The sequence below is a fragment of the Aedes albopictus genome, chromosome 2 (assembly GCF_035046485.1).
Source record: "Aedes albopictus strain Foshan chromosome 2, AalbF5, whole genome shotgun sequence".
Taxonomy (NCBI): Eukaryota; Metazoa; Arthropoda; class Insecta; order Diptera; family Culicidae; genus Aedes; species Aedes albopictus.
In genome coordinates this window covers 126,137,525-126,198,472 of record NC_085137.1, presented here as the reverse complement: position 1 = coordinate 126,198,472, position 60,948 = coordinate 126,137,525, and the positions used below count along the sequence as shown (strand labels likewise).

The window sequence follows — 60,948 nt, the reverse complement described above, 5'->3', positions numbered from 1 at the left end:
TATACCTCAAAATTGTGACGTGTTGGAGCAAATCTGAGCCCGGATTCGGATTCAGCGACCCAAAAACTGTCAGAGACACATAAGTTTGCTTTTGAGACAGACCTAAATTTAATTTTTGTTTCGCCGTCTTATGTGCTCTCTCTTGTCCGGAATCCTTGTTGGAAACTGATATTACGCAGAGGAATAGCAAAAAAGAAAAGGAAAATAAAAGTTCAAAAATAGAGCATTAATTTCATCCGCTCAGTACGGACACGCTTGGCCATGATCATTGCAAAAGTAAATTATATCTGCAAATACCGCATTAATGAAAAACTTCCCCATCTTAGGGGTTCAACAAACAGTTCTACTCTTCAAACTAAACTCTTCTTCCTCATAGAAACAGCTGAATAAATGTTTACTCGAGTTTTTGAATTTAGTCTCACAAAACTTTTCAAAATCTTACAATGAGATGAACCTCTCTAGTAAATAAATCTCTTTGGTAGTCCGTACCACAATATTTAATTCTGTAAATCGGTTTTAATCACTATATTGATGCCGAGATTAATGAAATAGAACGAGAGGAGAGATAATAATTAGAGAATATCTCATTATAGATAAGTCACCGAAAGATTTGTAGGAAATCATGGCTTGAAGCTATACGAAAAGGGTTACCTAGTTGAATTTTCTCGAAGTATTTTTTGATCTTAATTTCCAAAAAAAACAACCCTAACGGAAAATACAATACAAATACTATTATGGTTTTTTTTATTTATTCTTCTACAAAAAGGACCACCCTTTTGCAAAATAAGTGAAGCACCAAAAAAAAAAAAGATTCAAAATTTAAAAAAGAAAATAAAAGATTTTATGAATAATTGGGGATATACCCGGGAGGGACAGGAGAAGCAGAAAATCGCAATGGTTGTTACGCCCTTTCCACATGTTGGTCTAGGAATATCTTAACAAAGTGTTACATGCCAATAAAGGATCATAGTTTTAAACTATACAAAAATATGACTGGTAAGTTTTCTGGAAATATTTTCTAGTTCTTAATTTCCATCTCAATGAAGCACCCTAATTAAAAATAAATGAGCCACCCTAATGAAATATTATATATATTCAACATTGAAAATGACTTACAGGTATATAAGTGATTTTTTAATACTATTATCTTATTTTTTAAAATTTTCTACAAAAAGGACCACCCTAATGCAAAATAAGTGAACCACCCTAACGATATATGATATATAATATGCTAGCAGTTGTCAACGATGATGTAAGACATGTTCCAGTACTATTGCTATGAATATTTCAGCAACTAAATTCAAATCCTCCATTTCAAATTCATTTAACTCCCCTAACTCAACAATTTTCTAAGTCCAAAAAGTCAATTTTTTTCCAAAAAAAATTTTTTGAGATAACACCAGATCTCGACGTTTCATGCACTTTTAAGGCATTTGGCATCAAAAAAAATTTTTCGATTTCGAAATTTTCATGTACCCCTACCTTGGGATATTTTTCGTGTTTCAAAACAGCCAAACTTTGACCGCTTTGGGCCACCCCTTAGCGAAGTCCGATTGAGCTGAAATTTTGTATGGGGACTTTTTTTGAGGAGACGAAACTTTTGAGCACTACCCGTTTTTGAAATTCGATGGTCAAATTTTTCCCATACATTCCATTGGCACCCTACTGTATATGACTGAGATGCAAAAGAAGGTTAATAGAAAAAATGAATGAGTTTGATTTATGCCAATTCAAACAAAGAAGTTTGTCACAGGAAATGATCGGATAGTCTTCATGAAACTGTCTCAGTTTTGCAGAAATACTACACTCATTTTGGTTTTATTTCGCATAGATTCATATGTTATGGAATACAATATATACTTGATTTGAGAGATGCTACTCCTCTCCTAGTAGATTTAATGTTTTTTTTTTGTGTTGATAGTTAAAACTCTTTCGTTATGACAAAGGGGGACCTTCAATAAATATATATGGTATATATGTTTTACTTTTTTCTTTAATTCTCATACCGTCCATTATATGGGGGCTACTTAAGCACACTGTCCAAAGAATGTGTGTGTTTTGTGGGATTGTTTGCATTGTTTAAGAATACTTGTGAGTTACAGCATAATACATAGGTTTGATTTTTTTTTGTTTGGCTCTATTCAACAACAACTGTTATACATGCCTTTTCCATGTTTGGGTTGCTTCCTTGTGCAAGGGACCAACCCATTCGTTAACCAATTTCCATTTTTGGGGGGCAACCAAGGATTTGGATTGGAAACTTTGTTTGTTTGTTTTTTTTTTTTCTTTTGATGAAGTATGATAGAGGATACTTAGATAGAGGATAGGATACTTTTTAACATTGATGTGGTTGCTGCTCTCATAAGTTTAGTATTTTTTTTTGTTTTATTAGATTTCTTGGATGTCATCGATGCACTGCACATTTTCATAAGCATTTTCATTGTGTTCAAGGAGACTTGCTAAGCTGTAACAATTTATTTTGCAGCAATGAGATTGATTGTTTTCAGTTTGCACAGATGTTCTTCAGATGCATAATTTGGGCTGCACTTTGTATATTGTCGTTCGGTTTCTATGATTTTTCCATTATATTTCTTTATTTTCCGAAACACTTTTTTTTATCCTTTTGATTCTTGACAAAGATTTCGTATGTCATTGATGTTGATTGTTTTCAATTATCTTTGATAATTTGGACGTTTTCGACTGGTCTTTGGTGCGATTCTGGATCCAGCTCTTCTCAAATGAACCCGAAACAGCAAAGATGGAGTCGCCATTTGAATACAAACCAAAGACGAGTTCCCAAACGTGCACACTCGCGCGAAGAAGTTATAGTCAAATTTCTAGTCTGGTTGGCTGACTTGGTTGTGGTCGTTATTCTCTGTTGGTTTTTCGTTTTATGGAATGTTACTTCAACGAATCACGTGTCTTTTCTGATGTTTTCTGTGTACAATCGAAGTTGTTCACTTCATTGTGATAATGTTTTACAAACAATGTTGTTTACTTTTATTAACATTACGTATAGATTTAAATATATAAGATAAAATAAATGCCTCATTTTGTATATATTTTTAGTTTTTTTATGCAAATTGTTTTAAAGCATTTTACAGCTCGACATTTTTACCTGTTTCGTTTATTGAAGAATTGATCGAAAAACATCAATAGTCTGTTTACACTGTATAATCTACAGTAATTATACAATAGTTCCAAGCATGTGAAATTTTACCAATATCAAACGGCAAGGCTTTTTAGTAGTTCCTAAAAAAGCGTCGAACATCCGATATCGGTATGTCACGGAGCGTTACGCATTAGAGTGCTGCGTTACGCTTGCTGCTCACATTATTCAGTGGTATCTTAAAGCGAAGCTTTTATCCATGATATGTCTTTGCAGCTCATATCGAACAGAGAGCTTTCACGCAAGTTGCTTCTTTTCATCTGTGTTGCCAGCTACGCGTTCGCAGCTTTCGACTGCACTGCACTGGAATCGGAACCGTGAGGCCCACATGCCTCAACCAAGAAACTTCCATGCCAATCAACGCTAAGCATTTTTGTTTTTGTTGAACTGAAATTACGTATATTGTTGTTCAAACCTACGACTCATATACACTCAAAAGAAGTTTTTATGCAATATTTGACACACAGAGAAAAACTTTTTTTATTGTAGAATTCTACAGAAGTGTATGTCTTCACATAAAAACTTAACACTTTCTGTCTGTGTGAATTTACTATTCGTGACCTGCAAGACTTTATACATAACTATAAAAAATTTGCTACTCGCTGATTGGTTGTCAAGTTCGATGAGTTAAGACAATTTAGATCCCACCTGTTCCAAATCCAATCGTATCGCCTTCACCGTCAATAGATCACGGAATTTGAGGCATCCCTAAATATGCACACCCCTTTCGTCTTCGTTCGACTCATCTGCGCCGACCTTTTCCAGTGACGAATGCTCGCCAAATAACAGCATGGTGATTCAGTTCCACTTTTGTATGGCTGATCGTTCAGTTTTCTTTTTGTTTTATAAGATAAGCATTACCTGCAATAATCATACACAATTATCTCTATCATCTGAAAGTGTGGCTACTTATGACGTGGAGTAACTATATTAGTACATGTATTTGGAGAAACATATCACGCAAAATTGTAAATAATGCCGCCTTCTGCACGCTACCTGGGTTACTTAACACCTAATTTTTAAATTTTCCACAGTTTGGTTTTTTTTTTTGAATAAAACAGTCTGAAAGAATGCTCCTGCTCAAGTACGCTTCTTTATAGCGTGGGTGCATAAAAGTTGCGGAGGAAGTAAAAGTCATAGAGATTTAGAAGAGGGGAAATTTTGTGAAAGTGTGTAATTGATCAGATTTTCTGTGACAGGGCGAAACAGATTCTTCTTTCGTACTGTACGATGATCAACTGCCGCCAGTAGCAGCGCTCATGTTTCACCACATCGTTGTGATCTCTATACTCAGCTATTAGCACAATAGTGTTGAAACTTTGGTATCGTTAGATGTGTGTGTGTGTTTGCCTAGATGTACTTGTGCCGTAGTCCGTTTATTAGAGTGTGCCAGTTGTCCGTCTTCGATTTAATCCATTTTTCGTCACACTACTGTCCAGTGGTGGTGGTAGCGGGGATCAGTATTGTCGACGTCATATCCCGAAGCTACCAATCTGCTTCTGCTGCGTGAGCCGATGAATCCATAGATTTAGAGCTTCACATTGAAACCCTTCTTGGCAGCGATGGGAAGCTTCTCGCCCTCCAGGAAAGGATTGGAGCTCTAGAAATACATTGCGACAAATGATAGTTGAAATGAAACGAGTCGATTTTTTAGGATACATTCGAATAATCTTCAATGCACGATCACGGAGAGGGGGGGGGGGTAGGTTATGACAGTTCCAGGTCAAAAAATTCATCTAAATTCTATTGATTTTAATTCGGCCAAACGGCGTTCGGTCAAACGATTTTCGGCCAAACGGCATGCGGGCAGGGTTATAACCCTGTGCCGATAAAGAAAGTGAAGGACATTAGAATAATATGCTACTAGCTTGTAGTAGTTCACTATTCATTATCCTTCACATATCCAACCCCCAACATCTGATTTTCAAAATGCTGGCATACCGACAATTTTCATCCTATTTTGAAGCAACTTCAAAAAAAAATTCAGATGAAAATTGACGAAATGCCAGCTTTTTGAAAATGAGTTGTCGGGGGTCGGGTATGTGAAGGTTAATTTTCACTAATATTCAATTTAAACAAACGTCATGCTGAGGTAAACAACTGTGATATCTTTTTGAATTCCTTTAGGGACACCTTCAAAAATTCCTCAAGGAACGTCTTCTGGAATTTCCTCTTCTTAAATTCCTTCATGGACGCCTTGCGGGGTTACGCTAGTGATTGTTTCAGGTATTGTTTCAAAATATGCTTCAGGAATTCCTCCCACGATTCCTTTAGAAATTCTAACAGATCCTTAACTGCAATGATGCATCGAAGAATTCCTCTGCAAAATTTCCCAAACTTCCTTCAGAGATTCCTTCAAGAATTATACCAAACTTTCTTCCGGTAATTTCTCGGGGGATACTTTAGAGATTCCTTTTGTGATTGATCCAGTGCTTTTTCGAGGATTCCATCAGCAATTTCTGCAGGGATCCCCAAAGAAACTTTATCAGAGATCCATTAAGGTATTTCGGCAGGTATTCGTTCAGAGATTTCTTTCTGGAATTCTCAATATATTCCTTCATAAATTTCACTAGAGATTGCTCCAATAATTTCATGTGGAATCATTCGAAGTAACTTAAGGGAAAGTCTTCGGTATACCAATCCGTGTTGTCAATTAATGATGTTTTAATGAACTCAACATATACATGAAAAGATGGATAAATTATTAGTGAAATTTCGAAAAAATCCACAACTCAGGTGAGATTTGAACTCACGACCCTTATTCACTAAACAAGTGCTATTCCTACTAAGCTACCGTGTCAATTAATGACACGTCATTTTATTTGTCTTGGGGTATTTCAAATCTTCACCCTTCCCTTAATTTGCACCGCAAATATATCCATCTCTTGTGACCATGAAGACCTCACCTGAGCTGTGGATTTTTTCGGAATTTCACTAATAATTTATTCATCTTTTCATGTATATGTTGATTTCATTAGAACATCATCATTCGAAGTATTTCTGCAGGAATTTCTTCGGGAATTTCTTCAGGAAAATCTCTGGTAGATTTTCCTAAAGAATTTCCTGGAAGAAATTCGTTCAATTTTTTCCAGGAATTCCTTAAAAAATTTCAACAAAAAATTCTTTAAAAGTTCATCTAATGATTCCTGAGTCCAGAAATTACTGCAGACATTGGTTTGCTTCAGATTTTTTTTTTTCAAAGAATACCCACACCAATTATTCAAGGAGTTAGTTTAAATTTTTTCTTAAGATTACTCAGGGAATTCTTCAAGAGATTATTCAAAATATCCTCCAGCAACTCTTCTTGGGTTTCTTTCAGGATACCTTCAGGAATTGCTTAGGGGCTTCCTTAAGAATTCCTCGTGAGATTGCTTTCGGGATTCCTCCTGAGGTTTCTTCAGAAATTCCTCCAGAAATTGATCCCCTAGGAGTTCCCCAAAAGACGCTTCTTGGTATTAACACCATTCCTCCAGGAATTCCTTCAGGCGTTCCTTCAAAAGTTCCTCTAGGGATTCCTCCAGGCATTCTTCAAGAAGTTCCTCCACAGATTCCTTTAGGAATTCCTCCACGAACTTCTCTAGGGATTGCTCCACGGGTGCCTCCACGAATTTCTGCAGATATTCCTTTAGAAATTACTCCCGCCCATTTACTCAGAATTTCATCCAGTAATTCCTCCAAGGTCTGCTCTAAAAGTTCCTCCTTGAAATTCTCCAAGAATTACCACAGGATTTCGCCCAAAAATTGATTGAGGAATTCCTTCTGAAATTCATCCAGGAATTTCTCCAGGAATCTTTCAGAAATTCCTCTGGAGATTCCACCAGGAGTTCTATCATGGATTCCACCAGAGATTCCTCCACTCCAGAGATTCTTCCAGAAGTTCATCCAGGCCAGGATTTTTTCAAGGAATTTCTCCAGGGATTTTACCAGGCATTCCTTCAGTAATTCTTCCAGGAATTCCTCCAGGCATTCCTTCAGAGACTCTTCCAGGAGTTTCCCAATTCATTCCGCCAGGAATATTTCCAAGATTTTTTCCAGGGATTCCTCCAGGAATTCATTAAGGGATTCCTTCTAAAATTCCTGCAGAGATTTCTTCGAGAATTGCTCGAGGAATTTTTCCATTCCTTTGGAAATTCCTCTTTAGATCCCTTCAAATATTAATTCAGAAGTCACTTCAGAAATTTCAGAAAACCTACCATCATATTTTCCAGCGATGTACCCAAGGATATCTCCAGATGCCTCTAAGAGTAGTTTCTCTTTTATTTCCTTTAAGGATTTGTAGAGGAATTCCTCCAGAGATTCGTATTGCAATTCTAAAATATAATTTTACAGGCATGCGTACGGAAGCACAATTTTCTTCAAGAAATTCAGGGTTTTGTTCAGCAATTCATCCTTGAATTCCTTGAAGAATAACCCCTTCAACTCCTGCAAACATATTCTTTCGGAAATTCGTCCTGAGATTTTTTTTTCTTCAAGAAACCCTTTAAGAAATTATCCATGGATTTCTTCAGGAACACATCCGAAATTCCGAAATTTGAGTAGGGATTTCTCCAGAAATATCTCTTGGAATTTTTCCATGAAGTTGACGCAAACTTTCCAGGGATTCTTTTAGAAATCGATGCAGCAATTTCTACAGGAGTTTACTCAGGGATTTTATTGCATCAGGAATTCTTACAATAATTCCTCCAGCGAATCTTTCGGACTTTTATCCAGGGTTTCCTTCACGAACTCACCCAGAGATGACTATTTCGGAATTCTCCCGGGAAATTACTCCCGTTCCGGAAATACTCTGGGGAATGCACCAGGAATTCTTTCTTGAATACCTCCAGATTTTATTTTTTTAATACATTCGAGCGATTCGTCCAGGAATATTATTTCAGGTGTATTCAAGGATTTTTTCCAAGGATTTCATTATTTGGTAGTTCTCCGGGAATACCTCCAGGAAATCCTTCAAAAATTTCTTAAGGTATTCCTTTAAGAATGTCTATAGGGATACCTCGAAGGTTTCTTCCAGTGATAGTTTCAAGGCTTTAAAGAGAATAACTTCAGGGATTATTTCAATGATTCTTCCGGAAATACATCAATTCACATTTCTATAGGATTATCATTCTCCGAGATGAATATATGCAGTATATGATCCCCAGTCAACCAGTGATCGTATAAGGTGCCGTATGAAATGGCAAAATTTAGGCGCTATGCGTGTATTTTACACGCGTTTAAATGGAAGCACGTACGCATACGACAGCCATTTTGTCATCTTATTAGGGAATTCCCGGCAAGGATGTACTCTGAACAACACAACTGACAGTTTTTTCTTAGAGGTATATACAGATCTGAGGAACTCTAAGATTAATAAGCATTCCTGGACTGATTGGTATTCTTACTTTCTTATATGATTCGATTGTACATTTCTCTTTAAGGGTATGTTCTACAACAGTGGTACTCAGCACGCATTTCATCAACAACATTGCTTAGTACCGTAAACCGGGGTCAAATTGATCAGCGGGGTGAAATCGATAATTCGGGTACTACATTGTAATGTAATTTCATGCTAGGAACTTTTAAACGTCGTAATGACCCTCATCTTCTTACCTCATCTAGTTCATAGATGTCTAGAGATGGGTATGGACATTTAAATGTATAGAGGAAAGTTAGTTTTTTTTTCTTCAATCATTTATAACCTAATTTACAGCTCTAGCTCTATTGTCCACTAGGGCACTGCGAGAGCGATTCCAAGTGGCGGTTGCACTTATACTTCGTACAGCGCCTAAATGTATTCTATTATAATTCCACTTATTCTAATTCGAACTGGTAAGCCTTTTGCGCAGCTGTCATTTTTCTACCCTGTCCACGGTAGAATGATGCGCACGATGTTGCTATGTGGCTGTTCCACTTCCATTTCCAGTCCGATTGCGGGTCCATTATGAGTTGCCGTTAGACGATATCCATGATTCCGGGTTCGTTCGAGCATATGCTCAGAAGAGGGTCAGGTGTCAGCCGATCTTGGGGGAAGAGTAACTGACGAAAAATTGCAAGTACCCGAGCAGAGAAGAATAGCAAGTTAATAACTACGAAATTACATAACCTGTTTTTATATCTTGTTTTGTTATTATTAAATTATCAAGGCATAGCTTTTCCATAACAAATTTTGTTGGACAATCTCATTTTGTTATAATCAAGCTATTGATATACATTAACTAAATTATATTTAAATAACATAATTTAACTTGAAGTACAAGTTTAGTTATTGTTGTACTATTGTTCAACTTATCAGCAATAGCACAACAGTAACAAGTTTTGAAATCACAGCAACAATTCGACAATTATGACCTGTCCCTTTGTGTTGTTCCATTTTTGTATTCAGTTAAAAAGGAAATTCCTGAACGATTCCTTTTAAGAATTTCTTAAATAATGTTTGATAAGCACTTGGAAGTTCTGGAGGAACCTTTCGATAAATCCCTGGAGAAGTCTTCAAGAGAACTACTGGCGCAATTTTCTTAGAAATTCCGAAGTTAATTCTTCTGAGCAATTATTAGGATTCTTGGCAAATCTTTTGAAAAACTCGTGGAGAATCCTTCGGTAAAATTCATAATGAAATTCACAAAGAAATTTTGTGAGAAATCTTAAGATGAACTTCAGAATCAATGATCACAGGAAATTCTTAAGAAACCCTTGAAGGCACTCTATGCAGGATTCTGGAGGAATTTCTAGAGGAGCCTTTGATAATCCCTGAAAGATTCCGTCAAAGAACTCTCGGAGAAATTTCTGGAAGATTTTTGGAATCATTTATGGAAAAGTTTATGACCAAATCTGACGACAAATTTTTGAAAGAATTTTATGACAATGTCATTTGATAAACATAAAAGGAGTTTTTGACGGAATCCTTAGAGAAATAAATAGAGGTATTTAAGAAAACCATATTGCAAAAATTTCTGGTGAAAGTCCTGTAGGAATCATCAGAGGAAGTTCAGGAGAAATTATAGCAAAATTTTAGGAGGAATTCTTGTGGAATCCAGGAAGAATATTCGACATAATTCTTGAATCCAAGGAAAAAATCGGAGAAATTAAAACAATATTTCCAGGAAAATTGTAATAATCTGTACAATATTTCCAAAATTCCAAAAATTTTCTGCAAAACTGTTGAGCTTTCTAAAAATTCTTCAGTTTCTCTGCTGAAAAAAAAACAAAGGTCACACGTGCTTCGAAAACGACTAAAGTATAACAGTTTATAAATTACAGGTGGAAATCGAAGCTCGTCGTATTTAATAATACAGAAATTACTAAAGTTCGATTATCTTGCGACTTCAAATCTCTTAGAATGAAAATATTTCTTACGTCAGAGTCACGAACCTCATGTTATTGACGGCGGGTTTGTGAGACAAAGCGAATAATTTTATACAATAAGTATTATAACTTATTTAGTAACGAGTTTGATATCATAGCAAATTCTGCTCTCCGATTATTATCAATAACATATAAAGATCAAAATTTGTTATTAATATATATTTTCCGAATTCACTGTTATTGAATTGTTATTGAAACTAACAAAACAAGTTATTGAATGATTTTCCAGGAACATTTTTGCCTTTCTCGTACACCAAGGTGTACCGAAAGGCTATATGTTCACTCCAAAAACGAAAATTTGATAGAGCCCCCGGAGGGGTCAAGTGTTATATACCAATCGACTCAGCTCGACGAGTTGAGATGATGTCTGTGTGTATGTATGTGTGTGTGTGTGTGTATGTATGTGTGTGTGTGTGTATGTGTACAAAAAGGTCACCTCATTTTTAGATAGTAAATATGAACCGATTTCAACGACCGATGGTTCATTCGACGCGGTATATTGCCCCATTGTTTCCTATTGAAAATGGTTCAGATCGGTCCAACCGTTCCGGAGTTATGGCCATTTAGGTGTTCCGGACCGGTACCCCAGGAAGGGGCCAGATATGAAAATGCAACAAACCCATGCATGCGACCCATCAAACCACTGCATTTTCGATTATCTGATGATCGGGAAGCAGGAAAATAGTCTCAGACTATATCTGAACCGGTAGTGCTTCGGAACCGGTTTCGAGTGTCCCGCCGGAAGTGGCCAAATATAAAAGTGAACATAACCCATGCATGCGATACGTCAAATTGCGGCATTTTCGATAACCAGTTGAATGGTGAGCCGGAAAGTAGTTTCAGACTATATTTGAACCGGTAGTGTTCCAGAACCGGTTCCAGGTGTCCCGCCGGAACCAAACCCAGGCATGCGACACACCAAATAGCGGCTTTTTCGATAACCTGATGAACGGTAAGCAGGAGAATAGTTTTAGAATATCTGAACCGGTTGTGTTCCGGAACCGGTTCCAGGTGTCCCGCCGGAAGTTGCCAATTAAAAAAGTGAACAAACCCAGGCATGCGACACACCAAATAGCGGCTGTATCGATAACCAGATGAACGGTAAGCAGTAAACTAGCAGTCTGAAGTCTGAAACTATTTCAGACCATATCTGAACCGGTTGTGCTCCGGAACCGGTTCCAAATGTCCAGCTGGAAGTAGCCAATTTAAAAAAACCAAACCCAGGCATGCGACACATCGAATTGCGGCTTTTGCGATAACCTGATGAACGGTAAGCAGGAAAGTAGTTTCAGATTATATTTGAACCGGTAGTTTTTCAGAACCGGTTCCAGGTGTCCCGCCGGAAGTGGCCAACTAAAAAAGTGAACCAAACCCATGTATACGACACATCAAAGAGCGGCTTTTTCGATGACCAAAAGAACGATTAGCAGTAAAATAGTTTCAGCCCATATCTGAACCGGTTGTGTTCCGGAACCGGTTCCAGGTGTCCCGCCGGAAGTGGCCAATTAAAAACACCAAACCCAGGCATGCGACACATCGAATTGCGGCTTTTGCGACAACCTGATGAACGGTAAGCAGGAAAGTAGTTTCAGACTATACTGCCCCTCTTGGCATGTCAGTCCCATGTTGTTTCTAGTGCAAATCATATTTTTGTCTCTCACGAGCCCATTTAAAATAAATTTGAAATTTTTCTCGCCTCATTTCACAGCTCAATGTGCCATGAAAAGTTTATGCATCACATGAATACACTTTTTTGAAAATAATTGGAGTTATAGTGCAAAACGTAGGCACTTTGAAAAACAACATGGGACTGACATGCGAAGAGGGGCAGTATATTTGAACCGATAGTGTTTCAAAACCGGTTCCAGGTGGCCCGCCGGAAGTGGCCAACTAATTAAGTGAACCAAACCCATGCATGCGACACATCCAAGAGCGGCTTTTTCGATAACCAGATTAACGGTAAGCAGTAAAATAGTTTCAGTCCGTATCTGAACCGGTTGTTTTCCGGAACCGGTTCCAGGTGTTCAGCCGAAAGTGGCCAACTATAAAAGTGTGCCAAACCCATGCATGCCACGCATCAAAAAGCGACGTTTTTGATAACCAGATGAACGGTAAGCAGGAAAAAAGTTTCAGACTATATCTGAACCGGTTCTGTTAGGGGTCTCCAGTTAGCCTAGTGGTTAAGGCTATGGATCGCCAATCTGGAGACGGCGGTTCGATTCCCGTTCCGGTCGGGAAAATTTTCTTGATTCCCTGGGCATAGTGTATCATTGTACTTGCCTCACAATATACAAATTCATGCACTGGCAGGCAAAGAAAGCCCTTCAATTAATAACTGTGGAAGTGATCAAAGAACACTAAGTTGAAGCGAGGCAGGCCAAGTTCCAGTGGGGACGTAGAGCCACATAGAAGAAGAAGAAGTGTTCCTGAACTGGTTCCAGCTGTCCCGCTGGAAGTGGTCAATTAAAAAAGTGAACCGAACCCAGACATGCGACACACCAAATAGCGGCTTTATCGATGATTAGATGATCGGTAAGCAGGAAAATAGTTTCAGACCATATCTGAATCGCTAATATAGTAAACTGACGAAGTTGAAGGGGTGAATCCTGCTGAATGCGTCTGATGATGACCGAAGAATAGTAGGTCGAAACGCTTAACAAGCTGTTTATCACCGATAATCATCAACCAATCCTCTAAATAACATATCTGAACCGGTTGTTTTCCGGAACCGTTTCCAGATGTCTCGCCGGAAGTGGCCAGTTTAAAAAGTGAACCAAACCCATGCATGCGAAATATCAAATCATCAAAAATGTTCGATAACGAGATGAACGGGCAGCAGGAAAATAGTTTGTGGAAGTGTGACAAGCAATGCATTAAATATAGGAAAAACCCGTACGAAGGGAAGAGGGGGGTCGAAAATTCCCAATTTTAGCGTGACGTACTTAATGAATGCTCCCTTTTCTGAACAAGGCTGACAAAAATTTCGATTTTCTCTTAAGTCAAAAGGGCCCCCCTTGGAAAAGATCGCAGCAAGCTGTGCGCCGGAGCGGCTGCGTTTTAAAATCGTCCGTCACGTTTTTCCTCGATTCTGCGTTGTTGTTAAATAGGCCTGCCGAATTGGAAAATGATTTTACAAAGATACCGGAATTCGTCGTTATTTCCCCATTTTGTCGTGTGTGCTTGCGTGCTTCGGAAAATCTGGTGCCTAAACGTTGACCTAACATAACCATTACTTATTGGAATCGCCTGTCATTTTTTTTTTCTTTTTCGCGTGTGATTCAACCGGGTTAAAAAAGGCTAGTTAAAGAGTGAATCCAGCAATGTTTCAATTAGATTTTGGCTGAAAAACTGAAAATTCGGCCGAGAATTCTGCCGGTGGAATGTTCCCGTACCGTATTAGTGTTAAACAACGCGAGTTTTAATGAAGACCTATTTGGAACAGCTAGAACTGTCCGCGTGTTTTTTTTTACGCTTGAATCGGCGGATGAAAATTTGATTCCGCTGTTGGTGCTACGCCTTCCGGCATAGATTTGAGTATGTTTTCCGTAGTTTTGGTGGGATCTGTGCGCGTGTGATGATAGAGATAAAATAATATTTGAAATTGACAAGAAAATGTGCATTATCCAGTGATAACATTCTCTTCCACCCTCGGATATCGGTGGTCAAAGAGATGAGTTTGATGTGCAACTATGTAGAATGCCGTCGCAATCGGGAGTCCTATTTCTGGCGCATAATCCGGCGATGTTCAGTGATGATGCGCGACGGAGATGAAAGCAAATGCATGACAGCACCACGTTGGGTTTGTTTCGAGCTGGGATTGAAGGATGAATTTTTGAGAATGCTTCAAGAATGTTGGATTTGATTATCGGTTGAATCGGGTGAGATCTTTCTGATTATTTTTTATTGAAGTACTTATAATATTTTCTTTGTTAAACTTGACCATGCAATTGGGAGAGATCAGTAGTGTTTTTCGTTTCAGAGAGCGAGTTTAGGCGCTTAAGCCTAGGCATTAGGGCCAGGACACGGACCAAATACCTGTGTTCCATCCCAGGACTCCAAGGACAAAGGGGTGACATTAACCTTCTTAGCAACGTCACCCCCACCGATTTTTCATGTAGTTAGCTTTCTATACAAAACTGAGCGGTTGGTACGAGATGTCCCCGTTTAATGGTTTTATTGTAAAATCAATAACGCTGCACAGTAGGCCTGGCCGCTTTAATACTTGTAATGCATTTTCGATGTACTGCAAGCATTAATAATGACAAGAAAAATGGTAGAAGTAGTCGATTCTACCATTTTCCAGGATTCTTTCAATGAATGGCTGTGTATGTGTAGACTAGACTAGACTAGACTAAGTCAAAAGGGCCCCCCTTGGAAATTTTGGGTCGGAATCCAACATTTTGAGGAAGGGCACAAATGAATAAACCAATAAATCTTTAAACTTTAAGGTAAAGAGTCCTCCGGAAAATTTCTTATCAAACCCGATGAATTAAGCGATTTTGACTAATTGTTTGAGTATTTTTTTCATCAAACACATTTATTATTTATCAACTCCACCCCCACATTGACGAACGAGCACTGTGACAAAAGAAGAAAATGATATTTGTTCCGTTCTAGAGTATTTTCAGGATTCAGGAACACTTCGGCTTGTGGCGACGGAAATATCTTAGAGTACATATTCGTCGAGAAAGGCGCTATCACCACTAGGTGGATTAATCTGGGTTTTTTGTTATGGAATTTGTTATTTTGCCGCTTATGACATACAAGTTTATAACCCAATATGTTATGGTAATAACTTAAAAATAATCGATTTTATTATTCAGTTATTTTGGCCAAATAACACAGCTCCTTATGCTGCTGTTATTCCCTTCTTCTCGGGTACCGGGGCTGGGATCGAACCCATGACCATCCACTTATGAAGTGAACGTGTAGCCACTACGCTACGGGCCCGGCAAAAAAGTTAGTTTTACCTTATTTTTTTGGAATTTTAAAATGCGTTTCTCAGTTATCTGAAATGATTAGAACTAAACAATGGATTGCCACTAGTACTTCTCGTAAATTTTCTGTTTAAACATTTTAGTGGAGCCTTCATTGTGAAGTTATGTAGCTATTCTGAATATGAATGAGTTTTTAAAAAATCATTTCTCTAAGAAATAGTCATTAATTGTGATAGAAATCACTTATTTCAAAAGAAATTGCCTACCTTTAGGCGTTTAGGGGGCATTTTCAAAATTTAATTATGCATTTTAACAGTCAAATTCACTAGTTGTAATAGTTTTGAGGGGTTTTATATGTTGAGGTCGAGCACAAAACCGTTTTTTAATCTTTTATATTGAAGTATGGGTTTTTAAGAATGCTGTGTCAAATTTTCATAGAGATACAAGCAGTACAAGCATAGATATAGCGTTTTGCGCCTCACTCCCTTATGGGCGCGTATTACAAACTTGAAACTTTAAACGCGATTATCTCGGAATTGTGTTTTCCAAAAACGTCGATGCGTTGACTACGATTGCGGAAACAGTTCTCAACCGATATCAACCTTTTTCTTTTTTTTTGAGTTTTCGTTATTTATGTGTCGTGTCCTTGAACGATCAGAATATTTGAAAATATTTTTAGTTTTCAAACGGGGACGATTTAAAAAAAAAAATCACTTTTTTTATGCAAAAGTGTATGAAAAAATAATTATAACACTGATATGATTTTTTTTTTTTGAAAAACGTTGATCGTTCAAGGACACGACACATAAATAGCGAACACTCAAAAAAAAGTTGATTGAAATCGGTTGAGAACTGTTTTCTCCATCGTAGTCACCGCATCGACGTTTTTGGAGCACATAATTCCGAGATAATTGAGTTTAAAGATTTAAGTTTGTGCTACGCGCCCATAAGGGAGCGAGGCGCAAAACGCTATATCTTTGCTTTTACTGCTTGGATCTTTATGAAAATTTGACACAGCATTCTTAAGAACCCATAGTTTAGGATAAAAGAATAAAAAATCGATTTTATGCTCGACCTCAACATGTATAACCCCTTAATGCGCTATTCGGGTAAGAACATAATTGAGCGGTGAAGGCAATTTTCCTTTCTAACCGATGTTCAATTGTATGTTGATCAATTTCACCCCAAAGTGTTATTATCAATTTTTTGATATGTTGAATTATTTAACTTTAAGTTTGAATGTGTTAAACAAAATTATGTCACGTAGTTTCATAAAGATCCACCGGCAAAAATGTTATACAAAAATTGTGTTGGCAATATTTGGATTGCTACTAATGTTATCCACACAAGTTGTTTTAAAGTGATCAATTTGACCCCGGATTACGGTACTTATTGAAAACCACTTAAACGACAAGCAAATTTGTATTTAAGGACAAGGTATTTGGAGTACATTGCTCAAAATTTCTAGAGCACCGTTTTTTAGAACCGTTGAACGGATTTGGATGAAAATGCATCACGCTGTTGACAACCACTGAACAATTAGCGTGATGCATTTTCATCCAAATCCGTTCAACAACGGTTCTAAAAAACGGTGCTCTAGAAATTTTGAGCAATGTACTCCAAATATCTTGTCCTTAAACTTAAGGCGAAACTGGAAGCATTTCCTCAATTTTTAGTTTTTGATTTTTTTTTAAATAACGAAGAAATATTTTCAAAAACGGTTTCCGTACACATGTAGAGTATGGATCAATGTATCTTCTGAATTTTTTGGTGTTGAAAAAGTTTTCCATGTTTTTTAAAACCATTTTTTTGGGAAATTTCGTTCAAAAATGGTTTCTGCAAAAACGAAAAACATTTCCACTACGAAAAAAAAATCAGAAGATACCTTGATGCATCCACTACATGTGTACGAAAACCGATTTTGAAAATATTGCTTCGTTATTTAATAAAAAATCAAGAACCAAAAAGTGAGGAAATACTTCCAGTTTCGCCTTAAGCTTAGTATCTAGGCTAGTAGTATAAGGTTGCTTAACTGAAATTAGTTTCGTAACTTTTCGTAATTTGACGAACTTCGGCAATAATGAGTGCGGCCCATGGGCGTGATTAATACGTCGGTTATATGGATTATGAAAAAAATATATAATCAATTCCTATTTAGCTTTTTAAAGCACTAATACGTTCAGTGAACTTTTCAAAAGTTTCTAAGGAAACTCCATGAATTACAGTTGATTACTCGTGTAACACGCATGCTCTACAAAAGTAAATGCAACTCTTGTATGACTCAATTTGGTCATATAAGCGTTACATATTCCCTGCAGTACAAAACTAAATACTGGTTTAGTCAGTTTTATATTTTTCACAGCTTTGTTTTCAACATTTTGTGAAAGTATCATGAAGATCGCAAAAGTTATCAAGTCATGACGAAGTTGCCGTGCTGAGCATTTTTTAGTTTAATGAAAAACGCATTAACACGGCTAACAGTTCTGCTTTTCAGGAACAATGAAGCACAAAACATTACTATCTGGTGGACAATTACATGTTTTGCTATTAAAATTACACTAAAACAGCGTTTCTCAAACTATGGGTCGCGACCCACTGGTGGGTCGCGGACTGATTTTTGGTGGGTCGCAAAGTCTTTATCAACTTATGTCAAATGTTTATTATCAGAGTTATTGAGTTTTCACCGAGAAAAATCAACTACTTTGACAAATAAAACTCAACGGTGACCAAAACCCCACATGCTATCCAGTTTCTAATTTTCAAATCTCCCTTGGCGAATCCATTTCTAGAAAAGTTATTTCTATAATTTCGGTTCCTTCTTATTTCTATTCAAAATGTTGTATTATAGGTCTTGTCTGGAGTATATTGGATATTGAAACTACTGTCTTCATTCTGAAATCGATTCTAAAACTATGAGTTTTCAATCGAAAGTTTTAAGATTAGAGTAAAATTTGGATTTTACTTGTGTTCTGGAAAAAAAATGAGTTCAAGTTGTTGCTTGCAGCATTTTCTGTTAGGCTTATACGCCAGTTTCATCAGAAAATTTAGAAATGCCAAAAACCAAAAAAAAAATTCTCACACTTCGACAAGAAACCTTACCTTTACCGAGCTTCAGTAAAACTAAACTTTTGTGCAATTCATATGAATGTCGATAATTTGAACAACTGAAAAGTGATTTCAATGAAAATGGAAGTAAAATAAGTGTGAAGGATATCATTAAAAATGCAAGAGAACTCATCAGCAGATCATCCAACAGTACTATATTTCTAAAATACTTGATGTTCACCCACTCACTCTATAGCATTTTCAACCGATATTTGATTTTAAAGTTCTACCGAAGCATTGCTACCATATCTGGAGCCAGACTGGTTAAATATATTAGAAACTTGGAATCTTATCTCAAATTTTTAGGACCAAGAGATAACTGATGCTGCAAACTTGGGCACCTTAACCTTTCTTAGACTTTTCTTAAGAAAAAAATTAAAACACCACTATTAATAAACAAAGAAAAAACTTGTTTTTAAGTTTGTTGGCTACGATAAAATGATAAAATGATAAAATGTGTTTATTCAAAAAGGCAGTCCAAATTAGCAAAAAAAGATTTATTTTATATATTTTTGTACTGGTGGGTCGCCAAATTCTTATAAAATCAAGAGTGGGTCGCAAGCTGAAAAGGTTTGAGAACCCCTGCACTAAAATGTATTTCTTCACGAATAAATATTCATGAGTGTTTTTGTTTTCGTTTTACTTCATACTCATGAAGCAAGCGGGTGCGAATAAACTCACAAACGGTGCCGTTTATTGATTTTCACTCGCGAGTTGCTTCACGATGAGTGCAATTCCATCTCTAGTACATGCTAGCGACGGCATTCTATCATCTTAGTAAGGTCGGGTGACACTGCCTTGAAACGACGGATAGGCTAATGTTGGCGCTGCCTTCCGTTCCATAAAACCGTGACATCGCCTTTAATCATTTTTCTGACATGTCCCCAGCTAAGGCAACTAAGTGGGTGGAAGTAGGCTCAGATGAACACTTCTGATTACCGCTGATCCGGCTCTGCACCCAGTCCCCATAAGGGCCTGGGCCAACCCTCGGGTGGCCTCCCTGCTTGTATAGATAACCACCAGGATCATTGGCGACTACTTCATCGGCAGTGAGAGATAGTGGCTCTAAGGGGGATCCAACAGAAAAGACTATCAAATCCATGAACAACAAAAACAATGATAGAGAGTGGGAAGACAGAGGAAACGGCGTTGAACCCATTCGCGCGATGAGGACTGGCGAGATCGCCACTACCGGGGGCTGGAGCGGTGATCTATACAACCGGTCGATTTCTGGTCCAGGAAATAATTTTCACGTCGAATAAGGGCTTCGCAATATCAAAGATCAATGGAGTGTACTACAGCAGTTGTTATTCCGTTATTCCCTATGCCGCAATGTCAAGGCCATCCCTACTCAGAAATGGACGCCAACCGGTATACCTACTGGTGGTGTCCAGAAAAAGCAGAACTCCGCGAGCTTGGAGGAGGATGCAAAGAGCTCGCTCCAATGAGGGTAGAATGGTGCGAAGTGCGATCAACAGAACGGCTAAAGTGGCACTGAACAAAGAGATTAAGGCACGTAAACGGTTGTGCTTCGAAAATCTCTGCCAGGCTAGTCAAGGCTAAAACGAAGGGCGCATCAGCAACCCCAGAACGCTCCCACGAGATGCAGCAGAGGATCGAGGAAACGTTAATCCCGCGCCACGGCATAAAACAATGGGCCGCCATCCCCTTTGGCCGACCCGTTCAAAGCGATGTCGCTTCTGTGACGAACGGCAAATTAATTTCAATGGCGAAGTCGCATAAGTTGAGCAAGGCTCTGGGTCCGGATGGTATCCCGATAGTAACCATTAAGACGGTCATCGAGGCTAGCCCTGACATGTTCAGAATGGCTATGCAGATGTGCCTAGACAGAGGCGAATTTCCGGAGTGGTGGAAAAGGCAAAGATTGATTCTACTGCCCAAACCCGGGAAGCCACCTGGCGACCCGTCGGCATACAGACTTATCTGCATTATAGACACCACCGGAAAACTGTTGGAACGGATCATTCTGTCGAGGCTGATTGTCTATACCGAGAAATCAGATGACTCTGGCCTCTTGGATAATCAGTTCGGCTTCCAGAAGGGTCGATCGACGGTGGACGCTATTAGGGCTGTAACCGAAACGACCAAAATAGCACTCCAAAAAAGCGAACGGGAATCCGGTTTTGCGCGATCGTCACGCTGTACGTAAAAAATACGTTCGACAGCGTCAGCTGGGCCACCATCGAGTGCCACCTAGAAGTCCTGATTAGCTTATGCCGGATACTGGACAGTTAATTCCAGAATAGGGTGCTAATCTATGATATCATGGAGGCGAGAGGAACTACAACATCACCGTGCGGGTATCTCAGGGGTCCATCCTGGGCCTAGTAAAGCTGGTCGGCTTTGCCGATGATATTAGCCTCGTGGTACATATACGGCGATTCGTGGTATACCACAAGTCTGAACAACAGGGAGTGGACACCACAGGCGGGTGCTCGATCAACTTCAAGCGCTCACTGAAGCAATTGGGGGTCACGATCGACACGAGCCACGTAGAATATGCCTGCAAAAGGGCAAGCAAGGTGATAATGGCATTGTCAAGGATAATGTCAAATATTTCTCGGCAATAGTCTCGCGTAAGCGTAAACTGCTCGCGACAGGAGAGGTCCCCATACTGCGGTATGGCGCCGCCGCTGCATGGTCAAATGCGCTAGTGGTCAATCGGAACGTGAAACGACTCGAGAGTACCCACAGGCTGATGTGCCTTAGGGTGGTCAGCGCATACCGCACGGCTTCAAAGGACACGGTATGCATGCTAGCGGGCATGATGCCCATAGCACTAGTGGTGGCAAAGGACGAGTGCTTACTTAGAGCGACATGGCATAAGAAGTGCGAGGCGGGCTGCCAGAACATCTATGCTGGCTGTTAATATTCAGTAAAAACCGAAGAAAAGATGGCGATTTTCTAACAGGGCGCGCACAATATGGTTGTTTCCAGTTGACGAGGACCCAACCCAAGTAACCATTATCACTATAGTTTGCCTTTTGGGGCTTATAGGGATATTATTGGGTCATATAGAGCTTGTCAGCTCTATATTAGCACGTAAGGCAAATAATAACGCCATATATTTACTTGACAAGAGCACTCAACTTTCATTAGGACTGGGAGCAATTGATTGAACTTCGACAAGTTTCCCGTACTTACCTTCTTAACGTGGAATTTCTTCGCGACCAAGCTCTTGTGCTCCTGGGTGTGGAACTGCCGTGCAATGAAGTTTTCCAGGTCCGAGTCCATTTGCGATCCCGCGTCACTCTGCTGCTGGGTCGGGCAGTTGAACATGTGTTCACCGTCGCACATACAATCCTGCGCCGCTTGGTATTCTCGACTGAAGGCGGCCGTGTTTTCAAAATCCATCGTGCATCCTTGATCTTCGGTGTAGCCCACCGGGCATGGATTCGGTGGGTTGCAGTACGCGGGCAGACTTGCATCGGTTTTCACTTGTGGTTTCGGATGATGGGGACCCTCGCCGGCACCGCCGGACACGTACTGGTGTCCCCACAGGGAGCTGTGCTGAAGGTACTCCTGATCCCGCGGTGACGGATTCGGATTACCATCCAGCAGCGCATCGTAGTCCAGCTGTTCCGATTCCAGATCCTTGGTGGCGCGGGCCATCATCGCCAGTCGGCCGGGGAACTCGTCCATCGGGTCGATGTAAGAATCGGCCGCCTCGGCTATGTCCTTGCCCATCCGGTCCACTATCTCACGCAGCAGCACGTCCGACAGTAGCTGATCCTTCAAGCCCGCTGATAGGTATGCCAGTGCCGGTCCACTGGCAACCATCAGCGAGGCCAAAACAAAAAAGAAATACATTTGGTGGTGCCCGCACGCGGAGAAGCACCGGGGTTTGTCCTGGAAAAAAAGAGGGAGGTTTGGGGTCAGTTAACGTTTTTTAGTAGTTTAGTTTGCCTCTTCAACAGATAATCTTACGCAAGTCCAAAAAGTCTTGAACCTCAAGAACTCCAACGACTAGGCAAGCACGTCAACTAATTAATCCTGAGATTTAATGAAAAAACTACACAAAGATCCTTGTAAGTATCAAGTTGTTTCTACTTTATTAGAGGATGTTACTGTGATATGTTGGTTCGGGTAATGGTTTCCTGTTTTAATTAAAACACACTGGAAGTCATTACCCCGAACCAGTTGTTCCAACTGATCAACGTGACGACCTGTCAACAGATATCAGTGGCCTACCGGTACACCAAAGTAATAATCTATGGACCAATCATCGGTCATTATCCAAAGTGAGTAAAGCAGTAGTGTTGCATGCGACTATTGTTCTCACCCTAAATTCAGGATGATCACGGCTCACGTTGCCGTCAGTAAGGATCCGAGGTAGACGAATTCCTCCACCACCACGAAAGTATCCCCGTCTATAGTAACACTACTACCCAGACGGTTCCGCCTACCAGCATGTACTTTGTTTTTGAGGCACTCACAACTAGTCCGACCTTTGCTGCTTCGTGTTTCAGGTGGGTGTACAGCTCTGCCTGCGTTCTAAATGTTCTGGCAATAATGTCCATGTCGTCCGCAAAGCACACAAATTGACCGGATTTTGTGAAAATCATTCCCCGGCTGTTGAGCCCGGCTCGTCGCATCACATCTTCCAGAGCGATATTGAAGAGTAGGCATGAGAGTCCGTCACCTTGTCGCAGTCCCCGGCGTGATTCAAATGAACTGGATAGTTCACCCGAAACCCTTGCGCATTTTTGCACACCGTCCATCGATGCTTTAATCAGTCTAGTCAGCTTCCCAGGAAAGCCGTTTTCGTCCATGATTCTCCATGCTCTGCGCGGTCGATACTGTCGCCTTGAAGTCGATGAACAGGTGATGCGTTGGGACCTGGTATTCACGGCATTTCTGGAGGATTTGCCGTACGGTAAAGATCTGGTTCGTTGTCGACCGGCCGTCGATAAAGCCAGCTTGATAACTTCCCACGAACTCATTCGTTTTAGGTGACAGACGACGGAAGATGATCTGGGATAGCACTTTGTAGGCAGCATTCAAAATAGTGATCGCCCTGAAGTTCTCACATTCCAAATGGTCGCCTTTCTTGTGAATGGGACAGATTACCCCTTCCTTCCACTCCTCCGGTAGCTGTTCGGTTTCCCAGAGCCTGACTATCAGCCGATGCAGACAGGTGGCCAACTTTTCTGGGCCCATCTTGATGAGTTCAGCTGCGATACCATCCTTACCAGCTGCTTTGTTGGTTTTGAGCTGGTGAATGGCATCCTTAACTTCCCTCAGCGTGGGAGTTGGTTCATTTCCGTGCTCCGCTGCACTGGCGTCGTCGCTTCCTCCGTTGCCGTGGGCTCCCGTGCCTACGTTCTCCACGCCGTTCAGGTGCTGATCGAAGTGCACCTTTCGATCACCTCACGTCCGTCCGTCAAGGGGCCTCCGTCTTTATCCCTGCATATTTCGGCTCGCGGCACGAAGCCGTTGCGGGATGCGTTGAGCTTCTGATAGACCTTCCGTGTTTCTTGGGAACGGCACAGCAGTTCCATTTCTTCACACTCCGCTTCTTCCAGGCAGCGCTTTTTCTCCCGAAAGAGGCGCGTCTGCTGTTTTCGCTTCTGTTTGTAACGTTCCACGTTCTGTCGAGTCCCTTGCGGCCGCATTACCGCCCTCGCTGCGTTCTTCTCCTCCAAAACCGTTCTGCACTCTTCGTCGAACCATTCCTTCCGTCGATTCCGTTCCACGTACCCGATGGTGCTCTCGGCTACGTCGTTGATGGCTGCTTTCACTGTACTCCAGCAGTCCTCTAGAGGGGCATCATCGAGCTCGCCCTCGTCTGGCAACGCGGCCTCAAGATTCTGCGCGTATGCTGAGGTGACATCCGGTTGTTTCAGTCGCACTAGGTTGTACCGTGGCGGTCGCCGGTACCGTACATTGTTGATGACGGAGAGATTTAGGCGCAGTTTGACCATCACCAGATAGTGGTCGGAGTCGATGTTGGCGCCACGATAGGTCCTGACGTCGATAATGTCAGAGAAGTGCCGTCCGTCAATTAGAACGTGGTCGATTTGAGATTCTGTCTGCTGTGGTGATCTCCAGGTGTAACGATAAGGGAGGCTGTGTTGGAAAAAGGTGCTACGTATGGCCATATTTTTGGAGGTGGCGAAATCAATGAGTCGTAGGCCGTTTTCGTTCGTCTGCTGGTGGGCGCTGAACTTACCAATCGTCGGTCTGAATTCCTCCTCCTGGCCTACCTGAGCGTTCAAATCACCTATGATGATCTTGACGTTGTGGCTTGGGCAGCGATCGTACTCGCGTTCGAGCTGCGCGTACAATGCGTACTTGTCATCATCAGTGCTTCCGGAGTGTGGGCTGTGCACGTTTATTATGCTGAAGTTGAAGAATCGGCCTTTGATCCTCAACCTGCACATTCTTTCGTCGATCGGCCACCAACCGATCACGCGCCTCTGCATATCACCCATCACGATGAAAGCTGTTCCCAGCTCGCGTGTGTTGCCGCAGCTCTGGTAGATGGTATGATTACCTCTAAACGTTCGCACCATGGATCCTGTCCAACACACGTCCTGCAGCGCTACGATGCTGAACCCGCGGTCCTTCAGTAGATCGGCGAGTATGTGGGTGCTCCCAATGAAGTTGAGAGATCGGCAGTTCCACGTACCGAGTTTCCATTCGCAAGTCCTTTTTGTTCGCTGGGGTCGTTTCCGTTGGTCTCGGTTCGTATTATTCTGTTGCTGATTTTCCGTTACAATGGTTTTTTACGGCTGGCTCGTAGGGCCTGACACCAACCCCCTACTTTCCGGAGGTCCATAGTGCACAGTTGAGCTTAGAGTCCTTCCCTGCCACTCGGACGTAGATCAGTTGCCCCTAACATGGGGATCAGACGCTGTTGTGAGCCGCTCCTCCTGGAGAACAGACGCTCAGGTTTGCCGAAGCAACCCCCCCCCCCCCTTTCCTTGTCAGCCTTCGACTAAAGTTCCCACCGGGGTTGGTTACCAGATCTTCCCTAAGGTTGCCCATAATTTCCGGCCGGTACCGCGAGGAGGTTGGGATAGGAGTTGCTGGGCAGAGGCTAGTGGATCACAATGGGATCTGAATTGCGCAGCATACCCAGCCTTTACCGTGCCGTGTTAGACAAGCGTCAAACCGAAATCCATCATGGCCGACAGTGTCTCGCGTGGTTCTACCAACAGGGGGCAGTGTGCTCATGAAAAAGACACCGGGCAAAAATTTTTGATGAATTTCCTCTAAGAGTTACGTCTGTTTGTCTGTGGCATTACAGTCGTTAGTCGGATCACCAGAACATTGCCTATATTGAAGATATACTATTTATACTAGAATCCATTCAGCATGTGTAGATGGACACAAGCTCATACCGTGTGTATCTAACTAGACATGCAGGCCCATGAGTCGGACATGCAGTATCTCTCACATGTCCGGAGAGCACAAACTGTGACGATACTGCGGAGCACGTGCTTCCCGAACTCCCACGCTTCGTTAGCAAATGTCTAGTATGCATGAGAGAAGCGATCTGACCAATAGCTTGTTGAGTTGGTTCACACTTCCTTTCCAAGAGTTTGAGTCTAACGGGAAGTCCTCTACTAAGGGAAGAGAGGACGACTTTACGCGGTAGCTGTTAGAATGCTTATCAAAGAGAATACTCAATACTCATGCAAACCTTCTAACGGGCGTACTGCGATGGAAAGGAGTAGTAAAATGAGGTTTCAATGGATTAATTTTTCAACCACACGCAGCCCAAAGAACAACCTCTTAGCATTATCAGATTATCAGATTTCCTTCTTAAAAACAGCTGGATCATCTCAACTTGACATTGGAGCTGCCTCTGATGGTGTGGTAACTTTTAGAATCACTGTCAACAATTAGCGGACAAGCTTTTTAAGCGCAGTTTGCAATAACTTGTTTGAAAGAATCCGTGGATTATAGTATGACAATTTGTCATGGGGTAAATAAATCAAACGGTAGGCGTATTTTCTGTTGAAGTTTCCAACAGATAAATACATAAATTATGACAGCACACGCGTCTCTTGTAGTTAGCAAAGAGACAAGTGTAGCAACGATAGTATTGTGGACAAGCACACATGCTCGAGGCATGACACGTCAGTTTACTATTCCAATTTTGCTGAAAGTAGCGAATACCAGGTTCACAACGCCGGCTAGATAGAAGGTTCTTGGGTTCTAGAATAAACTGCAGTTCATCCTACACCAAACGTACCACATACCAATCGATAATGACCCATGGGCGGATAAGGATCTCAACGTATGACGTTTTGACGTGTGTACTATAGTTGACTTGGTATTATCTATGCAAGAACTTTCCTTTAATCAGTTGAGTGTACAGCCAGTCTAAGCTGAGCAAAGCTAATTAACTTCCCACACAGATGGAAATGAATGCTAATGAATTCCTCACAATCCGCATTTAGTTTTAAAATGCCGAAGTGACCCGCATAAACAATAAGGCTGAGCATTACAGTTCTAATCCTACGCACAGAAACGGATAATTTAATTCCCCCGACGGCAAAGACGTTTTGCAAATGCAAACATCTGGAGAATAAACCTCCGAGATAAAAGCACGATGAGCGCATTGATGATGACGTTAGAGCATTTCACGAAACTACTTCATGAATGAATGGAATACCAATGCTCACGGTGCACAAAAAAACGCGTTTTTCAATGAAGTGCTTTCATGCGCATTAAGCTGTTCTTCAAAGGCACTTCTATTATGTTGCAAAATGAGATTGCTTTATTCGATTGTTTGCTTTGAATCTTATTGGTGAGATTCGGTGCTACAAGCGAACTCCTTACAAGAATGCCATTTTTAAGAAAGAAAACCCAAATCGCTGTCCAAGTGTCTTCGTCCCAGTAACGAGTGGCAGTCAATCAATATCCTACAAGATGTGATGACGACAGCACCACCGCTTCTAGGAATATATCCTACCAGCTGCATTCGAATGACATGGCAAATCCCCCTACTCCGTCAGGTGCATAAGCCAAGTCACTGCTTCCGGCGGTGAACACAATTTTCCCGTTTACGATAATTTATGACGCCGAGGGTTTTTCCTCGCCAAAACAACACGTTAATCCACTTTTCTTCCACACACCAGCTTAGATATGGGTACAGCTGACAGGTGATATATTTATCGCTGCTACATGTGGGGCCATTAATTAATGGATCTATCTATAGAAGTGGGGACTTTCCCTTTCCCGTGCTTAGCTGATAAGCTAAGCTTTCTGTCCACGTCATCAGTTGAAAAAGCTGCGAGGGTTCTCCTCGATTTCCAATGAATTGCGACTTTTCCACTTTCCGACCATAAATGCCGAAAATTTACCGAAAACATCACGAGATACTCACGAATTACTTCACAAACGCCACAAATTATATCTAAACAGAAAACGCAAATCCTCAAAAAAAGAAAATCCCACCTTTAACGCGTCCGCAAAATTTGCTGTGACTCACTGAAGGACCGAAAAGAGACTGAACTTGAGTGGGATCCCAAAAACCTAACTGCTCCCATCGCGTCGTATCAGTCAGTCAGCAGTGTGCTTTTCCAGTGCAGTAGACGTACGTAGACGTCGATGTGGACACAGACATTCGTTCGCCAGCCATACATATCGCAGGGAAAACATTGGGTGAGCTTTGGCATCATTGTGGCTCTATGGTGGAAAGCGGCGTGGAGCAAGGAAAACTTATGCTGTACTGGGCATGCGTCAGAATGGTCTGGTAGTGTATGTGTAGGTTTGTCGAATTCGGTGCACTATGGGTGAACTTCGTTGTTCGCGGTGGTAGAAATTGAAAGAAGAACTACTGCTACGATTTTTATTAGGTATTCTGATTGATACAGTACTCTCTCCATGTAAGATGTAAGATGGTGTGGAAATCTACCAGCGCACGCATGGATTTTACTTCGGAAGGTAGAGCGGGTCGATATCGGTGATCTCAATCAAAATGTTATTGTTACTCTTTGAAATACAGGTAGCAATTCAAAAGTATACATTTTACTTCAGATTTATCTGGGACATTACAGTGAAAACAAGGAGGAGTTTGAATCTAGTTTCTGCTATATTCGTTGATTATACAATAATTGTCTACGTTTTCAAGTATAGGTGCTGGGAAAAGGCGAAGAATTCTTTAGAAAATAGTATGTGAGGATTCAATGGATCACCCATGTTCTGTAGAAACCAATTCGGATGATCTATCGAGATATCCAAGTATTATGAAGACTGGTAAAAAAGCAACAGATGTCCTGGAGAGCCCAAGTAACACACTTGTCGCAGACGAGTCATAGCAGTGCAGGTTTTTGTTACGCAGAAGTCATTGTGATTTACTTCTAACAAATAAATACTTACTTGCTAAATGTAAGTCACAGTGACTTCTGCGCAACTAAAACCTGCGCTGTCGTGACTCTTTTGAGAGAAGTGAGTTGAACCCTATCATACACCATACTAACAGAAATCCTTCCTGAGACAATCGTAGAGATAATTGAGATTTTCGGTCTCTATAACAACGGTTGTCAGTCTCTATAACAACGAGGTCTCCAGTTAGCCTTGTGGCTAAGACTATGGATCGCCAACCCGAAGACGGCGGGTTCGATTCCCGTTCCGGTCGAAAAAATTTTCTCGACACCCTGGGCATAGCGTATCATTGTACTTGTCTCACAATATACAAATTCATGCAATGGCAGGCACATAAGCCATTCACAATTAATAACTGTGGAAGTCCTCAATGTTCAATGTGCTCAGTGAGGATGTAGAACCATAAATATGAAGAAGATGAAGAGCAACGATTATCTTATGGACATTCCTTCCCATCCTCGATGACCGTAAGGACGTAGCCGGCACCGTTATTGACCTTGATATAGTTATTGACCTTGTTATAGTTGGGAGCTCTAAAACTTGTACAATGAGAATGGTGTGCTACACCCAAGCCGCGTTCATTAGTTCTTGGTGAAATTCCGTTTGTTCTGGTCAATCACGGAGTGGCAACTACGAATTGTGCGGTCATCTATGGCTGATGTTCACGCTCATAAAAGACGCGGACACCGTCTTCAGCCAAAGGCTGTACAGACTGAATAATACTTAACACTAGACAACGGACACACTTAGCATGAACCAGTGGATACGGAGAAGAAACTATTCACACGAAAAGTTTCATCGCCCAGAGCGGGAGTCGAACCCTCACCCCATAGCATGGTGCGAAGAAGTTTGATAACCTTAACCGCACGGCTACGGTGCTGCATGTATCAACCGAGAGTAATCGAGGGTACAGATCCAAGTCCTCATTTCGTTGGCTAAAACCCCAGTTGAATTAAGTTTTAGCGTGGTATGATCTTCTACAAAATTTGTGTTAACGTGTTTCTAAGGGTATCAATGGCTGTTTTCTCTATTTTGAGTCACATTGAGCACGACAAACCAACGTATTGAACGAAGGAATTTAGGACATTTTATTTCCCGTATGTTTTGACTGAAAACCCCACTCAAACTTTCAACTCAGTTGCGTCAGCTCAGTTTTTGACCGATTAAGCTGGAACTTTCCGACATTTGTGTGTTTGGGCCAGTCTAATAGTGACTATCATAGGCCAAACCTATTTAGTGAAGATAGCATGAATGATTTCTATAAATCTATAATATTACAATAATTCAGCTTGCAGAAATAGAGGGATGCACTTATTTTGGCAATATTTATGGATTTCGGTCGACTAATGCAAATAAATTCATGTGTTGTAACGATTATTAAGATTTTTTTGATAACTCGATACACTTCCATGCTTGTGTACCGCAATGCCCAAGTAACATTTTTTAGTCAAACATACTACAAGGGGTTCGTAGAACCATCATAAAACCAAAAATAAACCAGATTAATCCACCTAGTGGTGATAGTGTCTTTTTCGTCAAATGTGTACTCATGATCTTTCCGCCGACTCAGTCAATCTTGCCTTAGAGTCAATGATCAGCCCCAAATCTTTGAGCTTTGGTAACGAACGAGAAGGAGGGAATTCTCATAACAGCGATCTGGGACTGATCCACCTACGAATTTCTGAATCCTGAGAATACTTTATTTAGAAAATCAAGAATTTTATAAAGGTCATCATCGAATTGGGGCACTTATTCCGACGTTATGTTCAACGAATAGGCAGAGCTGAAAGTTTCAGTCCTTTTAGTTGACTGCTTGACCTTCTTCACTGGAGGCTGTCCCATTCCAAGATGACAATTACTAACCAGGATTAAACTTTTTTCACAGATCACTTTGACAAAGTTTTTTCTGCACACTTTTGGATATATTTTATTATCACTGGTTACAAGATTCATGTAAAATTTGTAATGTAGTACTTTGAATTGCTAATGCTATATGGGTCATTTCATATGAAGTGACCGAGAAAATGTGAAAACTTGCAATCGACCATCACGGATTTGAACCAAATTTGGTTGAAACATTTGTTTAGATAGAAAAAGAAAAAAAAAATCCAAACTTTGGTGCCGATCGGATCACCCTTCGGCCCGTGCCAGCATCCCCCGTTTTGTCTGATATGAAAATTATCCTCTCTTTCTTTAATTTTTATCACTGAAACGATTGCACATACACATTTTCGACCTTTGGCTTTTTTAAAGGAAATCGTTCAGGAAATCCAGAAAAAATATTTTTTTTGATACAGAGTTGCCAGATATCATATTTTTTCAATTTCAAAACCAAAAATCGATTTTTCTCAAAATACGTATAGGGAATCGCGCCACTTGGGCGGTGGTTCTATATTCGTCTATTTTCCACTATAACTCAGTCAAATTTGAACCGATTGGCACAACTTTTGGAATGTGGTGAGATAGGTATAGTATCTACCCGTGTACAACATTTCAAGTCAATTGGTTCAAAATTGACTGAGTTATAGTGGCAAACAGACGAATATAGAACCACCGCCCAAGTGGCGCGATACCCTATTTTGATTTTAAAAATTTTGATTCCATCGTGTTTATCGGACGTTTTTCGTTCGAAAAGCTTTACTCCCCAAGGTTATTTGTGTCGTTCTTGAGATATAGCATTTTAAAGAAAAAAATATTCATTTTTTCATATAAAGCATCATATAAAATCAGGTGCAGTTAAAAAATTTCGAAAAAAAACATTGTTCGATGCCATATAAAGATATTTTGTGCTGTTTTGAACTGCATATATCAAGTATAATAAGGATTAAAAAAATGTGACAGTGTTGCCAGTTCATCAATTATGAGTCTATCGTAATGGACTAGCATAACCTGTTAAACTAAAAAAGATCATCGGGTTAAGTACGGTTCCTTTGAATTCCACTAAGAATTTGCATCCTTTGACAGATACGTATTTCGACCTCAACTGTAAGGTCGTCTTCAGTGTCTTGTACTTGACTCGACTGAAGAGATCCATCGCATTCTACACGTCTCATACATCATAGGTAAAAATAATAGGTAGCTTAATCTAGGTAGTTTTTTTTTTTTTTATATTCGAATATTCGAAACAGCGAAAATCAACGGATATAAGGAGAGGACAATTCAGGCCATCATTGACAAAAAGGAGAGGTTGCGATATCGAGGATCCCTAACAACTCTTACCCCTATTTCAGAATCTTTGAAGCGAGTATCAGTCCCCTTCGATCAACACATCACTAATAATTTACGTTCTAGGTTCAGAAATTTCGGGATCGATTTAGTATTTTCTAGCAGAAGCAATCAGTTGAAGACTTCATTAGGCTCTACAAAAGATCCGGTCAACACCCTAAACAAGGCTGGCGTTTACAAAATCAGTTGCTCCCATTGTGATAAGGTCTACGTTGGTCAAACAAAACGGTCTTTGGAGGTTAGATTCAGGGAACATATGGCGGAGGTGGGAAAGGCGCAGAGGACAGTGAATAGAGGTTTGGAATACGATTTCAGGTCGAAAGTTGCTGAACATGTCTTTGAGGAGGGCCACCCTGTAACTACAGAGGATATTCAAATTTTGCGAAATGTAACTTCACCTTGGAAATTGGACGTTGCTGAGAGTCTAGAGATATACAAACAGGTACCTAACACGCTGTTGAATAAGGACCAAGGCAATGGAAGTTCGTGGCTTTTCAAATTATTACCCCCTAAGCACTCTCGTATGGCGTGCGTCTCATAATGTACCTGTGATACATGAACTTTGTTTACCTATCCTGTGCTGGAGGGAAATGTACCTATTCGGTGGTGGAGGGAAATTTTACCTATTCTATGGTGGAGGTTAATATAGATATAAGTTTTTGCATGCTCGGGAAAAAAAAAAAAAAAAAAAAAAAAAAACTACCTAGATTAAGCTACCTATTATTTTTACCTATGATGTATGAGACGTGTAGAATGCGATGGATCTCTTCAGTCGAGTCAAGTACAAGACACTGAAGACGACCTTACAGTTGAGGTCGAAATACGTATCTGTCAAAGGATGCAAATTCTTAGTGGAATTCAAAGGAACCGTACTTAACCCGATTTTCTTTTATTTACAGATATTCCCCTAACAAGCCCAGGTTAATCATCATAAAAAAGATCATCAATTTTTGACAAATTTCATTAATTTTAACCTTATCTGAACGGAAGTGCTGCCAAATGTGTAATATTTATTGTAGAAATCCTTATTTTGCTAGAACTTTAGTATAAAATCTAATTAACAAGTCAAAAGTATCGCGTTTGTTTGTTCACGTTTATCAGAACGGTTTTTTTTTGCGTGCACAAGAAAGGCGAACATTTGGAATGTAAGAACTTTAGGGCGATCACTATTTTGAATGCAGCCTACAAAGTGCTAACCTAGAGCATCTTCCGTCGTCTGTCACCTAAAACTTTGTGTTCGTGGGAAGTTATCAAGCCGGCTTCATCGACGGCCGGTCAACAACGGACCAGATCTTCACCGTACGGCAAATCCTCCAGAAATGCCGTGAATACAAGGTCCCAACGCATCACCTGTTCATCGTCTTCATGGCGGCATGCGTCAGTATTGACCGCGGAGAGCTATGGAGAATCATGGACAAAAACGGCTTTCCTGGAAGCTGACTAGACTGATTGAAGCAACGATGAACGTGTGCAAAACTGCGTTAGGGTTTCGGTGAACTATCCAGTTCATTCGAATCTCGCCGGGGACTGTGACAAGGTGATGAACTCTCATGCCTACTCTTCAATATCGCTCTGGAACAAGCTCTGGAAGGTGTTATGCGACGAGCCGGGCTCAACAGCCGGGGAACGATTTTCACAAAATCCCGGCAATTTTTGTGCTTAGCGGACGACATGGACATTAGGCCGTGTCGATTTTTGCAAAATTGCGAATACACAATCCCGAATAGTCACAAATGGTTGCAAATGGACCCAAGCCCTGCAAAATTTAAAAATTCTAAAAAATTGGTAAGCTAGTCCGCAATCGACTTGAAGTTTTATATGGGAATTTCAATTTTTCAGTATGGGGAAATCCAACTTTTCAAACTTTTGAAGAAAAAGGCACATTAAAGCAACTCTAAAAATCCGCTCTCCCCCTGAAGATTTAGTGGATATATTAGGGAACATTTTGTTAGAAGACAACTTTTAAGTTGCACTTAAGATAAGGGCGTTATTAAATTTCGAAACAATGGACATTTTATTCGCAAGATTTCTAACTTCTTTAATTGGCATCACTGCACGTTTTGCGTGTTGAAGAGGGTGGTAACAGCCATCTGCGGCGTTACCACCCGTCGCTAAATGGAGACGCAAGTACCTGATAAAAATGAGATAGTTAGGATTGTAAATATTCTTGCGATATTGCTTTATAAAAACTTGGTATCTTCGGCAAAGTTGTTGGCATGGTCAAGAGCTGTCCAGTGATGAACTAAATCATTGGCAAATCTATCGCTGGGCGGCGCTAGTGTGCATACAAACTACATGCAATAGTATTAACGTATATGCGTGTATCTCAATAACGTGATAATTTAACTGTGTGGTGTCTTCGACAAAGTTGTTGGCTGGGCCACGGGCTATCCAGTGACGAACCAAGTAAGTAGGAATTCAACCGATAGGCGGCGCTAGTGTGCATACAAACTGGATGCAAAAGTACAAACGTATATGTGTGTATCTCAATAACGTGATAATTTAAGTAGGTGGTGCCTTCGACAAATTTGTTGGGTGGACCACGGGCAATCCAGTGACGAACGCAATACAGTCTAGACTCCTACTACACGGTTAGTTCGGGGGTGCAGTAGGAATCCGTGTTGTAGGAATCCCAGAGCTTATGGGATTTCGCCTAATTGGGGGTGTGAGGGAATATATCAGGAGTATTACAAGATAGCACCATACTTTCTTTGGCAAAGTTGTAGTACTAGAATAGATCTACCACACAATGCGAACTAACATCCAATTAGTTGACAATTTGGCCGATAGAGGCGCTATGTAGAAGTGGTTGCTTATGTTCACTCGCCAGTAGAAGAACTCATAAGTTATCGCTTGCGATATCTCAAGATCTACTTGATTTGGAACAATGCTGTCTTCGGCAAAGTTGTTCAGTAGGTCAAGAACAATCTGGTGGCTAACCAATTAGTTTGTGATTTCGCCGCTAGGTGGTGCTAGTTGTCAAGTAAAGTTTCAAACTTCTCTAGCCCGCGATCCATATTAGATAGAAAAGTGCCGTCTTCGTCAGAGTTTTTCAGGAAGTAAAAACCTATCTGGTGATTCAATATTTAGTTGGTGATTTCGTTGGTAGGTGGCGCTAGTTGTTAAGTAAAATCTTAAACTTCTTTAGCTCGCGATCCAGAGCAGATAGAAGAGAGTCGTCTTAGGCAAAGTTCTTCAGGAAGTCAAGAACAATCTTGTGATGTAACAATTAGTTGGTGATTTCGCCACTAGGTGGCACTAGTTGTCAAGTAAAGTTTCAAACTCCGCTATCTAGGGATCCAAAGCAGATCGAAAAGTTTCATCTTCGGCAAAGTGCTTTTGAAAGTCAAGAGCTATCTGGTGATTTAACATTTAGTTGGTGATTTCGCTGTTAGGTGGTGATTTTGCCTCTAGCTCGCGATCCAGCGCAGATAGAAAAGTGTCGTCTTCGACAAAGTTCTTCAGGAAATCAAGAGCTATCTAGTGAATTAATAATAAGCTGGTGATTACGCCGCTAGGTGACGCTAGTTGTCAAGTAAAGCTTCAAACTTCTCTATCTTGGGATCTAGAGCAGATAGAAGACGGTCGTCTTGGGTAAAGTTCTTCAGGAAGTCAAGAGCAATCTGATGATTCAACAATTAGTTGCATGAAGGGCTTGCATTTTTAAGAAAAATGAAATCTTTTGTCGTTTTGTTTCGCTCTTCGCTCAAGTGCGCTAAGCAACGAAACACAGACAAACAGACGTAATTTGTGGAGGAAATTCATCAAAAAATTTTGCCCGGTATATTTTTCCTGAGCACACAGAGTAGAATAACTAGCCACAGAAGTCCAATATCGCGACTATTCGTGTGACAAACATCTAGTTTGCCACGCCCTTACAGCATCAGTAGCGGTACTAGAAGTGTCAAACAAATTTTGTTTACTAAAACAAGTGATGCTCTTCAAGCTGGACACTTAAAAACAATCAATTATTACAATAAAAGTAATTAATTTACCGCCAAATGGGGTAACTTGCAACACTTTTCGACTTTGAAGCAATGTCATTGAAAATCTAAACATTTGAACCATCCTGTAAAGCATCGTGTACGCTAATTACCCAGAGTAGAATACTATGCAGCAATTGATTTATCAAAATATGTTGTCACCTAATCAGGAGGTGCGAAATACATGCTTGTTGCAAGTTTCCCCATCTGTGGGGTAACTTGCAACACAGGACATGAAGTTAAGTTAGCTATCATTAAACAGCACGAACATTCTAGTGTTTAGTCGTATTGTAAATTTTTGATGTAATGCATGAAAAATGCATTGTTAAGATGTACACTAACCAATTGACATATAATTTTTCATGATAGGGTTAATAGTTATTGCAAGTGAGAGTACATCGTTTAACACCAGGTCTCACGTCCCTCAAATATAAAATATATATGGATTTCGTGACATTGTACTTACTACTTACTTTCAGTCCTGGGCACCCACGGTGGTGCAGAGGGCCGAATAATCTTTCATTTTCGGTTTCAGTAACGTTTTTTTTGGGTTTCGGAGACAGTAGATTGTTGGCCTAAGGTCCCCTATCCACCGTGGTGGGACTGCCACCTTAGGTATAGCTTCCGGTGGAGGAGCATTTCATACTCAGCCGCTGGATGCCAGAACAGACGCTGTTTGAGCCGCACCTCCTTGGTGAAGACGCTCGGATCGTACCTCCTCAATCTAGCTGAAATCAGAAGGACAACAGTGCCCAGGCTGCACTACCAGCTAAGCACACAACTCTTAGCTGGCGGTCTTTGTCATCGCTTGACCCGTGGAAGCATGAGGTAGGAACTTGTGAGGATCAGAACTATGTTGGACGCTCTCCTTTTCGACTCACCGTTTTGCAGCCCAGTACTCGAAACAAAATGTCAACAATGACAATTGTCATTTCTTGAAAAGGTAGAGTGAGTCATCTTTAAGTAGTTTTCAGTTTGAAGTGGTGTAGTGGTGTGTTGATTGAAACACATCTATTGAACTTTATAAATATTAAAGTCGTTAATTTGGGTACTCGGCCAAGGTACTCGGCTAAAATAATTTAGTCCATCTAGGTTCAGAATTGATGTTGGTGATTGTTTTAAAGCGCCCATAAACTAAACAAAATTACTTTAACAAGATGTAACATGAATAAAACTCCATAATTTGGTATTTCCTAACAATGTTTGAAAATCACGTTCAAAAAATGTAAAAAATAAGTTGTCATGTGAAAATGAGCTTGTTACGTAATCAAGAAATGATCTGTTTCGGTTATTTCTGTCAAAAATATCGTAAAATTAAGATAAATAATAGAAGGTTTTGTCAAATTTAACTGTTGCAAGTTACCCCATAGTGGTTGACGAATATAATAATGATTTTTTACATTACTTAGTCGATAAGTTTATTAAACTTTTATCGTTTAGCTAAGCTTACTATTAGGTACCCTAACTGCTACCAAGGTCATCAGACTTATCGCACTTACCATAGGGGAGAGGTGAAACACGATTTTCATACTTGTTTTAATGACATAAAATGAGCAAACCGTTTTAACAGTGTAGCTAAACAATAAACAAAGAAACAAAACTAATTTTTCCACTAAATCGATCTTTGGTATACATAATCTCTATAACCGAAATAGAAGGGCATACTAGTTTTCATTATTATTAGAAAATACTTCACATTTAGTGTATGCCACCGTATTGCAAGTTACACCGCTGTTGCAAGTAACCCCGTTTGACGGTAATTAAATAGGAAAAGTGACTATAGCACCATTGGAGTTCTAGTGCATTTCTATTGCACACAGCCACCTGTTCGAAGAACCGCTCGAGATACTGTCGATTGCATGATTCAGCAACGTGTACACTGGCAAACGTCAAAACGATCGAACACTAGCGCCTCTGGTGGAAGGATAGTGGAAATTAAATGAAATTTGAATTGATATTTAAATGCACGTTCCAAGCCATGTTTAAGAGTGTTACGTCTGTTTGTCTGTGGACGGAGTCTATGTTGTCGCACAGTAGCACACAAATATGAATTTCAATATATGTACAAAAAAGTTGGCATCTGGGATCAAACATCGCACCTCTGAATTGTCAATCCTTCCCAAGTAACGCACTTGTCACATAAAAGTTACAGCAGCAGGTTTTTGTTCCGCCCTTATGTGACAAGCGTGTTACTTGGGATTACTATTAAGCAGCAGAACTATTGCGGTGCAACAATAGCATACGCGCTGAAACACCAATAAATGCTACTTCCTAGTGGCGTTTCCTTGGCCGGTCGCCGCTCGTTTACAAGGAACAAAAAGGATGACAAAAACGTTGGTGGTTGACTATTTATCATTGAAGTTTATCCTCGTGGAACCCTTTACCGGCAATGAAAAAGCTAGTCGTCAATGTTATTCTATCATTGTTTTTTCTTTGCGCGGCGGTTTTCACACTTTTCTATCTGCTCTGGATCGCGAGCTAGATAATGTCGTTTTCGTTTTTGATTCAGTTCCAACCTGGGTTGGAACTGGATGAGATCACAGTTTCAACCCCGACCCGACTTCGGTTTCTCTTGTACTAAAGTTTGTTTGACGTTTGTTTGTTTACACATTTTCCGCCAATCCAGTTCCAACCCAGGTTCAAAAACGAATTCGACATAAGTTTGAAAGTTTACTTGACAACAAGGATCGGTATATTCGCCTCACTCATTTCATATTCCTTCCTCTTTGCTGAAGCAAATCGAGAAAGATGCAGCAAACGGATAGTCGTGATCAAACATGCAACCCCATCACCAGTGGGAAGCGATGCGCAAATTGTTTGACTTCGATATTCGTTGCCGTTCGTCGCAGTTTCGATCGCACGCGAATGAATGAATGGCGAATGGTAAAGAATGCTGGTGAGTGATCGAAGCGGCTATTATCATAACTTGAAGAGAATTTTTGCATGTAATGCATAAATTTTTAGTGTATTATTGTTAAAATGCTAGATTAGCAAAGAAAATAATGAACATTTTTTGAAAACATTGTAACGTTTTGACGTTTTTCTCTTCTTTAAGTAAAATAATGTTGGTTTTGATTCACACACTTGACAAATAAAAATGAAAAATAAAAGTTGAATTGCATTTGCTTGTATTGAATGGAGTAGATAGAAAAGCGGTTTTGACGTTTTTCTCTTTTTTAAGCAAAATGCTTTTGAATTCGTTTAATTTAGTTTTAGTTTATTAGAATATTTTAAGAAATTGACTAAATGTTTTGAATTAAATATAAACCCTGAATGTAACCTGAATTTGCTCGTGACTGATTTGTGTTAGCAATAAATTATGTATGTCGACTTTTGGTTTGTGTCTCGGCTAACTCATATGCCATAAACGACGTAGTGAGTACAGTAATGGCTCCTGAAAATATGTATCTCAATTACACCATCTTGACGAACCTAGATAGGCGCCAACTGATTCCAATCGCCATGCGAATAGTTCATTGGCGCAATTTACTAAAAGAATAGGGGGATTGTTAGAGTAAGTTTCTTAACAGCAAAATGACTCAAGCTCGGTCATTTCGTTCGCTACAAGGCTGGTGTATAGAAGTGATCGCGCTTTTTGGAAGTTAAAGTTTAAAGTTAATTCGTTCCAAAGTTCAATTGTGCCCTTCGTTACTAGTACCGAAGGTAATTTAGTGAAATAGTGAATTCTCTGTGTTGTGTCCTAAACGTTTTTTCTGATTCTCTGCAGTTGATTAGTACGTGTTTCCGGTCTGCGAGACCGAGTTCGCGATCGTTCTATATCGTACTTATTTTTAGTACATAAAAAGGTAATTATTAAGTGTATTTTAGTGTTTTCGTGTTGTTTAACTTAAAAATCTTATTCGCGTTGGACTTTCTCCAGCGCTTAGGCGCTTTTTATTGTACGGGCTGGTGCAAGTGTGAGAACTCGACAAGCGGAGTCGAATTCGGGGTTCCGTGACGTCATCAGGCGTCAACCTCGTCCAGGAAGGACGGAATAGAGCTCGGGTGTCCGCTAAGGCCCGCCTTTCTTTTTTTTTTTTTTTTTTTACTTAATCGTTTATTAAAGGCTCATGCGCCATCGGGCATAACGGAGCCGAATTCATTTTGAAGCATTTTTACAATTTCATGTTTGTGTCTTATTCACTAGGTTAGCTTTGGGGAACCGTAAAACTCGCGGTTTGGTCGAGGTTAGAGGGAACAATAGTTTTTAAGGAAGGGATGGGATAATAGGGCTTTTCGTTGACTCTCTGCAGCATGGCGTGACATATTTGCTGCTGGTCAAGCGTAGAGTGGACAAACAACCTGTAACGATACAAACAAACGGTTTTCGAAGGGAGACGAGGTGGACAAGTGGAACAACAAGACGGGGATATCAAACGAAGACTTCAGCTTGTTTCAAGAAGTCGTACACAAGCTTCATGTACTCAAGATCAAGTTTACCCAACACATCTCTAATGTCTTCCTTTTCTGGTTTCCCTCGGGCCCTGAGGGATGCACATAAATCGGATCTGGCAATACCGTATTCGGGGCATTCCCACACTACATGGTTGATATCTTGATAGCCTGCACCACAGCTACAGCGATTGCTATCTGTGAGCCCTATTCGATAGAAGTGCGAGCCCAGAGAATAGTGATTGGACATAAGTCGACACATTATCTTGATAAAATCTCGACCCACGTCCAACCCCTTGAACCACGCCGTCTTCGATACCTGTGGGAGAATTGAATGAAGCCACCTGCCCAATTCTCCTGCATCCCATTTTTGTTGCCAGCTGACCAAGGCATGCTGACGAGCAATCGAAAAAAATTCATTGAAGGCGATATGACGGTTATAAATATCGCCTTCCATAGCGCCCACCTTGGCGAGCGAGTCCGCTTTCTCATTGCCCGGAATCGAGCAATGCGAAGGGACCCAGACCAAGGTGATATTATATGCTTGATTCGATAAAGCACTCAGAAATGATCGTATTTCGCTTAGGAAATACGTGGAGTGCTTTACCGGCCTCATTGAGCGAATAGCCTCAATTGAACTGAGACTATCCGTAAAAATGAAATATTGATCAGAGGGAAGAGAGGCGATTCGCTCTAATGCGTAGTGTATAGCCGCCAATTCTGCGACATATACTGAGCAAGGACTTTGAAGTTTATAGGCGGCGCTATGAAGCTCATTAAATACACCAAATCCAGTGGAATCATTTGTTTTTGACCCGTCAGTGAAAAACCTTCTGTCGCAACTGATATGACCGAACTTGCTTGCAAAAATTTTTGGAATGTGCTCCGATTGGAGCAGATCTGGAATTCCACGGATTTCTTGCAACATGGACAGATCAAAAACTATAGTGGAATTGGAGATGTCTTGGAAGCAATCACGGTTGAGAACATTCGAAGAAGGGTTAACCTCCAGAGTCATGTACGAGTAGTACACTGTCATAAACTTTGTTTGATGAAATCGTTCGATTAGCTTTTCAAAATTTTCAATTACCAATGGATTCAGCACCTCACAGCGGATGAGGAACCTTAACGACAATTCCACGAAACGATCTGATAAAGGGAGTACTGCTGCTAGTACCTCCAAACTCATTGTGTGCGTCGAGTTCATGCAGCCTAACGCGATCCGAAGACAACGATACTGAATACGCTCTAGCTTCAGGATGTGTGTTTTCGCGGCGGACTGAAAGCAAAAGCTACCGTATTCGAGAACCGACAGTATCGTTGTCCGATAAAGCTTTATCAGATCTTCCGGGTGGGCTCCCCACCATGTTCCGGTGAGTGTACGCATGAAGTTGATTCGTTGTTGGCACTTCTGATACAGATAATTAATGTGCTTTCCCCAGGTGCCTTTAGAGTCGAACCAGACCCCTAGATACATATGTGAAAGAGCTTGAGTGAGTTCCTTACCCAAAAATTGAAGCTCTAGATCGGCTGGATCACGCTTCCTAGAAAAGACAACTAACTCAGTTTTCTCCGGAGAGAATTCGATACCCAGCTTTACAGCCCAAGCAGACAAATTGTCCAGAGTATCTTGCAATGGTCCTTGCAGAGCTTCCGCCTCTGGTCCGGTGATAGAAACCACGGCGTCGTCCGCAAGCTGTCGTAGCGAGCAATTTTCCACGAGACATTCGTCGATGTCTCTAACGTAAAAGTTGTAAAGAAGGGGGCTTAAGCATGAGCCCTGGGGGAGACCCATGTAACTAATTCGTGAAGTTGCCGAGGTTCCATGAGAGAAAAACATGTGCTTCTCAGACAACAAGTTGTACAAGTAGTTGTTTAAAATCGGAGAAAGCCCACACTCGTGGAGTTTGTCTGAAAGGACATCAACGCAAACTGCATCAAAAGCCCCCTTAATATCCAAAAATACTGAGCCCATTTGCTCTTTTTGAGCGTAGGCCAGTTGAATTTCTGTAGAAAGCAGCGCCAGACAATCGCTCGTTCCCTTGCCTCTGCGGAAACCGAATTGAGTATCTGATAGAAGGCCGTTCGATTCAACCCATGTGTCGAGCCGATGGAGAATCATCTTCTCTAGCAACTTCCGTAAGCACGACAACATCGCAATAGGGCGGTACGAGTTGTGATCCGACGCGGGCTTCCCAGGCTTTTGGATGGCAATAACCCTCACTCGTCTCCAGTCATCCGGAACAATGTTGCTCTCCAAGAATAGATTGAACAAATTCAACAACCGCCTCTTCGCGACGTCTGGGAGGCCTTTGAGCAAGTTGAACTTTATTCTATCCATTCCTGGGGCAGAGTTGTTACATGACAGAAGCGCGAGTGAGAATTCTAGCATCGAAAAAGGTGAATCCATCGCATTTCTCTCAGGTGGATTACGACGAATATTCGCTTGTACTTGGACCGAATCCGGACAGACTTTCTTTGCGAAATCGAAAATCCATCGAGGCGAGCTTTCTCGATCCTCATTTACCGATACCGCGTTGCGCATTCTCCTTCCGACCGTCCAGAGAGTCCGCATTGACGTCTCCCGCGATAAACCGTTGACGAAATTCCTCCAATAACCACGTTTCTTCGCCTTCACGAGGTTCGTGAATTTGTTGTGAAGAGAGGAATACCACTCATAATTCTCCCGTGTACCGCGCTTCCGGTAGGTTTTAAACGCGGCGGATCTTTCGCGATAGGCTCCGGTACATTCTTCATCCCACCACAGTGTGGGGGGTCTTCGCCGTATCGAAGTTCCCGGAACCGGCCTACGCTGCGCTTGGAGAGCACTTTCGACGATTAACCCGGACAAGAAATGGTATTCTTCCTGCGGTGGAAGAACGTCAACCGACTGCTCGCCCTCTGAGACCAATTCAGCATATTTACCCCAGTCGATATGCTTCGTGAGGTCATACGCGACGTCGATCTGGCGAGCCTGACACGAATCATTGGTAACTGAAATTTTGATTGGCAGATGATCACTACCATGGGGATCCTGAATTACATTCCACGTGCAATCCAATGATAGTGAATTCGAACATATTGAGAGGTCTAACATGCTTGGAGGATCTGGAGGTTTAATTCGCGTTGCTTCCCCGGAGTTCAAAATTGTCAAATTGAAATAGTCGCAGAGGTCATATATCAGGGTTGCGCGATTGTCGTCCTTCGGAGACCCCCAGGCTGTTCCGTGTGCATTAAAATCTCCTAGGATCAACCAAGGCGCAGGCATAGCACAGCATATTTCCGCAAGATCTCTTCGAGATACCCTAGCGCTGGGCGGTATGTACACACTGGCTACACTGAAACTTTTACCCTGTATGGTAACATGACATGCAACTATTTCAATGTCGTTCATCGGAGGGAAATCAATTCTGTAAAAGGAATGGAGCTTTTTGATCCCCAAGATCACCCCTCCATATCCATCCCCTCGATCACAACGAATAATATTAAAATCGTGGAAGGAGACGTCTTTATCGGAAGTTAGCCATGTTTCACTAAGAGCAAATATGTCACAGCGTGTGTTGTGGACTAAAAATTTGAACGCATCTATATTTCTAATTAGGCTTCTACAATTCCACTGTAGGATTTCAATCATATCTCCGACCTCACTGGACAAGTTAGCCATCGAAAGATATGAAAGATTCAAGAATCGGCCATTTTGAAGCCAGTTGCTTCAGAAGAGGTCTCACAAAAGGAAGTGCCATGTTTATCATACTTCTTATAGCGGGGGAGACATTCAATGTTTCGAAGATGATATCCACTATCCCAGAAAGAGTTAATTTTCCGGAAGGGTCGACTGGATTCTGTCGACTTTCCTGTTGACTAGTTTTTTGGCTTTCTGGGCGAAAAACTGGAGCAACTGGGGTTTTAGATGCTCCTGGAAGTGACGGAAAATCTCCAGCCGAAAATTTAAAACCTGGAGGCGATACCTTTTTGGTGTTTCCGCCACTCCTTGACTTTACCAGAGGGTTTCGAAGAGTTGGTTGAGCAACAGGAACGTTTTGAGAAGCACGCTGTTGCATGTGCCGTTTTGCAACAGCTCGCCTCCTTTTCGTCCCTGTTTCAATTATAGTATACTCTCCACCATCCTCAAAGTCAGAACCTTGATCGTCATCTGGCAGGGATGCGAAGATGTTATTGTTAGTTGGAGGTTGGGTAGATGGTACAGCAGCCGGGGTGATATTTTTAAGCATCTCTGCATATGATCTCCTCGACCGCTGCTTCAAAGAATTTATGGAACGTTTCTCCCGCTCCACGTACTTTGGGCATGCACTGATATCATGAGGTGGCGTTTGGCCACAAGTTGCACATTTTGGCCCCATATTGCAGGGACCCTCGGCATGTTGTTCACCACACACACCGCAACGTGGTTTATTGCTGCAATAAAGTGCGGTGTGGCCCAACTGCCGGCACTTTTCGCAGTGCATGACCTTCGGTTCGTAGAGACGAACAGGTAAACGAAGGAGCCCAACCACGAGAACGCTTGGTAATGCCGAGCCTGGAAAGGTCACTCTAAAGGATTCTGACGGCTTTTTTGAACCGTCGAGTTGTGCCTTATTCATTTGGACGGCATCAAGTACCGGAACCAGTGGGACGGCACGATTTTTAAACCCACCAGCTCCAGACAAGATGGCGGCACGAGTCAAACTGTCGTCAGTGACCACTCCATGGCACTCTATCTCGAGGCTGGGTAGATAAGTTTTATACTCCCGCGAAAAAAGCTCATAGTTAGCAATCCTGTTAGCCTGGTCGCGGTCGCTCACAGTAACACGCAACTTATCGCGACTAGGTGAGTCAACCTCAAGAATGCCTCGAAACGATTTCTCCAGATCTTTAGCGATTTGTAACTTATTAAGTTTTTTTCCATTCGGTTTGGGCCGAAAGAAAACCAGAAAGGGACCCTTAGATCCGGGTGGGTAGACTTTCGGACGGGGGTTCGCCGGGTCAGATGAAGAACCAGAAGTAGAGGGGAATACCGGGGATTGACTTAAATGGACAGGCAGAGCAGAACTGCTATTCTGCGAATGGTGCACTATTTGCCGTGTTTCATTCTCAAGAGTAACCATTGGAATATTTCCGGATTTAGCAAAAGCTGTTTGTGAAGCTAATGGAAATTCTTCAGTATCTACGGCCTCCGTATTCTGGGTTTGCACTAATGACTCCATGGACTGGCTTAAAACCGGCTCGTCGTCAGAAGAAAGGACGAATTCGGGCGAACCCCCGCCCGTATCATTTGTTTCCATGCAGGCCTATTTCACTCTACCGCAAGGAAACAAGGCTGGTTCAACTGGTGGGATTACTCCCAACCATAAATAAAAGTTAATACCAAAATCGGATAAAAACAAACACAGAGTTTGAAAGAAAAATGCAATAAAAAAAAAATTAAGACTAAAAAAAAATAAACGAGAAAAAAAATATAGCAAGAAAAAAAAAATAGCGAGAAAAATATATATAACGATAAAAAATATATATATATATATATATATATATATATATATATAATGAAAAAAAAAATACTAGCGAGAAAAAAAAATAATGGTGAGGAAGAAAAAACTTAACGACAAAAGGGCGTAATTTTCAAGTGACGTTGAATGTCTATTGAAGTTGCAGCTCTATGTCAAAATATGGAAGATGCAAAATTAAGAAAAAAAAATCAATGCGAAAAAACGTGAAAATAATACTAACTTTTTGACCCACACTGTGGCACAGAAACACAAGTAGTTGGTCTAAATGGGTAAGCAGCAGAGAGAGAGACAGCGAAAAAAACGGTTTGAATGTTATTTACCACTAGCGAACAATGTGATCCGAGCCTCGTTGATGGTGATCACGCTCCATCCACTGGTCCACAGCGTGAACAAAACAATTCCTCGGTTGTACGTTTTGCTTCGATACGGCGAACTGAATTTGTATCGCGCGCCGCTAATGGTGTGTGGTGGATGTCGTCGTCAATGACTCTGATGATGATCCCGGTTGATGATGGGCTTCGGCGGTGATTTCTAAAATCGACTCCAGAGGCGGTTGGAGAGGATTTTATGTCCCAAAATGTTGAATAATTAACACGTCAGACTAGGCTGGCGGTTAATTACTTCCCGTGGTACACTATGGGGGACACTCGCGGCGGCTCACGACGAGCGGAAAAAAACCACTTTATTTAATATATTGTGGATAAAAAATCCGACAACGCGCAAGCAACGGAGCAACAGTAAAACGTTGTTGACTGCTTGAGTGTACGACAAGGAATGATAAGGCCCGCCTTTCGAGGCAGTTAAACGGAGAGAAGTGAGGTTCGTCGTCAAAGTCGAACGATACAACTCCGACGGTCGCCAATAACCGTCCCGGTGGAGAGAGTCCGAGAGCTCGGTCCCCCGTACGTCGCTAATCAGCGTACGCCGGACCAGGTCCGAATTTGGGAGGTAGAAGACGTGGCATTCCCCGCTCGGCCTCTCCCTATTGACCTTTGGAGGATCAACCCGGGAAGCACGACTTTGTCCGTGCCAAGCTCTCGTGGATAATAAATCGGAGGCCTTCCGTCCAGCCACCACTTCCTCCGCACCGTAATTCGGCCATCCTACCCGAGCTCACCGTGCATCGCTGCGCGCCATAGCAGCAGCTACAGCGGCAAGCCATCTGCCGCCATCAGCTACCGAGGACGTCGAATCGAACGTCATCAGAACGAGCCGTCTTCGCCGGCATCAGCCGGGAACTCCGGGGCAAGGACATCGTCGGAGAACTTCGAGACACCGCACCGCTTCAAAAACCTGCGCAGGTACGTGGAAACTCTGTTCATGGCCATGATTTGTTTCCCATAGTGTTTAGCTCCCCGTTATAGGCATTTCCGTTAAAGTTCAACCCGAATAAGCCTAGTACTTTCTTGAATAAATGTAATTTTTGAGCTAGAAGTTCTGATAGTCAGTTGATTCCGTTTTGGGCATTTCCCTAGAGAATTCATCCTTTTACGTGTATCTTTATTCCGTTTCCGTTTCCGTTTTTGGTAGATTGACCTTTCAGGCTTCTGTTCTTCAGTTGCGTGCGTTTGATTTGAGTGAGCTTAAGTTCGGGTATAAACGGGTTCAAGAAAGGGTTCTGGAGTTTGGCGTACCTACAGGTTCGTTACGTTGGCATTTTCCGTTAGCAGTATAGCCGTTCACGAGTCCCCTGAGGGAATAGTCTCAGAAACAGTCGGGCAAATTTCAGAAAAGACAGGTGGTCTCTCGCCTAGCGAGAGTGGCGCTAAAGCCATCTTGTTTGTTAAAACCTCGTGTGAGGCTTTGAACGGTTACAACATAAAGAAATCGTATGCACAAAATCACTCGTATCACTCACGAATCGTATCACCGCTCGATCGCTTGCGATGCGAATGTGGACGAATGAGTAATTTCCAAGTGTGGCTTCCCACCGTTCGCCGGAGTTTGCTGTCGTCGCTGACAAGCAAACACACAAACTAAAGCGACAACCGTTCGCTGCTGACTACCTTCAAATGTGGAAGAAAATGAAAAGTGGAAATCAGGAACCCTGCTTGACAACTAGCGCCACATAGCGGCGAAATCACAAACTAATTGTTAATTCACTAAATCAGGCTGAACATTTCAATAGGTCCTATCTGCATTTGAGAGGCTCTCTTTATTAGCTTTCTCTTTCAATTATTGCAATGAAATGGTAAACTTTTCAACTACTTTTGCAGTACAAATCAAAAGACGATTGATTCGACCATCGTTCTATGCAAGGAGAAAATCATAATTCAAATGAACAGCTGAGATATTAACGAAAGAGAGGGAACCAAAGAGAGCCTCTCTTCTGCAGATTGGACCTTTAGACATGTTTGGCCTGAAATAGCTCGTGACTTCCTGTAGAACTTTGCCGAAGACGACACTTTTCCATCTGCTCTGAATAGCGAGTCAGAGAAGTTTAAAATGTTACTTCACAAATAGCGCCACCTAGCGGTGAAATCACAAACTAAACGTTATTTAATTAGATAGCTCTTGACTTCCTGAAGAACTTTGCCGAAGACGACACTTTTTTATCTGCTCTGGATCGCGAGCTAGAGAAGTTTAAAATTTTACTTAAAAACTAGCGTCACCTAGCGGCGAAACAATAAACTAAATGTTGAATCACCACTGAGGTTTTGAATTCCTAAAAACTTTGCTAAAGACGACACTTTTCTATCTGCTCTGGATCGCGAGCTAGAGAAGTTTGAAACTTTACTTAACAACTAGCGTCACCTAGCGGCGAAATTACAAACTAATTGTTACATTACAAGATTGTTCTTGACTTCCTGAAGAACTTTGCCGAAGACGACACTTTTCTATCTGCGCTGGATCGCGAGCTAGAGGCAAAATCACCACCTAACAGCGAAATCACAAACTAAATATTAAGTCATTAGATAGCTCTTGACTTCCGGAAGAACTTTGCCGAAGACGATACTTTTCGATCTGCTTTGGATCGCGAGCTAGAGAAGTTTGAAACTTTACTTGACAACTAGTGCCACGTAGTGGCGAAATCACCAACTAATTGTTACATCACAAGATTGTTCTTGACTTCCTGAAGAACTTTGCCTAAGACGACTCTCTTCTATCTGCTCTGGATCGCGAGCTAAAAAAGTTTGAAATTTTACTTAACAACTAGTGGAACCTAGCGGCGAAATCACCAACTATATGTTGAATCACCAGATAGGTTTTTACTTCCTGAAAAACTCTGACGAAGACGGCACTTTTCTATCTAATATGGATCGCGGGCTAGAGAAGTTTGAAACTTTACTTGACAACTAGCACCACCTAGCGGCGAAATCACAAACTAATTGGTTAGCCACCAGATTGTTCTTGACCTACTGAACAACTTTGCCGAAGACAGCATTGTTCCAAATCAAGTAAATCTTGAGATATCGCAAGCGATAACTTATGAGTACTTCTACTGGCGAGTGAACATAAGCAACCACTTCTACATAGCGCCTCTATCGGCCAAATTGTCAACTAATTGGATGTTAGTTCGCATTGTGTGGTAGATCTATTCTAGTACTACAACTTTGCCAAAGAAAGTATGGTGCTATCTTGTAATACTCCTGATATATTCCCTCACACCCCCAATTAGGCGAAATCCCATAAGCTCTGGGATTCCTACAACACGGATTCCTACTGCACCCCCGAACTAACCGTGTAGTAGGAGTCTAGACTGTATTGCGTTCGTCACTGGATTGCCCGTGGTCCACCCAACAAATTTGTCGAAGGCACCACCTACTTAAATTATCACGTTATTGAGATACACACATATACGTTTGTACTTTTGCATCCAGTTTGTATGCACACTAGCGCCGCCTATCGGTTGAATTCCTACTTACTTGGTTCGTCACTGGATAGCCCGTGGCCCAGCCAACAACTTTGTCGAAGACACCACACAGTTAAATTATCACGTTATTGAGATACACGCATATACGTTAATACTATTGCATGTAGTTTTTATGCACACTAGCGCCGCCCAGCGATGGATTTGCCAATGATTTAGTTCATCACTGGACAGCTCTTGACCATGCCAACAACTTTGCCGAAGATACCAAGTTTTTATAAAGCAATATCGCAAGAATATTTACAATCCTAACTATCTCATTTTTATCAGGTACTTGCGTCTCCATCCAGCGACGGGTGGTAACGCCGCAGATGGCTGTTACCACCCTCTTCAACACGCAAAACGTGCAGTGATGCCAATTAAAGAAGTTAGAAATCTTGCGAATAAAATGTCCATTGTTTCGAAATTTAATAACGCCCTTATCTTAAGTGCAACTTAAAAGTTGTCTTCTAACAAAATGTTCCCTAATATATCCACTAAATCTTCAGGGGGAGAGCGGATTTTTAGAGTTGCTTTAATGTGCCTTTTTCTTCAAAAGTTTGAAAAGTTGGATTTCCCCATACTGAAAAATAAAAATTCCCATATAAAACTTCAAGTCGATTGCGGACTAGCTTACCGATTTTTTAGAATTTTTAAATTTTGCAGGGCTTGGGTCCATTTGCAACCATTTGTGACTATTCGGGATTGTGTATTCGCAATTTTGCAAAAATCGACACGGCCTAATGGACATTATTGCCAGAACATTTGGAACGGTGGCAGAGCTGTACACCCGCCTGAAACGCGAAGCAGCAAAGGTCGGACTCGTGGTGAATGCCTCAAAAACAAAGTACCTGCTAGTATGCGGAACCGAATACGACCGGATCCGTCTGGGGAGTAATGTTACGCTAGATGGGGATACTTTCGAGGTGGTGGAGGAATTCGTCTACCTCGGATCCTTACTGACGGCTGACAACAACGTGAGCCGTGAAATTCGGAGGCGCATCATCAGCGGAAGTCGGGCCTACTACGGGATCCAGAAGAAACTGCGGTCGAAAAAGATTCACCCACGCACTAAATGCACACACTTAAAACCAATTCTCGAGCTCGGCAATAAAAAGTGCCGATACTGAACGGCAAATTATGAAATTGCTGATTGTTCAGCAATTTGAAGTCTTAATTCTGAGATTCGGTAAAAGATTTTGCTGAGAATACGTAAAAACACGACAGCATGCTGAAACTCGGAAAAGAAAATTACTGAACTATTCGGCATTCATTGATTTTACCAAAATCAGCAAATGCTTTTGACGAGATTTCGGTAAAGCATTATATGCTTTGCTGAAAATCAGTAAAGCAGCTGTCACTTCCAGTCGTCATTGCTCCATTCATCAGCACCATCTTGTTTACAAGTCTTTGCAGATAAAGCTGAAATCTCACTAGAGGAGTTTAAATTTGTATTTTGGACAGTAGTAAGTGAATTTTGGATGTCTAATTATACCGCGGAAGCTTTAAGGATAGATGCAGGAGGTAAGAATTGCCATTTTGCTGTGTGAGTACAGCTTAATGCTTGAATTAATTGTTATTGCAGGCGCCACGCGAACACCATAGCAACGAGCTACATAAGCATGATACACAACACTGCGTGACGTTTTTCAAGTGCCAAAATTATTATTATATAATGCCAAAATTAAATAAATTATCGAGAAATTGATGTTGAATTTATGATAATTGTCTGAAAATCACTAAGCAAGATTCCAACCATTGAAAAAGAAGCTAGTTTTTCGAGCAGTTCGTTTTGTTTCAAATTACTGATTACTCGGCATTTCACGGTTTGTTTTTATATGTTTTGCCGAGCAGACAGCAAAACTTTTGCCGAGATGTTCAGCAACCTTTGACATTTTGTCAAAATGTAGGATTACCGAGTGCTCAGTAATTTGAACTTTTGCCGAAATGATTGCTGAGCACTCGGCTGTGCAAATCTCGGCAATTATTTTGCCGAGATTCGGCAGATGAAACTAAGTGTGCACCATGTACAAAACGCTAATAAGACCGGTGGTCCTCTACGGGCACGAGACATGGACCATCCTCGAGGAGAACCTGCAAGCACTCGGAGTTTTCGAGCGACGCGTGCAAGGACGATTTTCGGCGGTGTGCAGGAGAACGGTGTGTGGCGGAGAAGGATGAACCACGAACTCTCTGCACTTTTCGGCGAACCCAGCATCCAGAAGGTGACCAAAGGCGGAAGGATACGGTGGGCAGAGCATGTTACAAGAATACCGAACAACAACTCTGCAAAGTTGGTATTTTTTAATCATCTGGTTGGTACAAGAATGCCTCGAACGCAGAAAGCACGATGGGCGGACTATGGGGAGCGTGATCTGGCAAGCGTTGGGCGTGACCGAAGTTGGAGAGCTGCAGCTGCATCGTGTATTATGGATATAGTATTATCATGAATTTGATGTTGAACTAAATAAATGAAAACGAATAACCGTATTTTAATTTATTTTTTAGTCTTTTGCTGGTGCAATGAATATATCTCTACTAGATATTGCTTCCAGGAAGCAACACAGCGGTTCTGACAGTCAGATATGCAAACTGTGAAACTGTTGAGACCATCTAATCTCATCACCGAATTTATCAATGAAGCAGAAATTTCCACTTTAGCTTCCGCCCTGAGCCGTGCGTGGGTGTTTTCAAATAGTTCTTACTACCCACGCCTTTGAAGGCACGATTTTACCCCATTCATAGAGTTGGTCAAACGGGCCCGAGCCATCCTTTGAGCGGAACTCCTTCCACAGCTACGTGCTGCTGCTGCTGCAGCAGCAGTTCAATTTTCCAACTTGATAAATGACTGCCAAAAGTCGGTTTCTGCACAGCGCGTGGGTGTCGTCGTCATCGTCCTGAAAATTCATTCGCTATGCGGTCCAAGGGCCGAGCGAGCATTGTCTTTTGCGCTATTCGGACGTTCCTCCCAACAAACGGGTAACCGGACCTCGTAGAATACAGTGCAATGTGGTGTGTGGTAACTGACGGTGGGTGATCTTCTCTAGTGAATGGGAAAACCCGACGACAGAAGGCGAGGTTGACATTTGTTTTAAAAAGAATATTAAACGACTTCAATGGAGAAAAGTCACCTACCATTGCACTGTGGGATGCTGCCTCGAAAGGATGCTAAGCTGCTAAAGGTCAGCCGGTGTATTATTCTTTCACTGGCTCTCTGGAAAACTCTGTCCTCGGTAGCAGTACCGGAAAATGGGGTAACATTGATGGCATTTTTTATCAGATGCAGACATTACTGGCGTAAATGAAAGTTTCGGGTTTTAAATAATTTGGAACTAGCGATTTTCAAATTTGCCAGGTTACCAAAGTTAAAAAAAAATACATTACAATTAATTGTTATTTATATTAATATTTATTTATACTTTAAGTTCCCTCCATTCCACAGTGCTCATCATTACTGTATTACGAAACGATGTGCCCTGGTTGCCGAATCGTGTGTTTTTGTTTGTCTTTCGGCGTGGGAGGAAATGAGTTATGATGACGTATTTGCTTCTCGTTTTCTCTATTACTCACAGGACAGATTAATAATACATGTCATTAGCTAGCTCGGCTGTCGGTTTTGAATGATGGGACAGGCTGGTAAAGGATGGTAAACAAATACGTGACAAAACCCGTTGTGTCGTCGGTGTGGGTGGACGACGGTCGCGTACGTGATGTGGGAAAAGTTTTGATTGGGATAGTATTGTTTTGCGATACTAATGCGGAGAAATTATAATTTGTATCGGCGAAAGGATATGGTTTTTTTTCTAGGTAATGGTGGGTTTCTTGGTGGACAGAGTCATGTTTTTTTTCTCCGTTTATGAAGTCGAATTCTGCCAATTGCTCTGTAAATTGTTTTTTCATCTGGAGGATACATACATATCTTGAATGTAGATATGATATCTTTTTATTTTTATAATTTTTACCATTTTTACAACGTCTTAATGAATCACTACCTTAGTATCAACAGCATCGGACGTCTCTATCTGCAATCATTTAATTCAATAGGCGTTTTAACAAGAAAAATATATGAATATTATGAATGTAAACAATAAAAACCGATGCTATTACACTATTCTTTTTATTTTTTTTTATCAGATATGAAGATATTTTCATTCTTAACCACTTAACCAAATTTAAAGCTCTTTTGTCCATTAGGGCAGTACGTGAGCGAATCCAATTGGCAGCTGCACTTACACTTCTGTACAGCGCCTAAATGTATTCTATTATTCTACTATATCGAACTGGTTGCTTTGCGCGCTGCTTTCACTTTCTACCCTATCATCATAGAATGATGAGCACGAGGATGTTGACGTGTGCCTGCTGGTTATTCCTTGTTTTTAAGTTCGATTGGGGGTTCATTATGAGTTCGGTCCGTTTAAGCCATGGGCCCAGATCAGACATAAATACAATGGGCAATGCCCATTGGGCATGTATGTATCAAATGGGATAAGTTCTGATATTCGTGCACTTTTATTGATAGTAAATAGTAATCTCAGCTTCAACATGATTTATATGATCTGGAACAACTCTAAGTTATATGATATATGGTTATACTAATAATTATATTATTATATCATATATTAAACTACACAGTACTGAGATTTAGATGTGCACGATGCTTTGCTACGAGTGTAGATCTAAAGACCTTAAACACATAATATTAAAGGTGGCCTCAGATATCCCTGACGCTCTGGAAAACATTCTCCCATGACTTGTATTACATGTATAGCTCAAATGGGTAAACTCTGATATTTGAGCACCTCTATTGATAGTCCATTCCAAATTGAACCCACATATCTCAACTTCAGAAGAGTTTGGATGATTCATCATGTCCCTAAGATGTATATACAAGTATCATATCATTCAACTGATCTTCTACTACTACCAAAACGCTGTTTACTGAGTTTGAAATGTTACGAGTATAGATATAAAGGCCATAGTTCCAGAATGATTTGAATGGCCTGAGGAATCGTTATTGGTGTGGAGTCAGTCTCGCATACTCTAACTTATAAGTATGGATCTAATAGAGGCGAATGAGCCAGATGGTTTAAAACCTCTATAATAAAAAAAATTTATCTAATGAACTTAGTTTTGGCATGCAGGCGTTAGTTTAGCATCCTATTATAGGTAAAGGCCTTAAAAACAGAACTCCAGAGCATTTAATGTTAGCTAGAACATCGCCAGATCATGACCTCCATCATTTCATTAAAATATATCTTTGAATGTAATAATCATTAAAATTCAGGTATTTTGAAAAGTAAACAAAATTATTTGTATTCAGTAGACTAAGTTCAAAACTTCTGGATGTTTTTGATAATCTGGAGATCTATGTTACAGCTGTAAAAGAACATATATCATTTTTAGCTAACAGCTGCACCCAAACAAGAAGTTTTGTGCAATTTTCATTAAACTATACCACATTTACATAGAAATAATACTCCAAATCGAATAAAAACAAGAAGTGTACACTACATTTGCAGCTGTATCTCCAAAATGACATCATAACACAAACTCCATGTATGCATATGATAGCACAACTGGTCGGAGTTAAGTCAGACCGGACCATCTGTTTTTCAATAATTTCATTTCAAATCGATTTTGATGATTTCAAGGGCATTTCAATGGGATTACGGAGGTTTTGAGGCATTCCAGGTCTGGGTTGTATCAGGGGATTTCAAGAACACCTTTACATCGAAGAGTACTTCAGTGGCGTTTCAGAAGATTTTGTAATGGGTGTAGTGGGTATTGTAGTAGTTTGGATGTAAATAAAGAATCAAATTATTGAATATTATCTTGTGTGTATAAAATGGAAATTCATCGTGTTTGAACACCCCTATATGCGAGACGGTCGAAAAACGAACGATAGCTTTGATCGACTGCATCGAAACGAGGACTCGGAGTTTCTCGGTCGGAGCACTCGGAGCCGACGGGCAGCATCGCGGCGGCGGAGGATGTGATGAAGAGAGGCAAACGAGTAGCTCGTGGATTGCGGTACGTGTTTCGTTTGTAGTAGTGCTTTTTCGGAAGGAAGCTGAAACGAGTTCAGCGGAAAGGAAAAAAGCTTCGTGAACTCGAGTTGGGAGAGACGATTATTCTGGTAGCTAACGTTGTGGCGGATGGACGTGGATTTTGTAAAACCGTCTTTCGTTTACTACAATGGGTTCACTGAAAATCCTCTCAAACTTCCTAAAGTGCTTCCAAGATCCCCCTGAAACCACCTCGGACCCATGTAACGTACCTGAGACGCTCCGAAACCCCCGAAAATTCCTCTGTAATGCCTCTGAGTCCCGCCAAAAATTCTCTGAAACTTCCTGAAATGCCTCAAAGATCCCCCTTAAACCACCTCGAACTCCATGTAACGCACCAGAGACCCACCGGAACCTCAGAAAACGTCTCCGTAATGCCACTGAATCCTGCGAAAATGCTCTGAAACTTTCAGAAATGATTCCTAAATTCCCCTAAAACCCCCTCGGACCCAATGTAACACACCTATGGCCCTCCAAACTGTTCAAAAATGCCTGCGTAACGCCTCTGGTGGATCCCGCCGAAAATTCTCGGAAGTTTCCCAAAATGCATCCCAAAATGCGAGAATCCCCTTAAACCCCCTCGGACCCCATGTAAAGCATCTGAGATCCTCCGAAATCCCCGAAAACGCCTTCATAACGGCTCTGAATCCCGGCTAAAATTCTCGGAGACTTCCTGAAATGCATCCAAAACTACCTTAAGACCCACTCATAATCCATGTAACGTACGTGAGACCTTAGGGGCCCATATAGCTGAGGCGGCAAACGCACGGGTATTCAGCATGACCATGCTGAGGGTGACGGGTTCGATTCCCGGTCGGTCCAGGATCTTTTCGTAAAGGAAATTTCCTTGACTTCCTTGGGCATAGAGTATCTTCGTGCCTGCCACACGATATACGCATGCAAAATGGTCATTGGCAGAGGAAGTGCTGATATACATAAACTAAATTACATTTAAATAACATGTTTTGTTGAAGTACAAGTTTAGTTGTTGTTGTACTATTGATCAACTTATTAGCAATAGCACAACAGTAACAAGGGAAACCACAGCAACAATTCGACAATTATGACCTGTGACTTTGTGTTGTTCCATTTTTGTATTCAGTTAAAAAGGAAATTCCTGAACGACTCCTTTAAAGAATTCCTTAAATAATTTTCGGATAAGCACTTGGAAGTTCTGGAGGAACCTTTCGATAAATCCCTGGAGATGTCTTCAAGAGAACTACTGGCGCAATTTTCTTAGAATTTCGAAGTTCATTTTTCTGAGCAATTATTAGGATTGTTGGCACAATCTTTTGAAAAACTCCTGGAGAATCCTTCGGAAAAACTCATGATGAAATCCTCAAAGAAATTTCCAGAGAAATCTCAAGATGAACTTCAGGACTAATGATCACAAAAAAGTCTGAAGAAACCCTTGAAGGGATTCTATGCAGGATTCTGGAGGAAATTCTAGAGGAGTCTTTTAAAATCCATGAAAGATCCGTCAAAGAACTCTCGGAGAAATTTCTGGAAGATTTTTGGAGTCATTTATAGAAAAGTTTATGATCAAATCTGTCGACAAATTTTTGGAAGAATTTTATGACAAAGTCATTTGATAAACATAAAAGGAGTTTTTGACGGAATCCTTAGAGAAATAAATAGAGGAGTTTTAGAAAAAAAATATTGCAAAAATTTCTGATGAAAGTCCTGTAGGAATCATCAAAGGAAGTTCAGGAGAAATTATAGCAAAATTTTTGGAGGAATTCTTGTAGAATCCAGGAGGATTTTATTTGACATTATTCTTGAATACAGGAAAAAATCGGAGGAATTAAACCAATCTTTCCAGGAAAATTGTAAAAATCTGTACAATATTTCCATTATCCCAAAATTTTTCTGGTAAACCGTTGAGCATTCTAAAAATTCTTCAGTTTGTATGCTGAAAAAAAAACAAGTGTGACCTTTGTGCTCCGAAAACAATTAAAGTATAACAGTTTATAAATTACAGGTAGTAATCGAAGCTCGCCGTATTTGATAATATAGCAATTACTCAAGTTCGATTATCCTGCGACTTCAAATCTCTTGGAATGAATTAAAAGCTGAATATAGTATTTTTGATCATTTGAAAATATTGCTTACGTCAGAGTGATGAACCTCATGTTATTGGCGGGTCTCACAAACGTGAGACAAAGAGAATTTTTTTTTTAAATAAGTGTTATAACTTATTTAGTAACGGGTTTGATATCATAGCAAATTCTGCTCTCCGATTATTATCAATAACCTTGTCAATAACATACTAATATCAAAAATTGTTATTGAAATTTTTCTGGATTCACTATTATTAAGTTGTTATTGAAACTAACAAATTAAGTTATTGAAATGGTTTTCCAGGAGCATTTTTTTTTGTTATAGAATTTGTTATTTTGCCGCTTATGACAGACAAGTTTATAACACAATATATTATGGTAATAACTTAAAAATAATCGAATTTATTATTCAGTTATTTTGCATAAATAACACAGCTCCTTATGCTGTTGTTATTCCCTACTGCTCGGGTCAGTTAATAACTGTGGAAGTGCTCATAGAACACTAAGCTGAGAAGCAGGCTTTGTCCCAATGAGGACGTTACGCCAAGAAGAGAGAGAGAGAGAGATGTGAGACCCTCGGAAAACCCCGAAAACATACCTGTAACGCCTCCAAAACCCGTCGAAAATCCTCTGAAGCTCTCTGCAATGCTTTCGAAACTCCCTTCAAATCCCCGAAAACCCCCCTAAGATCTCCTGATACATCGCTGAAACCCCTTGAGACCCCCTGAAACGTTACTGTAACCTCCCATTGCTCTCCCCTAAAAACACCCCCTGGCCGTCGTTACCGTCATTTTCTTATGCACATTATTGGTTCCACTCTTCCCTAAGCATAAAAAAGGTGCAAAAATTAAAAGTGCATAACATAACGTGCATAAAAGAGGTTTTAGTTTATCCAGAATATTTCATTACTGGTATCTCCACCCAAAAATTAGTCGAAATCTAAAATTTCATCATTTTTTATGCCCGAGAACTATTTTTAAAACGCATTAAATGAGAACTGTCATTCTATCCCCGGACATTTAAACTGTGTAGATTATGCTTAATCATCAAAACAAAGATGATGGGATAAAATCACGTTATACTAAAAAAAATCTCTTTCGAATACGTCATAGAAAATATCATTAATGTATTCACCAAACAATCCAATTACACACATATACGGCTCCTTGGGATAACCCTGTAAACTCTCTCAAGACCTCTGAAATGCCTTTGAAAGTACTCGGAAAGCCCGTAACGCATTTGAAACTCCCATTGAGCCGCCTCAGACTCTTTGTAATGCCCCTTGAGAATCCTTTAAACAAAGCCTCTGAAACCACCAAATATTCCCCTGAAAATTCCTGATGTTCACAAGTCAACCTGAAAGCCCCTGAAATGCCTCTAATAATCTTTAAAATTCCCCTGAATTCACCTACAGCCCATGAAAATCCCAGTTAGCCCTCTGAAACCTGCTGAAACTCCCCTGAAATGCCCCTGAAGCTCCCCAAACGCTCCCTGAGGGGTTGAATTCCTCCGGGAAACATCTGAGCCTCCTGAAATTTCCATGAAACCTCTCGAAGTCCTAGTGGATTAGTTAGAGTACATTAAGGTGCAGTAATCACTGAAGAAGTTTCCGAATAACTTATGAATAAATTCCTGCACAAATCCGCGGAGAAATACCTAAAGGAATCCTTGGACATATCTAGACCAGCTTGTGAAAAGGACGTAACATCTATTGAGTATTCTCTTGAGAATTTCTCCAAAGATTCTCTCTAGGGTTTTATCAGGCAATATTGCCTGATAAAATCTTAGAGAGAATCCTTGAAGAAATTCTCAAGAGAATCCTTAAAAGAGTTTTAACAAGATCCTTTTATTTTATCTGTGGAGGAATTTATAGAACAACCCCAGGAAGAGTATCAGAACAAATCTTCAGAGGGGTTCTTAAAAGTATCCATGCTAAAGCTTCTGAAGGAAATCTTGGAACAATAAGTAAAAAATGCCCTGATGCAGACCTTTGAGAAATTCACAATGGAAACCTTGGAGCGATTTCCGAAAGAATTTTTTAAAGAATTTCTGAAGGAATTTCTGAAGGGATCCGCAAAAGATTTACCGAAGATAGTGGAGCCTTTGTAGGAATTTCTAAACTACCCAAGCAGCACTTATGTTACAAAGGAGTGTCGACAGCGCAGGTTTTTGGTTGGACGCGAGTCATTTTCCAGTTATTTTGCCTTTGGGTTATAATCACATGAATGTAGCTCAAAAAACCAAAAACTTACGCAGTTCATGCTCCTTTGTGACATGTGTGCTGCTTGAACTCTTCCTTGGAGAATTACCTGAAGGAGTCCTTGTGAGAAAATCTAAAAGAAAAACAGAAGGAGTTCTGGAATGTGTCTTCGAAGCAAATTTTGAAGGATTTCGTTCAGGAGTTCCTGAAAGAACCCTTGGAGGAATTTCTGAAGGAATCTTCAGAGAAGTTTCTGACAAAATTTTTCGGCAGATTCCAGACTAAAATTCTTGTATTCCTGAAGGATTTCGTGAATGAACTCCTGAGGGAGTACTAGGAGGAGTTACTGATAAAAAAAAAATTAGTAGTTGCTGAAGCAATTAATGGACGAATTTCTAAGGAATTCTTTGAAGGAACTTCTTGAAGAATACATGAAAAAATCAGACGGAATGTTTGAGTGTTTACCTGAAGGTTCCCTGAGGGGAGTCCCGGAAGGAATTATAGGAGAAATTTCCAAAGACAAGGTCTTTCACAAACCACGTCACTCTTTTAGAGAGGGGTTGCAGAACGTGACGACCCTTACAAACAATGGTGAAATCCCATACAAAAGGTGTGACATAGGGAGAGGGACGGTTGGAAAAGGTCAAATTTTGCGTGACATAATGTGTGTATCATCACAGAAATCTTTGAAGAACTTCATTTGAAGATTCCATGAGAATATTCCTGATGAAATACTTCAAGGAATTTTTAAAAGA

At 40.9% G+C, this 60,948-nt stretch overlaps 1 protein-coding gene and 1 long non-coding RNA gene across 2 annotated transcripts; one reads left to right on the top strand and one right to left on the bottom strand.

Moving 5' to 3' along the window:
- Nucleotides 1-2,115: 2,115 nt before the first annotated feature.
- On the bottom strand, nucleotides 2,116-28,137 carry LOC109420023 (neuroendocrine protein 7B2). Its single transcript, XM_029853238.2, has 3 exons — nucleotides 27,985-28,137; nucleotides 21,718-22,422; nucleotides 2,116-4,769 (listed from the first exon to the last, which is right to left on the bottom strand). Exons 2-3 carry the CDS (start codon nucleotides 22,381-22,383, stop codon nucleotides 4,698-4,700), a joined length of 738 nt encoding a protein of 245 aa, XP_029709098.2. The 5' UTR covers nucleotides 22,384-22,422; nucleotides 27,985-28,137; the 3' UTR covers nucleotides 2,116-4,697.
- A 21,193-nt stretch (nucleotides 28,138-49,330) lies between these two features.
- LOC134289060 (uncharacterized) lies at nucleotides 49,331-51,587 on the top strand. Its single transcript, XR_009998239.1, has 2 exons — nucleotides 49,331-51,392; nucleotides 51,454-51,587. It is a non-coding gene; the product is annotated as an uncharacterized LOC134289060 (long non-coding RNA).
- Nucleotides 51,588-60,948: the final 9,361 nt, after the last annotated feature.

Bases quoted from the DNA above. Each gene is read 5' to 3' on its own strand.
- LOC109420023 (XM_029853238.2), bottom strand. From the start codon at position 22,383: ATGTATTTCTTTTTTGTTTTGGCCTCGCTGATGGTTGCCAGTGGACCG. The intron at 4,770-21,717 runs GTAAGTACGGGA...ATGTATTTCTAG, and splicing joins AGAAATTCCACGTTAAGAAG to AGCTCCAATCCTTTCCTGGA.